The sequence below is a fragment of the Clytia hemisphaerica genome, unplaced genomic scaffold, assembly GCF_902728285.1.
Source record: "Clytia hemisphaerica strain Z4C2 unplaced genomic scaffold, Clytia hemisphaerica genome assembly, whole genome shotgun sequence".
NCBI lineage: Eukaryota > Metazoa > Cnidaria > Hydrozoa > Leptothecata > Clytiidae > Clytia > Clytia hemisphaerica.
The window spans coordinates 121,945-194,033 of record NW_027103950.1 but is presented as its reverse complement, the minus strand read 5'-3'; the positions used below and the strand labels follow the sequence as shown (position 1 = coordinate 194,033).

General features: G+C 35.7%; 2 protein-coding genes across 2 annotated transcripts; both read left to right on the top strand.

Annotated features, from left to right (window-relative positions):
• The first annotated feature begins 15,836 nt into the window (after positions 1-15,836).
• Positions 15,837-40,813, top strand: LOC136810082 (uncharacterized). Its single transcript, XM_067066650.1, has 26 exons — positions 15,837-16,067; positions 18,785-18,850; positions 19,085-19,236; positions 19,480-19,660; positions 19,918-20,118; positions 20,367-20,555; positions 20,781-21,039; positions 21,329-21,590; positions 21,844-22,301; positions 22,678-22,865; positions 23,183-23,367; positions 23,736-23,997; positions 24,347-24,463; positions 24,725-24,923; positions 25,221-25,477; positions 25,804-26,495; positions 26,707-27,247; positions 27,497-27,616; positions 28,030-28,248; positions 28,496-35,485; positions 35,646-36,293; positions 36,697-37,064; positions 37,322-38,281; positions 38,585-38,828; positions 39,078-39,461; positions 39,728-40,813. The coding sequence occupies exons 1-26, from the start codon at positions 16,013-16,015 to the stop codon at positions 40,522-40,524; spliced, it is 14,994 nt and encodes a 4,997-aa protein (XP_066922751.1). The 5' UTR covers positions 15,837-16,012; the 3' UTR covers positions 40,525-40,813.
• A 3,276-nt stretch (positions 40,814-44,089) lies between these two features.
• Positions 44,090-53,894, top strand: LOC136810100 (uncharacterized). Its single transcript, XM_067066673.1, has 4 exons — positions 44,090-44,246; positions 44,592-44,746; positions 45,563-45,703; positions 53,235-53,894. The coding sequence occupies exons 1-4, from the start codon at positions 44,241-44,243 to the stop codon at positions 53,479-53,481; spliced, it is 549 nt and encodes a 182-aa protein (XP_066922774.1). The 5' UTR covers positions 44,090-44,240; the 3' UTR covers positions 53,482-53,894.
• Positions 53,895-72,089: the final 18,195 nt, after the last annotated feature.

The following is a 72,089-nucleotide window of genomic DNA, read 5'->3' as shown; positions in this document are numbered from 1 at the left end:
GTTAAGAACATTTTAAAGCTTTGCAGACTCTAAAACACTCAATTTCTGAAAATGGACAAAAATACTAAAGCATGATGAAAATAAGAACATGTTAAGAGCATCTTTAGGCTTAAAACTTAAAAAGTTAAGAACATCCTAAGGCTTCTAAAATTTTGGATGTTCTTATAGAAAAACGTGTATCTTAGGCAATCCCACTCAATTCAAACCGTATACGGTTGCACGGTTTATGCAGCTTAAAAATTATCCCCACTGACCGTCCTGATGAAAAGTGTGGCTTGAAATTAAGCAATCGTGCTATTGGAACACACGCAATCTACGTAGCGGCTTTGATTACATTTAGTTTAGGTTTACACACAAGTTTCATATATTTGATATACATAAGATAAAGATATCTGGTTTCTGCTTACAGAAGTCTCTCCCTCATATTTGATACTTTTATTTACATTCAGACCAAAGTCGAGCAGCATTATATACTTTGAAGTTTGTCTGGAATATGAACTGAACAAAATTTATACAACTTAAAATCTTCCAATTCAACTTCAATTACCAGTCAACGTTTTGAACCTTTTATACATTTGTGTAGGTGCTTTTCTCTTTGTGAAAACCTTTTATCACATTTCTTACATTTGCAAAGATATTTTTGCTTTGTAAAAAAACTTCTACCACCCACTTTACATTTGCAAAGGTTGCTTTATCTTTCTGGAAAACTTTTACCAAACACTTTACATTTGCAAAGGTGCTTTTCCCTTTATGAACAACTTTTACCACATTTCTTACATTTGCAAGGGTGTTTTTTATTTTGTGAAAAACTTTTACCACACACTTTACATTGCAAATGTGCTTTTTACTTTGCGATTAACTTTACCAACTTATTACCGTATTCTTCATAAATTTGTGAAGTTGCTTTTCACTTTGTGAAAAACTTTTACCACAGACTTTACATTTTCGAAGGTGCTTTATCTTTGTGAACAACTTTTACCACACACTTTATATTTTCGAAGGTGCTTTCCCTTTGTGAAAAACTTTTACCACACACTGCACATTTGCAAATATGCTTTTCTCTTTGTGAGAACTTTTAGCACACACTTGCGTGATATGCTTATTCATCATAATTTTTGACTTTTGTCAACATTGATAACAAAACTAGCTCTTGCTTACCTCATTTAGAGGCCTCTTTGGTTACCAACGGAAATAATATAACGTGACTTTTGAAATCGATCAAAAAGAGTTATATAAAATACGCATGTAAATTTGTCAAGGCATTAAAAGTTTACATCGCGTTTTCACCCTTATCATGTTCGTGAGAAAGGCCATTCCACAGAATACTGGTATCAGCAAACAAAAAGGAAGTTGAAATGTAAATAAACATAAACAAGATGTTGAAAATAATGCTGATACCAGATGCGGGCATAGAGGGTGTTCAGAAATCATGGTTTCAATGTTGTCATTTATCTATCTTTTTGTATAAGGGTGCTCGCATTAAATAGATTAAAAGATAAAATGGAAGCAAAGCTACTGACGATAAACTTAGACTGTTAACGTTTTTACATAAACTTACTGGACTAACTAACAAGCCTATATTCTTTTATGTTTACTTTTAAGACAATATTGGAAAAATACCTTGTTGACCTGGATAAATTTTTTACTGTATTTTGATATTCAGTAAAAATACATAGACCTTGATCAAATATGATCAGTCATGATCACCAAACCAAAGTGCCTTAGTAAGATCATGTGACCAATCGTTTTATCCTTGAGATTTACTTTCTTATTTATTATATCCAATAATGCGATGAATATCCTTTGAATGTCGTTATACAAGTATCTAATCATTTCATCTTAAAGGCCCTTAACAGATGTTAAGTTCAAAACAGAGAAAATTGCCCCATAAAAGTTGAAAAAACAGATTTGACGTTACTCCACTGTTTGGCTCCACTTATCTAGACAAAGAGACTCAAACCAAGTCCCTTAGTTTGCTTTTATGATTCTGATCACGCCTATCAATAAAATAAAAAAAGTGATGCAAGTGGCTCTGGGTACGAGATAGCATACACGTTTCTTTATAAGAACATTCGGATGTTCTTTGCTTTTTGAGTTTAAATCATAAATGTGTTCTTAAAATGTTCTTATTTTCAACATATTGGGAGTATTTTTGTAGAATTTCCTAAAAAAATTGAGTGTTTTAGAATTTCCAAAGCCTTAAAATGTTCTTAACTTGCACTTGATATTTTGTCTATCAAAGCCGTTGTTCTTAAATATAGTAGTTTGTTCTTATAAAAAACGTGTATAAAAATTTGAAAAATAAGTTTCTGCAAAAAAGCACATTTTTTTATTTTCGACAATTAAGATACATTTTAAGTGTTTGGGTGGATAATAGTTCAAAAATGATACCCCTGAGGAATATGACTTTTAGTGAACTAAATAGCAGAATAATCGCGATTGTTTTCTTTAGTAAAAAGTGCGTACTTTTGCGGATTAGTGTTAATCGTTTTGAAGTGCTTGGTCCAGCCCCCGGTGTTTGTTTAACTAAAAGACAGGAATTCCACCCCGTATACAGGACTCTATCAATGAATATATCATCATCTACGATGGAGTACCTTGGAATGCCTTTTAAATTATATTTGGGTCTAAATTTACTTAACATGATTCTCCACCAATATGATTACTGAGGTTTTGGTCTATTGCGACAGGCCAGGAAAATGGGTTGGATAAATGACGTCAGATCTTCAATAAATTTTGAAATCCTAAGCAAAAATGGGACTTTCTAAGCACCGAGAAAGAGTCTGTTAATCCTAAATCGACATATATAATATGAGCAGTGTCGACTCTATCTACTGCCGTCACATTTATTCATAGGAACGTCAAAAATTTTCGAAGCCTTCGGATGTTCTTTGAAACCTTTTGCCTAGAATATTTTTAAAGTGTTCTTATCTATCTTTTTTTGAGTATCTGGTTTAAATCCCTAAGAAATCCATATGTTTTAGAGTCTTAAAATCTTCTTAGAATGTTATTAAATCTTTGATCTCAGAATAGCCTGATGTTCTTATACATTGTTCTTATAGAAAAATAACACGTTTTCACTATGATGTAGAATTTGGCGACTATTATTGATAGGACATCCTTCTATGTCGTCTACTAGAAAACCACAAATAAATACGGATTTTCAAAATTATGGTTTTAAAAATAACATCAATATTATTTTTGTCAATTTATAATGCAACATTTTGAGTACTTTTACACATTTAGTGTGACATCAAGGCCATTGACAGAATACTGGTCATATATCGAGTTTTAAGTTTTAGATCTGTGTATAGCCTTTCTTGGACAACCTAAACTAAAGGGAGTTAAGATACCCTATATCACTTAACTCTTATCCAGATGTTCTTTTTTCAACATTTTGTGAATACACGTTGTTTTTTTTATAAGAACAAACTATATAAGAACATAAGGCTTCGAGGCCCAAATATTTAAGAACATTCTAAGAACATTCTAAGGCTTTGGAGACTTAAGAAATTACATCAAAATGCTCAAAAAATGCTTTGACGTTCTTATAAAAAAAACGTGTATTTTCATGTAATTAGGATATATGGTGTATATATGGTGTATATAGGGTGCCTAAGAGTTTATAAAGCTTTAAAACTTTTTTTAATATTTGGCTCCTTCGTTTTATCCCCACTACATGAAAAATTCCCACCGATTCCTGATACAGGGGTGAGTTGAGGGTAATTTGTATACGCCAGTTTCATCGGACAAGGAAATTCAAAGTCTACACAATACAGTGAATAAGGCATTTCATAGTCTATATAATAGACAGCTTCAGGCTTTTAGGCCTTAAGAGGAGTTTTACGCTCGAAATGAAGCAAGATATGGAAAATCAAGGAAAACCCATAACAATATGAGTGGATATCCATCCTGTATAAAAATCTTTTGACTTTTGAAGACCGAAGTGATTTCATTGCAGTGAAGTTGGCTTTGAGAATATTAATAGTTGTCGGAAGCTTTCATCAAATTTGGATAAAAACTTTCTTGATTTTCAATGTAAATCCTTTATAGCTAAAAGATTAAGTGGGGATCCTTAAGCTTGCAATTCCACTTGGAATTAGACATTACTTCTTGATAGGGTAAAATTTCAACGCTTTCTTCTCAGCACGGGTAGGACTATTCTAGTTCGAAAAGGCCCCCAGCTGACACACAACGTTGTTTTAACGTTTATCTAATGCTCACAACGTCCATATAACGTTAGATGAACGTCGAAACAACGTTGTGTACCAGCTGGTGTTTTTAGCTATACTTTTCCAATGATGCTTAAAAATTAGTACCCTGAAAGTTATGAAGTTTTCTGTTTATAAGAAAAAACGCATTGAAATGCTTTAGTCTTCATCCTGTGTATAGATTACCATTTAAGAAAAAACTCTCGCCATGTGACACAAATATTTTGTTTACTTTATCAAGAGTCGTTTTATATAAGGGGATTATAACACTTTCATGAATATGAGAAAAAAATGTTTGCCGTTTCAGATATATACATAGAATACACCTTCAAAAACTCCCATCTAAAATGACGACATTGCTTTTGAAAGAGATAAAATCTCAATGATGGAGTGCATCGGTACACTAATCCTTTACCCTACTAGTAGTAGTTTCCAAACTCCTGCAGAGAGGGTCTTGTTACGTTTTATGCCGTCTCAAGTTTTATTTTTCTCTGACCATTCTAATGTCGCATTTCCGGGAGGGTCAACTTAATTCTGTCGATTCTCTCCCAAAATATCATTCTTTTTTACACCCCTGTGTCACAGACCCGCTGAGACCTCCACCCACTGGAAAATTTGGCAAAAATTTCATCCCGGTGGAAAAAATGACCTAGGATTCTAGCCCCCACTGAGAAATCCCAATTCGAAATTCAATGCTTAAAAATTGCAGTCCAAAACCATCTCCATTGGATTTTTTAACCTTAGAACAATAAAATTTTTATCCCCACGGTGGGAAAACGATTCACCGGGGCCGTGAGAAAGGGGTTCTTCTTTTGCTGAGCCTTGAAAACTATCAATCGAACAAACTTTTGAATTCTATAATTTTATTGGCAATACTTCCGAACGTATAACAAATAAAGCAAGAACCAGATCCTTTGGTTAAACCTTACCAAGCTTCAATGGTGTAAACGCGACAATTTCACTTGCCGCAAACTTCCCGTTTCTTATGCAAGAATGTTCATGCCGTATTTTTCGTCCTTTAATCCATATTTGTTTAAAGAAGAGCTGTAAATCAACAGCTAATTCCACTCTAAAGCCAGCAAAAGAAATTATCCGCCTCCTGCCATAATTTGGTTTATTAGCATGGAAGAATGACTCCAAAATTCCAAACACGTTCTTTGGACTTACATTGCTTTGCCTGTAATCTGTATGCGTCGCGACTCTCGGCTTTACAGTAAAGCTTCCTACTTTCTTTTTAATCCTTAAAAAAACATCCACTTCCCAAAAAATATGCGTGAGAAAGTGAAGCTAATAGAGCCTTTCAAACACCTTTAGCCCTTGTTATGCCGGTTGTAATGGGCGTTTTATATGGTATTTAGTGACTACGGCAATACACGTCATTTGTTGTGAGTTGTGAGTTGGTGTTAATCCACGCTTCTGGTGGTCGTCCTCTACTAGTGTGACAAAACAACTATGTTTGAACTTTCTCATAACGTTTCATGGGCGTTCTATACCGGCTGATTTATTAGTTGTCTTATGCACTATATTGATTTCTTTGGCAAAAACTTTTGTGTTAATCTAAGGGTTTTAACAAGACTCTGCATTCTCCATGCACTGGTTAATAATACTTGAATTGTCACGATTAGTGTCGATTTGTCAGATTCAATTTCAAAAAAAAAGATTCACTGGATTTATATTTGCGAATCAGCCAAAATCATTGAAAATTACCCTGAAAACGCCAATTCCTGTCACAAATATCAAACTTACAGGTTGTTTTAAGCTAAAAAATCTGATCTTAAAATTTCGAGTGGATTTAATTTCGCGAGACAGCAGTCGCGATTTCGTAAGTTTTATTTGCGAAAATGCGAAATTAAATCTCACGAAAATCTAACGTTGGGTAAATATTACTTTGATATTTCACTTGGCTTTTTTTCGACCACACTTGTTAGCTCCCAAATCGAGTTCCCTTAAGACTATCGTAAAATATGTCTAACATTAAAGTTTAACACGGTTTTAGCGCTAGTTATTTTGCACAGTCTAAACAAGGCACTCTTTATAGATTTCTTTTTCTCCAATCCGAAAATGAACTCAAAATTTGACCTCGATTTGCAAGGAACCAGACGTATTAGTATAAAACCCATTTCATGCTCTCATATATATGTTTATAGTCCAAATAACTGATTAATAACATGTACATAAAAAAGATGACTTTTAGACATTTTTTTGATATTTGTTTTGAAAAATTTGTATTGAATTTCTGTATGATACCATATACTTGTACTTTTAAGTAATGACTTTTAGATATCCCTACCCGAAGTGTTTTTTGTTTATGTTTGGTTTTATATGACTATATATGAAGCACGTTCCTTGGCTATCCTTTTACACAAAATATGCCTCCTAATAAATCCAATTTCCCTGGGTGGCGCACCCCCGGGTAAGTTGTGGCATGTCTCAAAAACATAAAAATGACCATAATTTTTGAAGATCATTATCCGGCAGAAAATGAGCAAACCAATGATTTAATACAAAGGATACCATGACGAAGTTTCTCTGTAGGGCTGTTACCTAATTGTTTACGCCCTCATTTTCGCGAAAAACTGCAAAAACAAAAAAGTGCTCACGTTAGAAAAACTTCTTTTTTTCGTATCAAATTATTGGTTTGCCCATTATCTGCCGGCGAATGGTCTTCAAAAATTATGGTAATTTTCATGTTTTTGAGACATGTCATAATTTACCTGCCCACTCTCCTCACAAGAATACATTAAACTTGAGAACAGATCATCAATCATTAAACGCTCTCTTGAAAAGAAATTTGGTGAATATGTGATGATCTTAACGTATTGGCCATTATATTTCCTGAGAACAAACATCTTTGCCTTGGTGTTATGTTATGATTTTTCCTTAACCAATTACATCACTCAAATATATTCATGCCAAATCTAAGATGAAAACCATCAAATAGGTACCGCGAACACCTGCAGATTCAATTACAGAGTTTAGGTTTACGTAATGTTATTCTTGTAAATTGTCATTTTTCGATACTACTACAGAACGAATTACTTCATTAAAAGAAATTAAATAAGGAGTTATAATGTGTTAAATACTCGGAGAAACAACTCTAGATTCTTAGGGGTATTTCGATAATGAAGTAGTCTTCACTTATTCTCAAAAATATTCTTAACTACAGCTGTTTTAGCCTTAGATAACAGTCCGTCAGAAAGGTTGGTCCTTTTTGGGAGGATCCATATATATGTGCCAACGCATTTATAAACAAACAATGCTTGAGGGCATTTATTAAATTATTTGACAATAAAAGTCAAATATAATAAGTCAAATATACACTACGCAATCTTGCACCATTTAAGATTCCATATCCCTTACGCCTGAATTATTTTCTTCTGTCTGAGAAAACTTGCATCTCAACGCAAATAAAATCTTGCAAAAATACCGACGCCAAACTTTAAGCTTGGCAAATATTTTCAAAGCAAACTCGATTGCCAAAAGTATACTTTTAAAAATCTTTTGTGGTCTTAAGCAATTGAGTTCCTTTATATGCTTCAGTATAAAAGAAATCGTTATTACCTGAATAAGATGGCCGATATAAATCCTTTTGAATTACGCGAGATTGATTTATATAAAAATTTTGGGAATATTCTTAAACTGTCTATCAGGCAACAACAGAATAAAATTTTGACCTCCGTTTATCCTATTGCCCTTATAATCTCAGACTACAATTTTATGTTGATCAAAATTAGCTCAAAAGTGATAATAACGCCCTGGGTCGGTACATCTGTACGTGGCTGTCTAAACTGCAGTAAAACCTCTAATTAACGGACAGTATAAAAGACACTGATGATTAGCGGACAGTTTAATTTTCCCAGACCATTTCTTAATCAATTCCCCCAAAAAAAGCTTCCAAGAGGCGGACACTTTAATTAGCGGACCCTCCGATTACCGGTCAAAGTTTTTTGGAGACGTAGATTAACGATTCTGAAATATTTATTAAAATTTCTAAAATTTCGGATGACGTCATTTTAATGTCGGTAATAATTTAAATACGTCAAAAAATGGCGACGTCATCAAACAATTCAAATTTGTTTTGATGAAATAATTTTGAATTAATAATCAACGGCTTCAGTCAAAATTTGGTGTTGATTGCATTAACAGATTTGAAGTTATCGCCGTTTTTCAATAATGACGACCTTTGAATCTTACCGATGATGTGTTTTTTCGACGAATTTCATAACGTCAAAATCAGTTTTTGGCTAATATCTTGAAATCGGCTAAATTTAAATAGGAGGTTCCAATGCATAACTTACTCCTCTAGCACGTTATTTCAAAATGCTAACAAGAAAAAAGTAATATGTTGTAATAGTGAAAGTTTGAGATGAAAAACTTCGACTGAATTTCTACTTCCGCCCTGGCACGTTACTTCAATATGACGTAAAATTACATTGTTAATATTCTGTAGCCGCAAATCAAAATTTTCTTCCTCCTGTGAAACCCAAAAAATAACTTTCGGGTTCCGCTCATCGATATTAAGTCAGGAGAGTAGGAGGCAGTTCTCAATACTAAAAAAACAGTAAGTTTTTGGTACGCTTTTGACTTAATGCTATGACATACTTCTAGAAGTCTGGAAAACCTTTGTGTAAAAATGCATTCCACACTTGGAGCCCTAAATCCGTAATCTCTTGTGGCATTTTTCTTGTTATAACTTACTTAAAATGAAACTAAATCTCAGACTTCGCAAGAATATTCTACAACAAATACAGTAAAAACCAAACACTTAAAACATGTTCTGACTAAGTTTCAACGACGGTTTTCCTTCTTGTAATGTCTATTTTTATTGAGAAGTAATTTTTTTCAAAGAATTTTAGGCTGTCCAACATTTTGCTCCACCGATATATTGAAAGACTCACTTCAACTCAAATCACTTCCATTAATCTGAAATGAAGAATTTTGTCGTTGTTTATTTTATTATATTCCTTTTTCCTTATTCTCAAAACATTTTACCACGCATTTCACGTTCAAGACTTTTCACCAAATTCTTCACATTCAAAATGTTTTAGCACATTCTTTACATTGAAAATAAACCCCACTCTTCACATTAAAAATCGAGAAACGTTCGTTTCCTAAAAAATGAAAATATTTTACCACATTCTTCACATTGAAAATGGTGGGAGGGGGGGGGGGCGGCAGCCAAGCAAAATGACTGACGGGTATGTGCGGGCACTAAGAGTGAGTTTTTCAAGGCATCCGAAATGCACTATAAGGGTGGTTTTTGCCGCCTGCACTGTAAGGGTACGAATTTCTAAATTGTAACAAAAATGAAATTGTCCAGTCAAAGTCTTTTTACCTAATTTTTTTCAAATATTGGATTAAGTACGTATTCAATTGGATCCCTTTTTAGATGCAAAATTACATAAATATATACTGTATAGAAGAATCACACCTAAATTCACAAACGAATTCTTTGTTTGACCCATTTCAATCACTGCAGGGAAAAAAAGCTAGACTGCACTGTAAGGGTGCGATTTTGAACGCCAAATTTTAGCCCGCACATACCGCCAGTCCAAAATCTCTTCACATTGAAAATGTTTTACCACACCTTCACATTGAAAATGTTTTACCACACTCTTCACATTGAAAATTTTTTACCACACTCTTCACATTGAAAATTGTAAGACCAGGGGAATCAAATTTTTCCTGCTTTATCAAATCTAGTGCATAACTTTGTTTCGACGTTCCGTCATATTTTGGTTTCCATATTTGACCTAAAAGTTGTCAAAGGGGCTCAAAATTTAGCAAAACACTGATAAAATCGGTTTGACGTCACACTAAGTGTATCTAACGGCTTACCAAAACAAGATTTTTTTCAGTAAGTTCCATGTTCTATTTTTAAAGATCTTTAAGTTATTTATTTTTGTTTCAATCTGAGTCTCAGATTTTGAAAGACTTTCTGTTTGAATCGAATCTTAAAACTTTTACTTTAAGTAAATTACGTAAGTTCTGAATTCCAGGGCTCTACATTCTCTATAGCCTCTCTTGATATTCATTCGTTGCGAGAAAAGTTTCAATACAATTTTCATCATGGCACGTGTGTTTAAAAACAATACTTCCATACAAAATTGAAAATTTTGCTGAAAAATCAAGATTTAGCTAAAATCGGATTAACCTCCTACATATGGACTTAACATAAGACCCTTTTATCCGGATTAAAAGCAACTTGACTATTTTGAGTCGAGAAAATATTCTTCATGCTAGCCCGCTTGGAATCCCTTATGATTCACAATCATACTGTCTTGCATGTTGCTGACTTACAAGGAGGCTTAAAATTGTGAAAGAAATAAAAACAACTTAACAAAAAAGCTGAGCCTAGAGATGGAAAATTTTAAGCAATGTAAGTGTTAAAATTACAAAACATTGAAAATCTTAATTCTTTCCTTTATGAATAATATCAGGACAATCTGAGGTTCAAAGTGACAAAAAACAGCCTGGTGTCAGTTAAGTTGACTTGTTTTATGAAAAGAGTGTAAGAATCACTGATTTTAAGAGAAAGTAGAATATAAACACCATTGCCTCAGTTCCGGCTGAAAGTCTTTTGCCAGTCGCTTGGCCTTAAAAAAGGAAACTTAAATGACAATGGGGATTGAAAATCGCATGATTTAAATATTTCATTTAATATTTTCATTTCATTTTACACCCCTGTCTCAAATTTCAGAATATTCTTCTACCGGGGACGAAATTTTTGGCACATTTTCCAGTGGGGCTGGGGTCCCAGCTAGTCTGTGACACATGAGTGTTATTTTATATGATATTTTTGGTACGTTGATAAGCCATAAGACGTAGATAAATGTGGGAAAAAGTACTCTTTCCAAAAGCATTAGAACGCAAACAGATTTATTTACTGTTTATTGAAAAGAGGAAACAAATACTATTTCAGAAGTGAAATTACTTTTTCTGAATCAAGCAGAAAAATTCAGCTAAACTCTTAGAATTTTTGCGGAATTTTCATACATTTTTGTCATAGCGTATATGCGACATGATTCAAGTGACAAAGAAAAACTAGTCAAGTAATATTTTGTTTCCAGTTCAAAGTACAGACTTCAGTATGCTATCTTGACTTTCTTAACAAGGTGTTGAAAACAGAAAACCCAAGAAATTGAAATCGCTTATTTCTTTGTTATTTGATAGCATGTATCTTTCAACACGATCTGATTTTTCCAAAAACGCTTATAACGGATTTCTTGATTGCTTTAAAAAACACTCATCGTAAATCAAATATCAAATACATTGACAAAAATTTTGGTAGGTCAAACTTTTAAGAGAATGGAAAACTCTACCTATATATTCCAGCATATCTTACCGATTACACGTTTTATTAGCTAGTGTCTGCCCCTATATCAGGCTCGCATCATGATGCTTAGCATTCTATCGTTCTCAAACAATAGAGCTATCCTTTAGGTACCCAAAACTGAGCCTGTAATGCTTATAAACGTTATGCTTTTAAAAAAAAAACATGTCTTCTGCTGGCAATTTTGGGGCAACGTATCATCTTAAAACTCTTAAAAGAATGATTAATTCTCAAATCATATAGGGAATGGCATTCGTCCTTTTCTTTGCCAAAATCCTTGTCGATGTTCAATAATTACGCACCCCTGTCTCACAGCCCCGATGGAACTTTTTTCCTCAGTGGGTATAAAAATTCCTATTGAAATCCGAATGGGAATATAAATTCTATCGTTCCAAGGTTAACAACCCAATGGAGATGTTATAAAACTCTTCACTCTTCTGAGATGGTTTTGGAGTGCAATTCTTAAACATAAAATTTCGAGTGGGGATGAAATCAAAGTCAATTTCCCAGCGGGGCTGAAATTCTAGGGCATTTTTTCCACCGTGGATGAAATCAGTCATTCAAACCTTCTAGACCCTCTTAGAGTTTGAGACTGTTACTTTTAGCTGAGGTTTTCATTTTTGAAGTATCTATACGTCTAAATAATTTCGACTCAAAATAAAGAATTTTTAATGTTATTAAAGTGTACTTTGACCTTTGTTGATAATTCGCCTATATAGACAAACTGTCTTCGGTTAGTAATATTGCACCAACAATCTTTAAGACACTAGACTAGAATGTTCCAATCTGTTATTTGATATCCCGGGTGTGGTTCCAGTGAAAATGTTTCGTTTTTAAGAACACATAGAAGATTTCTCTAAACATAGATATGCTCTAAATAATTACTGCTTTTAATTAACAGATTCCTAATAGGAATTATTCATGTGCCTATATTATTATTGTTTCAGGGCCTTAAGAATATTACAGATCTTCTCGGATGAGTTAAACACTTAACTAAATCATTTCAATTGAGTCTAAATCTATTTCTAAAGTACCTAAATCGATACCATAGATGAACACGTTTTTTCTTTTATAAGCATAACGTTTATAAGCATATGCAGGCTCATTTTTGGGTACCTAAACAAAGGCTCTATTGTTTAAGAACGATTGAATGCTAAGTATTATGCGAGTCTGATATAGGGACAGACACTTGCTTATAAAAAAAAGCATGTAGATCAGTTGCATTTTTTTCGGAGAGCTTATAAAGGGAGTGTTTGTAGGTATATATGTATGTTCAATAGTACCGCTAATACCTTTCATTTTGATCATAAATAAATATTCGAAATTCAATAACTAATGCTTTCTTCTAGACCAACGCACCATCATTAACCGTAACGTCGTCAGAAAGTCTGTACAATGTACATTAGACGTTCAAAAACGATACACGTTTTTTATAAGAAGAATTTTGAAGCCTTTGGATGTTCGTGAATTTTTGAGTTTTAAACCTTAAAATGTTCTTAAAATATTCATATTTTCACCATTTTGTGAGTATTTTTGTCTACAGTATTTGCCTAAGAACCCGGGTGTTTTTGAGTCGGGTAAGCCTTAAATGTTTTTAACTTAATCTTAATGATTTGGTCAGGGAAGCCTTATGTTTTTATAGAGTTTGACCTTATAAAAAACTCCACGCTCCAGGAGGTGCTATTATAATACACATTTGGACGTTAAAACGATGTTATCCAAACCTGTCACAAACATCAACCAGGTTGGTCTTGCTATGTATATAGTTTCGTAAAAAAAGTTGAGTTTAATTGAACAGACGAATCCGAAGGTCAATATTAGAAAACTTTCACCATCAAAAAGGTATCAAGTATCCAGAGAGGACACACAAAAGTCTTCTCATATTCATGCTCAGTAACATCTTGTGTGATCTTTCGCTGACTCAGATTAATACCAATACCCTTATGAGCAACACTATTTCTATAATAACTAAACGCCACTGGTAAACCCCTGGTCCTCTTTTACCACCCCCCCCCCAGCGGCCGATCTTTTTGTCAATATTACAAAACTTTCACCATCAAAAAGGGATCAAGTATCCAGAGAGGACACACAAAGTCTTCTCATTTTTGTGCTCAGTAACATCTTGTGTGATCTAGAAGTTTCGCTGACTCAGATAAATACCAATGTGCCCTTATGCACATTTCCAAAATAATTTAATGATATCACTGGTAAACCCTTCGTCTTTTTTTTTATAATGCAGAAAACTCAGAGAATAGCAATACCCCCCCCCACATGAACTCCCAAATAATTTCATTGACTATGGATAAACCAACTCTTCCTTTTTATAATTGTTGTATGTATAAATGTCCATTTCCGGGGATTCTTTCCATCCTACACCCCCTTCTCACAGACCCACTGCGACCCCTTCCCACTGGAAAAATTGGCCAAAATATTGTCCCCGGTGGAAAATTATCCTCCAATTTTTGTCCCTGCTGAAAATAATCAAATGAACCAATACTCACTGCAGAATATAATGCTGTTTTTCCCATCCCTACTGAATTTTCTGATATGAAAGCAAAAGAAATAAAATCACCAGCCAAAAAAATATGGGAATATCCATCCCCATCGGCTGAAAAAATCCTATCGGGTCTGTGACAAGGGAGTGGATATTCTAATGTCCAATGGAAATGGTTTTCACCAAGTAATTGTTGGACGATAAAAGAATTCTCATCGGATTATGTGATCTAAAAAACTTTATTCTCAAAAACCTTTCCTAAACATTCCACTTCTGATCTGTGATATTAGCTTCACTTTGGGCTAAGTTTGATATTAGAAGCTGAAGGAGCTGATGTACACCCTCAATCACATTGATTTTCACGTAGAAAACGTGCACTAAAACAAAAGGCGAGCGGAGTTGACTGAATGATGGAAAGATGCCCAGTGGTAAAACTTCAAATCAATTCGCTAAAGGGCAGAATAAAGTAAAACAGGGCCAAATCACCCTCCCATATAGCCCATGTCAAATATACTTGACATGGGCACGGAGAGGGTTAAAGAAACGAGTCCTCTGATCATACTAAATGTCTCTGGATAGTGAGGTCTAGTTAAAAATGTCTCTGGATTGTGAGGTCTAGTTAAAATGCGGACTAAAAGTGAGAATAAATAACCACGACCGAAAAGATCAAAGGGGAAAGGAAATGTTGTCTTTTTAGGAGTTTTTAAATGATTCGGTCCTGCAGCTAAGCCTGTAACTTGTCAAAGAGCAATATAAACAACTTAAAGGTAATAACTGTAGGAAGTATGAAGCTACGGAAAAGCCTAGACGCTTCCTAAGTAAATGAAAAGAATACTCGCGTCCTGAGTGAACTTTGAACCCGGATATATATGAACTATCTAATTCAACTACAACAATCTTGAGTACAAGTGCGTTTCAAAGTACAGGTTTATTCTTGTGGGCTATAAGGTTTTCTAATTACAGACAGGTTTGTGACTGTCTGATCTCTGTTAAGAGTATCAAAAAGTATATGATATTTCCATCATCTATATCTATGATTCATAGGGCATGCCTTCATCAAAATGTTGTTTATTTCATTTTGTCTTAGGTTATGTCTTATACTGTACTTTGATCCTTTCTGTATATTCTAGAATCTGCTTGTACAAAAACAAAATTATATATGTGTGAGTCTTTAAGAATTTGACCCCTTGAGTTCAAACCGACATTTTCGTGAAACAACACAAACTTTTTTTGACGGAATTACACAATGCAAGTTCTTTCATATAAGAACAAACTATATAAGAACATAAGGTTTCAATTGCCAAAATAATAAGAGCAACTTAAGAACTTTTTAAGCTTTGTTTACTCCAAAACACCCTATTCTTAAGGAAAATTGATAAAAATGCTCACAAAATGGTGAAAATAAGAACATGTTAAGAACATTTTAAGGCTTAAAACTCAAAAAGCTAAGAACATCCGAAAGCTTCAAAAATTGTGGATGTTCTTATAAAAATACTCTACTCATGTGTTCTGTCACCTTCTGAAAATTTGTTCGAGAGACATTGAAAGGGAGAAAAAATCGTCAATTGCTTACAGAAAATTTTTTTTTTTCGCGTTCCTTGTAATACGATCCCCGCGTTTAAAGAGAAAACACTGCAATCACATGACATCCCTGCGTCATCCAATCAAATCACTTGACATGATCAATAAAACAATAGAAAACGTCTCTGAATGGTTGAGAAATGGATACATCAATTGTTCTATAGTTGACCACCTTGAAAACTTAGTATATATAAGTGTACCTGTGACTTGAGTAAATCACATTAAAAAGCAAAAGTCGATTCGACTGTAGCACTTACTAACAGAAAAAAGAAAATTTTCGACATATATCAAAAGTAGAGATCAAGAAAGAAGTTTCTTGTTTGCTTTTTTTGGTATTAATTTTATATTATTGAATATTATATATTCGATTTTTGAACAGTCATCGACAGGTGCATGAGCACAATGAAATTACCGCTGTTATTATTTTACGCGGCTGGCACGCTTGCAGGTATGTGAACATTTTATTTTTGCTATTTTATTCTTGCCGAATTTTTGTTTGGTAAACTTTTAAGCTATTTGCATATCCTTTTAATTTAATTTTACTGCTTAATCTCGCCTGTCATTTTAGGAAAAATACTTCAGTTTTGTATTTTCCCCAAATTATTTAAATCTTGAATTTAATTCAAAGATCTTAAGGTAGAAAAGAATTAGCCTAAATTGCTGATGAAATTTGCTTTATTCATCTTCTAAAGTTTATCAGTTTAAAAGATCAAAACCCTGCTAACATTCATGAAATGTTTGTAGTTTTCAAATAATGTCTTTGTAGCTTTTCGGTGTTATTTTCGCTTTATAAGGTTCAAATTTTAAAACTATTACGTATTTCGAAAATTGTATCCTTATTTTGCGTTTCAAAAACTTTTCAACCAAAAAACCATACCTTTTACCCCGGGGGGGGGGGTACTAGGTTTGCGAGGTGACGGCTATGTCCGAGCCGAAAATTGAAAATCGACCCTTTGAGAGACAAAATTTTGGTTATTTTGGGACCCTTTGAGAGACTTTTTCCTAAATTTTGGTCCATTTTTTCCAAATTTTGGTTTGATTTTCACCAAATTTTGGTCAAAATTCTTGGGAATCGTGACCCTGTGAGAGAGAAATTTTTGATTTTTGTGATTTTGGGACCCTTTCAGATACTAACTTTTGAATTTGTACCCCTTTGCCCTTTGAGAGACTTTTGAGGAATGAGAAAAGGTACCCTTATGGCTCGCACATACCCGGCACCCATTTTGCCTAAGTACCCCCCCCCCCCCGGGCCTTTTACCTACCCTTTTTTAAATATCTTCAAAAATCCAACTCAAAAGCATATTTTTCCTCAAGAAGTTCAAAGTCCATTATTGCAATAAAAAAAATTGTCAGGGATTTCCTTTCAGTAAACCGAGGGTTTCCCTTTGAGGTTTAAGGGGCTTTCCTTTGAGTCACGAGTTCTCTTTATAATGTTGACAATACAAATATTGACACAATGTACTTTGGTCATCAGTATTTGTCATTTTTTGAAAAAATTCAAAAAAACTTTTAACAGATTTTCTGAACAAACAATTTTTATTTATTTGCAAGACAATAATAGATTTCTTACGTAATAGATAGAATTTTACGAATCGATGTCTTTTCCTAAGCTGTTAAATAGCTTTGAACTAATTATTATTTTATTCTGATTTTAAAAACAGAGAAGTTGAAACTGACTCGTGCCCCTTGTGATTTAACAACCTTTCACTTGTATCAATTTTATCAGATTAAGGTGCCATAAATCAGAGATAATCGTTTTAACAGGTTAAAAACAATATATTGCACTGTAGATTTAGCGACGAATCTATAAGAAGGCATTCTTTCATAACTAAGAATACAGACTTTGCAATTTAAACATATAAAAACCTTTTGGATTTAAGTTTATGTTTTCACGAGGGTTAGCAATCCTTCCTTGATAAGAAAAACATCTTCCTGTCGCCTACTTTCTTTCATACACTGTAAAAGTTCCCACAGAAAAATGCATATTTTATGTTTACGTCAAAAGAAAAAACATATCCTTTTTTGTAATTGTTCAATAATTTTGTTTGTCTTCTCTTCAACCTATTTTTGTTTGATTTCAAGAAAAACAAAGCAAGGCGCTAATTAAACAATAGGAAATACTTAAAGTAATGTTGTTTTCTTGCATATTTTAGCAGAATATCATGTTTTTTTTTCTTTCTGAGTCTTTTAAAGAGCCTCTCTTAGGCACGGTCGACTTATAGATCCCTGAGAAATTTTAGATTTCAAGTTTTTCTTGTTTGTTCAGTTCAGAGTCACGTCAGAACATGAAATAACCAAAATGTCAAAAAAGAATAATGCAAGTTATTGCAAAGATAAACAAAAATATTATTTTGTATCTATTTCTTCGCTACTCTCTCTCTTGTCATTTTGCCGCTTGTGTTTTTTATAAGAAGCTAAATGCCAAGAAAAGCCTTGGAATATTGTGGTAGAAACTAAGATAATGTTAGAAAATAAACTTAAGTCTGTCTTTACTGTAACTCACTAAGAACACTACCCTGATTCTTGAAAGACTCTTATATAGGATTCTTAAGGATTTACACTTCATCTCGTGTCCTATTTCATAAGTGATTGAATTTTCTTCTCATAAATATCAATTGGTGTCCCCTCTCTTAAGAAAAGTCATATGACAATCATGTTATTTCTTGCAAGCTCAAAATAATAATGAAAGGGTCAAATACCTTTCTCACCCAATTGGGTAATTTTAGAATCTCTTCTTTCAACAAAAAAGATGGCACCTTTCAACAACATTACGTAATTTTTTTGAAAAGATTGACAGATTCAATAAGAATTTCAACATACTCCTTTCAAGGTGTCTCCCAATGTTTTCATCAATGACCCTTAAGACTAAAATTGCAACATTCTTTTTAGATGCTATGTATATCCCTTACATAGTTAGCCACGGTAGCCATCAATGATTCCTAAGATGACTTTAAAGCTTTACCAATAGGTTTACTAATAAATATATTCCGCGATAAAACAGTTCAACTAATGATACGAGCAGTATGTTTTGTCTAGGCCGGCCATCCATACATTTACAGAAATGACAAAATTCAGGGAAGAAAAAATAGATTAGTGCCCTATAACCAATTTAAATATTCTCTAATAACAATCATCTATATTTTTCGTTTTTTTTTTCTTTTTCAGCCCCATTCTTAGTCCTTGATGAAGGACTTCCAAAATCGACAGATGGTCTCCTTGGAAACTGTCAAAGTAAGTTTCTTTGATTGATTATTAATAATGTGGCTCATTCGCCTTATGCAGTTAATTTGATGTATCTTTTTTCCACTGCACTTTACTGCAAATCATTAATCATTCTTTAACGCAAATTTTACTTTTGCAAATCTTTAAACAAAGAACTAGCTTTTTAAATGTCATCTTTCTGATTCTGAATTCCATGACCTCATTTCTTAAGATAAATTCGATAACATTTTCTTCTTATTTCAGCATCCCGATTCAACCAGGGAAAAGCATATTCATATGATTATGCGGGCGAAACGGTTAGCAACATTGAAGGCGCATCTATACAGTCGACGGGGATGAGGATAAAGTCACGTGTCTTGATCACTCCTCTCCAAGAATGCAAGTTCGCCATGTCGGTAAGTCAATTCTTTCTGTACGAAACACTGCTCTTTTGATTTGAATAAACGAGACAAATCAGATAGAGAAGTCATTTTTATCTATACGAAACGCTTTTGTTTTAATTTGAATAAACGAGGCAATACAAGATACGCTCCCTTATTTGATGAAAATTTCCTCTTAAAAATTAAATTACAGAGCGTCGAATTTACCTCCTATTCTAGTCTTTGAAATACATTTCTTCTGTTTTTTCACACCTTTAGTTGAGCAACACTGAGCTCTCATTAAAGAGCAAGAACCAAGACTTCACCAAGAGTCGAGATTCCAATCTCCTTGCTGGTGATCTCCAAAAATACGAGTTACTTTTCACCATGAACGGTAACAAGATCGAAACTTTGGTTGCCCATGACAACGAACCTACCAACATTCTCAACATCAAGAGAGGTATGTGTGTGGCAAATCATTTACATCGATTTTTGTTCCAGTCTAGCGATTGGTCGCCTGATATTACTACAATATCACTTAAATTTCATATATCCTAACTCAGAATTGCGACGTCACTCGTTATTGTCATCACAGTGTCAAAGGAAATATTCTAAATCATGGAAAAAATCTTAGAAAAGCCCCTTAGCCAAACCTGAACTAAGATACGAATTTTATCAATTTGTTAACTATTGAATCTCTTCTTTTCTTCCTCCTAGGTATCTTAAGCATCTTGCAATTTGATCAAGACCAAACCACCGAGAAAGACGTCAACGGAATCTGTTCATCAACCATCAAAAAGGAACCTGACAACACATTCACCGAAACCAAGAAACTCCATGAATGCAAAGAACGTGCTCAAAATGAATACGGTGTCCAAGCCGCTTCATTCCAAACTGAATCTGCTATTAAACCATTAGGTATGTGGTAATTTATTTACAAAAGTTTTTTTCTCATACTCCCATCTCTTTTATCATTTTGTGCCATTCAGGCAACCTGCTCATAGAAAACACTCTTAATAAATAAAAGTAACAGCCAAAACCGATAGGAGTGTGGTAGATCATTTAAACCGAATATTCTTCAACTGGCATTGTTTTATCAATATATATATATATACGGCTTACGGTAATAAAGATATAATCAGTTCTTTCCTTCGTCCATCCTCTAGATTCTACCAGCAAATGCAATTTCGTTATGAAAGGTAACATAATCAAATCAGTTGAATGCAATGAAAAACACATCTTCAGACCATTCTCAGCTGGATACGAATCTGCATCAGGCGCCATGACCTTTGTCAAACAATCCATGAGATTCAATGGACCAACTGCTGCCCTCAGAATCAACTTGAATGCTGGATGTGAGTTGTTTTTGTCTTCAATGTGTCTTAAACTAAAATCATATAAAACCTCAGAGTATCTTAACTTTTAAAGCCTTTATGGACAAACTAGATGTAGCAATCTAAAAATATGCATGAGTATCAAAGAATAACCATTTTGAAGATTGTCTTGGAACAAGTTGTTAGTTTTTTGATTCTAAGTAATACGGTATATAGAGTCTTAACTATTTCCATTATTTTCTTTAGCATACAACAAACAATCCACCCTTGTTTTTGATCACGAGAAGGAAGAATTGAAATCAACCAAAGCTTTATCTGCCACTGCTGAATCCATCATGGAATCTCTCGTCTCAAAGAAATCTCTTTCCGCCCAACAAAATTCCGCCCACGAATTCACCGCCCTCGTTATGGCTTTGAGAAAGATGAACCAAAAAGCTATGACACCAATCTGGGACCAATACTTTGAATGCAAATCATGCTCTGAGGATCTCAAATCTGTCTACAGGTAAAACATTTACTAAATATTTGAAACTCTGACACAGTTGCCTTCTTCGCTTTTTTTATTACCTTGCTTGAACTTTTTGACAATTTTTTTCTAAGACAATCCAATTAAGAAATCTAGTTAAATCATTTGTTGAGATAACCAAAAGTCCAAAAAGGTTCTCTTAGTAGCAAGAAAATCTTAAATTTCAAAAATAATCAAGCGAATTATTTCGTTGTTATGACCACCTTCATGCTTATACGAATACAAGGTCTCTAAAAAAATCATATTTCTATCATTTTCATTTTTTTAGACAATATCTTTTGGATGCTATCGCATATTGTGGTACCTCCACATGTGTTTCATTCGTCCGTGACGTCATTGTTAACGGTGAAATGCAAGGTGAACGAGTCAACATGTTTTTACAATCCATTGCCTTGGTTGCCGATACTTCAAAAGACATGATCCGTGATGTCCTCGAGATTGTCAAGAAACAACCAACCAGACAAGCTTACTTGACTTTGGGTACTTTGATGAACCGACATTGCACTAAAACACCAAAAGATTGTGACTTTGTAAGTTCTTTTTTTTTTTTTTGGTAGAAACTTTGTTATTTGAGTTTGTGTCATCGAGTCTGGTTTGGTTCAAAAACTTAAATTTCGTCCTATTGAATGTTTATGAACTCCCATTTGTTTTCAACAGAAAATTATCCTTCTCGAAAAATTATACCATCTAAAAATGAGAATTTTGCCACAAGTTTTATCTCGCTGAAATTCCGGAGCCTCTTTTTAAAATGACGCAATGATAATTTATCTTTCTCGTTCCCAGGCCCAAAACAACCCAGTCTCCATTGCTGAATCATACTTGGAAAAGAAATTGGGAAAAAACTGTGATGGACAAGAGAATTACGAACGCGTCGAAGAGCTCCTCATGGTCTTGAAAGCCATGGGTAACGCCCGCCGCCCAGCTCGTGTCCGTAGCACCCTTCTCAAATGCGCCGAAAACTCAAAACACGCCAACATCACTCACTCTGTTTTCCACGCTTTCAAATCTATGCCATGCAGTGATAATCTCTTTACTGACGAGATCTTGAAATTCATCAAGAACCAAGAAATTGACCCAGAAAAGAGAATCCATGCTTTCCGTGCTGCCGTTTCATGCCCATCTGAATATGTTTTGGAACGCTTGGTCGCTACCTTGGAGAAAGAACCATCAAAACAAGTTGCTTCATACATGTGGACTACCTTCTCCAACATCATGGAATCTAACTCTGTTGAACAAGCCAAGTAAGTAGCAATACTGACATGTCTGGTTATTCTTTTATATATTTTGCTTTTTTACCCCGTCTAACATCATGGTATCTAACTTATCAAATAAGTAGTAATTTTAAAGACATATTTGGGGTCATTGTTTTATACCTAAGCAGCTTGCCTTCCTCATCCCTTCATCAAAAAATCTAACGGTTAAATTTAAAGACCGGTGTGGTCATTTTCTTAAATGTTGGTATGCGATCAAAATTTAAAATGCATACTTAAGTAATTTTTGAATGTGGATAAGAGTTCTGTCAACTTAATCTGATTGAATATTCTTTAACAAGAGCAGCATTCGAGCACTCCCCTTTAAATCCAATCTTATTTAATTTAACCTCTTCTTTACCATCAGTGCTCGTGAACTTTTGAAGAAGATCACCAAGACCATCCCATTGAAGGTTGTTGACTTGCCACACCACCAATACTCCAAATTCTTCGAGAAGACCCTTGGTGTCCAAGATGCCGGAGTCACAGCTGAAGGACAATTGATCTTCCATCCTGATGGATATTTGCCAAGAACTGCCATGTTCAACTTGAAAGGTAGGAATTCGAATCTAATACAGTTCAAAATACTTGATATCAATAGTTATTAAACTTACAGGATTTTAAGTTTCAAATTGTTGTAGTTTTATGTGTTCGAGCTCACTTCTTTGAATAGACTTTGAATTCGTTGATTTTTTCCTTTGCCTGTAGTAACTCACTCAGTCTTTAGTTAACTCTTGTGAACTCAAACAAAAACTGCTTAAAGTCACGTAAATTGGAGTAATTCAGATGGGAGAAAACATCAGCGTTCATCGTATCAATACCACCCAACAATTCGATATTCATTTTCAACATTAATATATTGTCTTTCACAGGAAACCTTCTCGGAAACTCCATCGATCTTTTTGAATCCATGGTTTACGTAGAGGGTGCAGAAGACATGATTGGAGAACTCGTCGGTATTGATGGACTTTTCTCCAAAGATTTCCTTTATGAAGTTTTCAACAGCTCAATGACAATGGACAAATTGAAGGAGATGTACTACAACCACCAAGACCAAGTAAGAAATAGTTTTCATAGGAAATCTTCTTTTTTGAATCTGGTTAATCGAGACTAAGTAAGAAAAAGTTTTCATAGTAAACCTTCTAATTTGAGTCTGACTAAATAAGAGTAGGTTTTCATGCTAAACTTCTCTGATGAGAATTGGGTGATTGAGAATGCTAAGATTTTTCAAAATTTCTAGTGGCCAAAATGTCCAGATGACGAAGATGCTTGCTTTTGAAAATTTACTTTTCCATATTGCCATACTCTTTAGATTGCTTGTCACCCGTCTGACTGCCCCGGTGGAACTTCTTCCCATAGTAAGGAGTCCCACTGGGTCTGTGACACAGGGTACCTATAGCTCACTTCTCTCCTTTTCAACTTTAGAAACGTGAAGTCAAAATGACTGGACGCATGAACAAAATCCACAACCAAGTCAACATGAAACCAACTAAACCAACTGCTCACATCAACATCAAGGTCATGGGCCAAGAAGTCCGTGTTTTCTCATACGATGATTTATACTGGCTTATTGATGAAATTGACAACATGAATGTGATTCAACTCTTGACCAACGCTGCCACAGGAGGACACAAGACATTCACCAAAAGCTTAATGTTCTTGGAATTGACTCACGTCGTACCAACTGGTAAGCTAGAACTCAGATTGGCATACAACGTTGTTTCGATATTCATCTAACGTTATATGGACGTTTTGAATGTTAGATAAACGTTGAAACAATGTTATGTGCCATTTTGGAAGAATCTTCATCTTCATTTTCCATCAATTAACTTTGAAAAACGTATTTGAAAATTGGAGTCAATTTGGATTCAACGTGACACACTTTGTTTCCAGAATTATCTCAAATTTGCCTATTTAGATATATACTCTATCACTCTACACTATCACGTGTTTTTGTCTTGTTTATATCATGACACTACAATCGAATCAAACCAATTATGACCCTTCAAAATTCTTTCTTTCTTCTCTGTAACTAGGAATGGGTCTTCCATTGAAAATGAAATTGACAGGATCAACCGTTGCTTCTTTGGAGTTGGACGGTAAATTCGATATCCGTAACATGTTCTGGGGACCTGGATCCATCCATGTCAAAGGTATGTATCATAACATCTTTGAAAACCAACCATCTATATTCATTTTAATTTATACTGTTCTCCAAAAAAAACTGAGGCATAATTTAGCATTGCAGTAATTAATTTGTCTTATCTTCTCAACTGTTGTCACAAAAGGCAATCAATACTTTTCAAACATACATACTGTAAAATTGGTAAATTGATCTTGTTGCTCCTTTTTCTCATATTTGAGCTTTGAGAGCAAGAAATTCAACACTTTCTCAATGTCATATCTACCTCCAGGATCAATCAAACCATCCGCTGTTGTTGAACTGTCTGGACAAATGGGCATCGACTCTGTCTACGCCAGCTCTGGTATCTTTGTTAACACCTCTATGTTCACTTCCAACGAACTCAAAGGAAATGTCATCTACCAAAACGGCAAAATCTTGAAAATCAACTTGGACACACCTGAAGAACCAATCACTCTTTTCAATGTCTCGTAAGTCCTATGTTTGATATTTTGCATTCAATTTCAGATTTCAAATTGTTATTGCCTGTCCTGGTATTACTGTTAGAGTGCTAGGCTTTAAAATATCATCCTTATTTACTGCCACATATGATAATTTCAAATTCTCCATAATAGGATAGTTTGGAAACACAATACAGAATCGCATTGAATATCCTTCAGTTTAACTGAAAATTTTTCTATAATTATTGACTAGTTTATGTTCTTAAAAATCATTATCTTTTCTCAAAAGATTTGGTAATCTTGACAAATTTTCTTCAATATTTTTAGATCAACTCCATTCATGTATTTGAACGAAGAATCCAACTTGATCCAAGGAACCGAAAGAAGAATTTCACCAGACTACTGCCTCAAATCCAAAATGATCGGTTACGGAATCTGCACATCTGTCCGTATTCCATTCGCTTTCCGTGAATACGAAGCTCCGTACTTCCCCTTATCCGGACCAGCTCACTATGGTGTTAAATTGGTTCGTGGTGATGAAAAATTGACTACTTACCAATTCTTGGTCAAAATGGAAAAGAAAGGTAATTGATTGTCATTACTTATTTTTGTTTTACTTCAAAAGATGGATCTCTTCCCTGATTTCTTTTTGGAGACTTCATTTCTCATTGCCGAGTTTCTTCAAGTCACTAGATACGGTGATGGCTTGAATCATTTTTGGAGCAATCCTTCCTTTGAATCAAGCTTGAATATAAATCTTTAAAACCAAAACCACATTGACTAAATGTCCATATAACGTTCAATGAAGGACTTTGAACCGACCCTCTGTTTGAGGAGTTGGCTGTGTATATCTTTTTGTTGTCCTACTATTTGTATAATTCTTAACTCCTACTTTCTTTTTCAACTCCAGGAAAAGAAACTCTTGGCAAGATTGAATTCTCCACACCAGGGGCTTACTACGATCGCACCGTTGGTGGTAACATGAAATATTCTGATGTCTGGGGAGTCAAGAATTTGGTCTTCTCTACCGAAAAACAAGGCAAAGCTGGATCAATCCAATTGAACTACAACCCAACCACTAAACGCGCTTTCATTGAAGGACGCAACAACTTCTTCACACCAAAAGAAATCGTCTCCAGAGTTGAAGCTTACCAATCAGGATCACCAATCTCACAACAATATGGAATCAAAGCTAACTTCAATTACGATTGGTACACATTCTCACATGAAACGAAAGTCATGAAGAAAGAATCAGGATATATGTTCCAAACAACAACAAACTATTATCCAAAGAAGTCCATCGTTGGAGTTGTCGAATACATGACCAAAGAAAACAAACTCATCCTCCGATTTGATGCCGATCAAATCAAACAAGCTTTTGAATTCAGTGGACAAATGAAGAAAGAGGCTTCCCAAAATGGAATCACCTTCACAGCTACTCATCTCACTTCTGGCAAATCAGCTACCCTTTACATGGGTGTCAACAACCAAGCTGATGTCAAGGAATTGATCATTGAAGCCAACGTCTTGGGCAAGAAAGCATCATCTGTCATTGGATATTACAACAAGAATGGAATGCAATCTTATGAACACATCATCAAGGTATGTCTAAAACAATGTCCATCTTAGGTCCATATAAGGTCCATTTAAGGTCCATATAACGTCAGAAGTCTTGTGAAATAAACATCTTTTGGATGAATATATGATGAGAAGTTTCACTGTTTCGATAATTCAATAATTTAACAGTGGTGAAGCAACCTCTCATGAACCATTTGTACACATTCAAATTATCCTCTATCTTCCATTCTTTCAGGTTAACGGCAAATCAGGACGTTTCGTTGCTTCATTGACTAACCAAGAAACCACCAAACGTGTTGACATGAGCTTCTTACTCAACGGTCAAAAACAAGGAGAATCATTCGCTGTCCTCACCAACACGGCTCAAGAGAAATCTTTATACATCAGTGCATCTGCAATGGACAAAGACATGAATGCTAAAGCTGGATACTACGCTCGCGCTGGTAAACAAACTGTTCGCGCTGAAGCTAACATCGATGGAAATGAAGGTCAAATCTACTTCGATTTGAACTCTGCTGAAGGATACCGATACACTCTTGGTGGAATCGCTGGTCAATACAGTGCTGGATTCCGTGGTGCTTACACCGAAAACAAAGGACAAAAAGTCTGCATGGCAATGTATTATGGTATGACCAACTCTGAAGAGGAACCAGTCACTGCTTGCTTTGGTTATGACAGAATTGCCACAGCTTATTTCCACAAACGGGCTTTTGCTGAAGTTGAAATGAAAAAAATGGATAAATCTTTCGAATTGACCGCTGACATGAAACAAGAAGGTTAGTTCCCAGATTGTTTTTTTTATGATTTTGATTCCTTTGAAAAATGCTATAAAGTATCATTTGTAAGATGCCATTTGATTTGATATCAAATGCGAATCTTAATATAATCCTCATATTTAGCGTACAATTAGTACAATATCAATCTACAAAATTTTTGAAATTTCTTTTTCAAATCATCTCTATCTACTCTATGACTATCCACATGAATTTCAATCAATCAATCTTTCTATATATCTTCTTCTTCAGGAAAAACCACTTCCGTCATCACTGCTTTCAACTACAATGGAAAAACGATGCTTCGTGAATCTATCCAATTCACTTACGCTGGAGTCATGAACACCGAATTGCACTACACTTTGACTGTCGGTAAGTGGAAAAATAAATTATTCAAAAAATACTACCTCTTAAAATATCAAAGCATCCTATTTAAAGAAGGATCTTTAGAAGTGCTTCAACCAGTTTCTGTTAACCTTTCTGATTCCTTATAATATTATTTAAGAGCTTTTCGACATTTGAAAAACTTTTCGACAGACTCCCTTTAGCGCTAAAAAACTTCGTGCAAGGGTTTTTGAAAGTTCCTCATATCTTAACTTCAAATCCAAAATGCTCAACCTTAGCCTTCCCAGATGACAGAGAACGTTCATTCAACGTTTATCTAGCGTCTATATAACGTCAGATGAACGTTGAATCAACGTTGTGTGTCAGCTGGGTTAGTATAGCTTACACCCTAAGTATGAAACCAAAATTTAAACTTAACCACTCTCTTCTAATTCTTTCAGGAAAATACAATGGTGGATTCAACCTCTTCACTCGCTCCAAGAAAACTACTGGACAAGTTGGAATCGAAGGATTCTACATGAACCAGAATGTGAAACTCGTCAACGATTGGTCAGTCTCCAATGTTGACCAGGGAATGGATCGATCCTTCACAACCACTGTCTTCTACAATGGCAAAGTTCTTCCAGTTTCAACCACCTTCAATGTTTACACCGAAAAAGGTAATTATTCTTACCTATTGCTATAATACAGTTAACTATTTTTCTTTTGAACCTACACTAAAAACATCGTCCATTTTAGCTGGAAATTGGTATAAAATACTTCAATGTTGCAATCCGAATTTCTCTAGTTCAAATTAGAGAGAATCTATGTCGTCTTGTCGTCTTTTCTTGCCTTAATCTTGGCTTTTGGACACATTAGGATTAAGAAGTTGAACTAGATTTAAGAATCTCTTCCTCTTTATTCTAGCAACCGTCGGACCATCTTTCCGTCTTAACATTGGATCTGCATCAATGGTATACACCACCATGATCAACTATGGCAACGGCAAATACGGCATGTCTGATGAAATCGCAATTGAATCAAACTCCAAATCATTGATCAAACTCTTCCGAAGAGCTGATTTGACCATGAAAGGTAACCGCAAAGAAGTGAACGTCAAATTCGGCACCATCATTGCTGACAAGACTTACGAATACGGATGGGAAGCAGCTATGGTTAACCAAGGTACTGCCAGCAAATCCGCTATTGATCTCATCTTCAGATTACAATACTCAACCACACGTAAATCTGTCATCACATTCACCGTAGCCGACAACAAAAAAGCTGCCAGCCTTTACATCAATGTTGAATACTTCCCAACCAAATCTGTCAGTCATTCAATCATTTTCACCAAGAAAACTCAAGAGCTTGCTTTTGATTTTGAATTCTTGCCAACAATGCACTCAACCTTCAATGTTCGATTCGATATGAATCCTGCAGCAGAATACAAGAAAATCACCACAGATTTTGGTCTCAAATGGAACAAATTCAGGAAAATGGCATCTTTGACTCAACTCTTCAACAACAACAAGAAGATGTTTGAAACCATCACCAAGTTCGGTGCCAACAACTTCGGAGTCAAATACGAGAAGAAAGCACGCAAACTCACCCTCGGTGTTCGCGTCATGAAACATAACGCCAAGTTTATCACCATCTTCAAGAAAAAGATGACCCAATTCCAAATGATCAAGAACGGTAAAGTCCTTGCCAACGTTGGTGTTGGATACACCAAAGCTGGAAAGAAATGGACCGTGTCTGTATTGAACAAAGGAAGATCTGTTGCTTCATTGACTGGCAATTACAACCGATTCATCAAAGAATCTACTTTAACCATGAAAGTTGGACGTAAATCCTTTGGTGTATCTGGACGTATGGATCGCTCAATGGTCTCTGGTGCTATCATCTACAACCGTAAAGACATTGCTAAGATTGTTGCCAAGAAAGTCAAGAACACAGTTTCCTTGAAATTCATGGCACCAACAATGAAGAAAGACATCACATTTGCTGCTGAATTAGCCAAGAAAACCAAGACCTTGACTCTTACCGTCAAATCTGGCAAAATCAATGCTGGTGTTGAGCTCAGAGCTGACTGGCAATCAAAGATTGCATCTGCATTCGGATTCTTGAACAAACACAGAGCTGGAGTCTCTATGGAAGCTACCAAGAACTCCTTTACCTACTCCGTCACCTTGACACCAAAGATCTCCATGAAAGTTGTCTTCGAAATGCTCCAAAATCGTGTCTTAAAAGTCACCCTTTTCAGACAAGCTGGATCCAAAACCATCGAAGAATCATCAATGAAATTCAAGCTTTCCCGTAAGATGACTGAATTCGCTTTCACCTTCAACACTGATTATTTCAAGAAAATGGTCAAAGACATGAAACCAAAAGTCAAAGAAATGATGAAAGATTTGAAACAATTCGTCAAGAAGACCCAAAAACAATCCACCAAATACGCCAAGAAACAAGCTGCAAAGGCTCAACGTATCGCTATGGATTACGTCGAAGATATGGAAAAGACTGTCAAGAAGATTGATATTAATGACATGAAGGCCAAAGCCGAAAAGACTGCTGTCAAATCCATGAAGAAAGTCTCAGCCATGATTGAAAAAGCAATCAAGAAGATTATCAAAGCATTGAACCAACTCAAGAAAGAATTGCCACGCATCAAGAAACAAATGAACAAATATGTCATCAAATCTGGCAAATATCTGAAGACCATGCAAGCTCAAATGGAAAAGAACTTGATGAAAATGCAACAACAATTGGAATTGGTCAATGCTGATCTTGCCAAAGTCACCAAGGAAGCAACCAGAATCATCATGATCGTTGCCAAGAATTTGACTGAGTCCTCAAGACCTGTTGTCGAAAAAGCATTCGAACTTATCAAGGATTTCAAACTCCGTGGTAAAACTATCGATGAATTGGTCACAATGGCACAAAAGAACTTGGCTCAATTTGCTGAAATCTACTCTGAATTGGCTCAAGAGAACTTTGCTGAATTGAAGAAACGTGCTGAAGCTTTGTATGGTAAAGCCATCAAGGAAGGTACCGTCATGTACGAGAAAGCTATGAAAGAAGGAAAGGTTATGTATGCTAAGGCTTTGAAAGATGCCGAGAAATACATTGCTGAAGCAACCAAAATGGCTGATGAATACACCAAGAAAGCTCAAGACTACATCCAAGAACAAACCAAAGAATTGATGAAGATGAGAATCCCATACCGCAAAGAGACCGTAGCTGAAATGATCGAGGTCATCAAAGCTAAGATTGAAGAATTCAAAGTCAAGATGATCGAACTCAAAGCTAAAGTTGAGAAATTGGATGCTGAAGAACTCTTGAAAGAAGCCAAGGAATTTGCCATGACCTACAAGATCAATGGTTTGACTGCTCAACAACATTTGGAGAACTTGAAACAACAAGCTAAAGTCTTACCAGCTAAAGCCAAGAAATCAATGCAAGAATTGGTCGAACTCCTCAAGATTTATCAAAAGGAGATTCAAATCTATTACCAACAATTAGCCAAATTCGCTGAACCATTGACCAAACATGTTGTATTCGTTTCTCAACGTGCTGTTAAACGATTTGCTCCATTAGTTCGTGAAGCCATGAAATCTTTACCAGAAATGCCAGAATTACCAGAGATGCCAAAGATCCCATCAATGAAACCATTAATTGCTGCTTTGAACAAGAATGCTGAAGAAATCAAACAATTCTTTGTCCCATTAGTCAAACCATTACACCCAATGTACAAAGACATCATGCGCCAGATCCGTAAAATCCAAATCATGGGAATCCGTATTGGACCACTTATGGACATCAATATGGATATTCTTTCCAACCAGATCGATTGGTATGTCAAGAACTCCCAAAAGATGATGGATCAACAAATGAAACTTATGTCCAACATGGTTGAAGAATACAGCAAAATGAACCCAGAAGACATTGTCAACAATGCTGCTAAAATGGGAAACCAAGCTCTGGATATGTCTAAAGAAGCAATGAAATATGCTCAGGAAATGGTTGCCAACCGCCAACAATTGATGAAACAGACTGAAGCTTTGTTGAAGAAATTGTACGCCCAACTTCAAGAGCAATACCAACAATTGAGAATGAAATTTGACGACTTCAAAGGACAAGATCATGAAGCTGTTTTGAAGGGATTCTACAAGAACGCCGAAGACAAGATGACTGTTATTGTTGATGAGATGCATTCCATCATGAAACAAATCCAAGCTTTGGACATGACCACACCTGCTAAGAAAGCATGGAACGACGCTGATGTTGTCAAACATTTGGAAAAATACGGAATCTCTCAACAAAAAGCTGAGAAATTGGTCAAGAGCATGAAGAGCATTGAATTCACCAAGATGACTCAACAAACTATTGAACGTGTTAAGGAATACTACAACATGGTATATGCCCAAACTGTCGTTCGTGCCAACAAAGTGTACAGATCTGTTGAGAAGATCGTCAAATACATCCGATCCATCCCAAAGAAGAGCTACGAGCAATGGTACAAAGAACTCCGTGGATTCGCTTTAGAAAACAAAGATGATTTTGTTAAATTCGCTGTTAACAATTACAAGATCTCCACAGAATCTGCTACCAAGTACTACAATATCTTGGTCTCCACAAGCCAACAGAACTTCAACGACATGAAGAAATTATACAACAAACGTGTTGTTCCAGTCTACACCAATGTTGCCAAACAATCACAACTCTTCTACGATGATGTCGCACAACCAACTAAAGATGTCGCTGAACATTACCAAAAGATCGCAACCAAAACTTACGAGGAGGTATATGCTCGTTACGAACCAGTCGTCCGTAAATACTATGCTGATTTGAAAGTCAAGGCTGAACAACAATTGAACGAGTTGAAGGCTCAAGCTGAAGCTAAATTCGAAGAACTCAAAATCCAAGGAGAAGAAATGAGAGTTAAACTCATGGCTAAGATCGAAGAATTGAAGAAAGAAATTGCTCAACAATACGAGCAATTCTTGGCTAAATACGGAGATATGACTTGGGAAGAGGTTGCTGAAAAGATGATCGAATTTGGTGAAGCTAAATATCTTGAAGGAAAACTCTTTGCTGAAAAGAAATATGCTGAAGGAAAAGCTTTCGCTGAAAAGAACTACGCTCTCGCTGTTGCCGAATATGAAAAGAACTTGAAGAAAGTTGAAAAGATGGTTGCTGAATACCGTGTCATCGTTGAAAAGATGTACCAAGAGCAGTACGCTAAGGTCATGACTCAATACAAGAAATACTTTGCCAAGTTCGAGAAAGAAATCCGACCAATGATTGAAGCCAAATATGCTGAATTGGAAGCCCAATACAAACAAATCCGTGCCAAGATTGAGAAATTCATTGCTGAATACAAAGTCAAGGCTATGGAATTGAAAGCTATGGCTGATATCAAAGTTGAACAATTGAAGGTTAAAGCTTTGGAATTGAAAGACAAGACTGTTGCTATCTACAATGCTAACAAAGATAAAACCATCAAAGCTCTTTACCGTGAGATCCGTGACTTTTTGATCAAGGAATTCAACAAGAACAAAGCTTTGGCTATTAAAGAATTCAACAAAAACAAGGAATTGGTCATCAAGGAGTTCAACAAACAAAAAGCTTTCTTGACCAAGGAATACACCAAACAATACAACATGGCTGTTAAGATGTACAACATGAAATCTGAAGATTTGACCAAGATGGCTATGGATTACAAACAATCTGCTGAGAAATACAGCAAAGTTGCTGAAGGGTATGCCAAGGAATTGAGCAAATACACCATGGAAGTTATCCTCCCAGAAACCAGCTTGGAGATGCAATCTATCATCAATCAAACTTTGAGAAACTCTGTCATCATGGGTAAAGTTATCGCTGAGGCTTACACACCACATGTTAACTTCATCAAACGTGAATCTATCAGATACTCCAAGATCGCCGTCAACCAATTGACAATCGTTATGGAACAATCTCAAATGGAATTGAAGAAACAGATGAAGAATGCTGAGAAATTGATGAATGAATTGATCGAACAAGCCAAAGAACACGAATACACCAAACAAGCCATCGAGTACTTCAAAGAAGCACGCAAACAAGCCATGATCTACTACAAGAAAGCCACCAAGGAAGCTATGGTTCAATACAAACAAGCCAGGAAACAAGCTATGGCTTATTACAAGAAAGCTATCAACCACAAATACGTTGTCCAAGCTAAGAAACGATTGAACAAATTGGTCAAATTGATCAAGGAGAAGATCGCTGAAATCAAAGCTCACCCAATGACTAAGAAATACGTCAAGATGGCACGCAAAACTTACATGAGATTGCAAGTTCGTTTGGAGAAACTCATCCGATTGATCAAGAAGAAGATTGAGCAAGCCAGAACACACCCCAAGACCAAGAAATACGTCAAATTGGCACGCAAGAGCTACGCTAAGGTCCAAAAGGAAATGAAAGGAGTCCAAAAGAAAGTCAATAAAATGATGCAAGATCGACGATTCAAGAAAATCCAAAAGACTTTGAACAAAATCCAATCATCTGCTACTTTCAGCTACAACAAACTTGCCAAGAAAGTCTCACCAAAGATCCAACGTGCTCGACGATCCGTCAAAAAATCAATGGAAATCGCTCCACGAAAAGCACAAAAAGCAATGGACTTCTTTGTTGAAGAACCTGAAGAAGCTTTCTGGACTTTGGTTGCAATGATTGAGAACTTTGCCAAGGATACTTACCAAACTCTTGCTGCAATTGACTTCAAAGAATTGGCTGACAACCGTCAACAATATTTGAATGATGCTAAGAACTTGATGATTGAAACTTTAGATGAAATCACCAATGAATGGTCTAAAACATCTGCCAAGAAATTGTACAAAAAGGCTGTTACCATGTCCAAGAAGATGTACAAAGATGCTCGATCAATGGCTTTGGAAATGTATGAAGATGCCCAAGAATTGATGAAGGAGACTCAAAAGACTTTGAAAGAAGTTGAAAAGACCTTGAAAGAACTCCCACAACAAATCAATGAAGTCATCATGAAGGAATATACCGAAAAAATGGTTATGTTGAAAAAATACATCAAGAAGACGATCCAATCTTTGAAACAACAATATAAAGATTCCAAATTACGTGAAGCTATTGACAACAAGATCTGGGGTGAAATTGCTGATGAAATCAAACGACACGAATTGACCGAAGTTGCTTACGATGTTGCCGAATTCACCGCTGAACGTGCTGAAGAAATGAAGAAAGTCGCTGTTAAGGAATACAAGAAACAATCAATTGTTGTCCAACAAAAGTACAACGAGTTGAAAACCAAAGCTATGGACAAATACGCTGAGATGAAAACCCAAGTTGGAGATTTGAAAATCAAAGCTGAGGAACTCAAATCCAAAGCTGTTGAATCTTACAATATGGCTGTTTCTGAATACGAACGATTGGTTGCTGAAGGACACAAAATGATCCAAACTTTGGATACCTTGTTGGAAAAAACCACCATTGCTGATATCGTCGAATACGTTCAAGCCAAATTCGAAGAAGCCCAAACCAAAGCTATGGAATTGAAATCCCAAGCTGAGGAATTGTATAAAACCAATGTGGAATTAGCCAAGACCATGATGAAAGAATACGAAACCCAAGCTAAGGAAATGATCTTGAAATACCGAGTACAAGCTGAAGCAATGTATGCTCAATACAAAACCAAAGCTGTTGTTGAATACAAGAAAGCCTTGAAGCAATTGGAGAAATTCTACGAAGCCAACGTTGAACCAATGGTTGAGGAATACAGAACCAAAGTTATGGAACAATACAAGAAATTGAGACCACAATTCGATGCCAAATACAACGAATTGGAGACTCAATATTTGGAATTGAAAGAACAAGCCATGACCAAATATCAATTGTACAGACAAGAAGGTTAGTCTCTCTTTTTTCTCTCCCTTTTTTCTTTGAGCTTTATGACACAAGATTGTATAGAATTAAGGAAGAATATCTTTGTACTGCTTAATGCTTCAAAAAAGCTTAAAAAATTCTTAAATCGGCTGAAATCTAAACAACCATCCCCTTTAATTCTTAGGTGAGCAATTATTGAAAGCCTACAAAGTCAAAGCTGTTGAATTCTACAAGAAGACCTCTGAAGACTTATACAAACGTGTTATGGATTCTGAACTCCGTCGCCAATTGATGTCCATCCAGAAGATGACTATCAAACAAACCATTGAAGCCTTGAAGAAGATGCCACAGGAGATTCAACTCTTTGTTCAAGAGACCAAAGAGATGGTACAAGGAATAATGAACGCTTACTCCAAGAAAGCAGTTGCTGAATACAACAAACAATACAAGAGAGCTTACGACGAGTACAGCAAACAATACAACCAAATGAAAGTCAAATCTGATAAGATGATTGCCGAATACCAACAACGACGCGCTGAATTGATCAAAATGATGAAACCCATCATGGAACCAATTGTTGATGCTTACAAATGGGTTGAAAATGAAATCACTGAAACTGCTGTTTTTGTGTACCGTTATCACCGAATTGAAGAACGCGCTGATGCCCTTAAAACTATGGTTGTTGCTGAATACCAACGTCTGAGACCTATTGTTCAAGCTGAGATTGAAAAATTCCAACGTGAATTGATGGCTGAATACCAAAAGAAAGTTGAAGAATACAAACAAGTTGCTGAGCAATACAAAGAAATGGCTGCTGAATACAGAGTCAAAGGTATTTTTTTTGTCAATCGTTTTTACAATCAAAACAACCTTTAATAATGTCTCGAACTCCTGACAAGGATCAGATAAATAAAGGTTTCAAAATTCTAAGATCTACTTTGTCATCAAACACTGATTAATTTCTTGCTTAAACCAATGAATGTTTTTTACTACTACAGGTCAACTTTGTGCTACTTGAAAAATGCCTAGAACTATACATATCTGAAGATCTTTAAATGCTGAGAATCGGATAAATTGAAATTTTAAAATCTCTTTTAATGTCAAAAACACGAGGCTCTAAAGTGAAATTTATTCAAACCTTACACATCTCATTTCTATCAAATTATTATTACCGATTCTTGCTCAGGTCTGAAATCACTGAAAATAACACCAAAATTTATCTATTCTTCCCTCAGGAAAAGATATGGCTTACGATGCTATCACCACTGCTGGCGACAAAACATTAAGAGGTATCCACTCTGGACTCCAATACGTTGACAACATTGATTTCTCCAAGATCGATTTATCCATGTTCGATTTCTCCAAGATCCAATTCCCAGATATGTCTAAACTCTCAAAACAAGCACGTGCATACTTGACCGAGATTAACAAATATGTTTCCATTGAAGATGGTAAAATCAAGATCAACATCCCACACGGTGAGATCAGACCAATGATCAATGCTCAATACAAGAAACTTGCCCAATTGTCTGAACGCACTGTCAAGATTGCCAAACAAGAGTTAAAGAAAATGATGAAAAAAGTCAAAGCTGAATTGAAAACGGTAAGTAATGCTTTTCCCAGAATTCCTAGCAAAAGTTCTCCAATCTATTTTAACAAAAGGGATTATTATATACTATTATAGGTGCAAACTATGCCACTTTTTATGATCACAATATACCTTTCGGATATTTCAAGTTGAGTTGTATTCCAAAATTTGACAGATTAGATACTATCACTATAAACCATAGCTTGCAATAGCTAAGAGAAATAAAAACACTTTTCCTCACCTTTGACCAACCTTTATCTTTCTCATTGCAGGTCCAAGCCCGCGCTGATGTCTTACGTCAACGTCTTACACGCGCCGTCATGGCAAACACCGTCGAACTCCGAACCGACTTACGTAAGAGTTTCACAATCAACAACCGTATCGCTCAACGTGTATACGACAACGCTAAACTGTGGGGACAAAAAACATACCGCAAGGCTATGACTGAGTACAAGAAGGTTCGCTCCCAAGCTACTTCCTACATCAACAAGGCAAAGAAAATGGCTCAAAAATACTACAATACCATGGTCAGATCTGCCCAAAAAGCTTATTTGAAATCATCAGAAATTGTTATGGATATCTACAACGTTGGATTAAAGAAAATGCACAAACGCGCTTACTTCCATGCCCAGAAATACTACACCATGGCTGGACGTCAATACAACAAGATGGTTAAACAATACAAACCCGTTGCCATGAAGATGTACAACAAATACACCAAAATGGTTAAATCTCAATACATCCAAACCAAGAAAGATGTCTTACCTTACTACCGTGCCATGAAGAAAGCATACACTGATATCAAAATGGGTGTTTCAGTCCAAAAAGCAATGAAACCAGTCCTCCGTCAAATCGTCTTCGTTTCTCGCGAATACCAACGTCAAGCTATCAAATCTTTATCCAAAGCTAAATCCATGTTCTGCAAACGTGACCCAAAACTCTGTAAACACTTAAACGAAGCTTCCCGTATCCATAAGAAACTCTTCAACAAATACTACGAACGCGCTGCTGAATTCGTTGCTGTCTTCAAAGCCCGCTTCGATCGCTCCATCCGTATGCTCTCCCGATACACCAACCAACCCATCTTTGGTGATTACAATGTTGCTGCTTTGATGTTTGACAACACTGTCTTGACCTTTGATAAAACTTATTTCCAAATGGGTGAGGGATCAGAAGATTGCTCATATTTGTTGGCTCATGATTTCGCTGAAAACCAATTCACCGTAAAAAAGGTTTGTTTTCTTTTGATATTTTAATTTACAATTTAAGTCAATTTCAATATTCAACCATTTTTTAGTCCAGAAGTTTTTGAATGGAATACAATCCCCAACTGTTGGAAATAACAGGTTATTCATCTGTAGGGACGCCAGGTTTAGATTTTGGTTGCAGCAATCTTTATATCACAATTACAAGAATTTGAAGTTCTCAAGTCTGATTGATTGTCATTTTACAATATTCTTAAGTCTCAATTCTCCAGTTTCAACTCATTTAATATGAAAATATACTAAACCAATTCAATCATCTATATTTACCAGGAAGGACAATCAATTGTGATTGAAACCCCAGAGATGACAGTCTCCATCAAGAAGAACGGTCAAATCAGAGCTACCGTTGGAAAGGAAGTCACCAAGACCCTCCCAGTTGAATCTTCAACAGGACATTGTATCCGAAAGGACAACAAGATTATCTGCAACCTTGAAAACCTCAAAGTTGTCGTTGACTTGGAAAATGAAATCACCACATTGTCTGTTTCTGGATGGTATTTCGGACGTACTCGAGGTAACCCAATTTTCCTTCTGGCAAATGATTCTCTAATAGATTGCCGCATCAAAATTTCAGTTTTAAAAGTCAATTTATTCTGAAAACAGATTCCAAGAGACTCAACATTTGTATAGAATAGCATCTTCACAATTAAACGTCTTTTGTTAATATCATCATGATCAGCCAACCTTAAAACTATAAATCATCACCATATCTTCTCCTTTGATTTCCATTATTATAACCATTATATTTCAATTTCGTCTCCAGGAATCTTCGGAACCTTCAACCGTGAATCATACGATGACTTAAAACTCCCAACTGGAAAACTCACCAACAATGTCTATGAATTCTTGAACAAATACGAACTCTCCGGTAAGAAACAATGCCAACTCAAACCAGTCAAAGCCACCAAGAAGACATGCAATAACCCACCATCATACAGATGTCAAAAACTCTTCAACGAAGCTTCATCACCACTAGCTCAATATTTTGATATCGTTGATCCAGAACCATTCTGGGATGCCTGTATCGCTGATACTCGATCCTGCGATGGCAAAAAACCATCATATGATGCCTACTGCAAATCAGTTGCTGCTTTCGTTTCTATTGGACGCTCTATGGGACAATGGATTGAATTCCCAGAATCCTGTGGTAAGTTTTCTACCATTATCCCATAATCTTTTGCCAATATCAGTTTTGATCGTGCCTTTGATCAAACCATGTAAACTTGTCCATTTTTGAAAACCATAGAACTTTAAGATTTTACTTTTGCTCCGTAAGACGTTATTTCGTATCAATCACACCTAATAGTTTTGCTCTAAAAATAACATTAGGTTTTCATTTCAAGTATTTAAGTATTAAAAGGACTCAGATTTTTTACCAGAAAAATAATCAACATTTTATTTTCATTTCTGTAGTCAAATACGAGAACTACCGTATCGGAGAAGAATTCAAACAAAAGCCATCCAAGAAACAAATGGATGTTGTTGTCTTAGTATCTCAACAAGAATCTCAACGCCAATACATGGATAAATCTGTCAACGAATTCTTCAAATTGCTCAACAGAATGCTGAACAAACGCAACAAATTGAATGTCAAATATGCTGTTGTTGGATTCGGAGGTGCTGGAATCCAAGAGGAAGCTCATGTTAAGTCATTCAACAAGCACGCTTTCAACAGATTGCCAGAAGCTTTGAAGATCATCAAAACCATGAAATTCAATGGTGCTGAAGAAAACTCCAATGATGCTTTCATGGCAATCTCTGAAGCCGCTCAATTACCATTCCGTGCTGGAGCATCCAAAATGTTCATCCTCTTTAACGCCCAAAAACACTCCGCCCACCAACTTGGATCCACCCTTGATGAAGCTAGATACGCCCTTGCTAAAGAGTTAGATGCTTCATTGGTCACTTTCGAATCTGTTGACTTCAAGAACCGTAAAGCTTTCGGACAATCTAACCGTAAACTCTACACCAACAAGAAATCCATCAATGGAAAATTTACATCCCCAAACTCTGAATACACCAAATTGGTTGAAGAATCGAATGGAGGACACTTCAAAAAGGACATCCGTAACATCAAACAAGCTGCCAATGCTGTCCACGATATTGCCAAAAATACCGTCAAACGAAATAACCAAAAATGCCGACTCTGCAAAGTCGTTGCGTCGTGGGATCAAAGCGCCAAGACCATTTGCCAACCCATCAAATGCTAAATCCTCTACTTGACGATGTTATAAAAAATGGACTCTCCCCTTTTTTTGTTTATTTTTTTTATTTTCGTAAACATGGCTTTTTTATAATATAATTATTTTTTTTTAGTTTTGTTTTTTTACGCCAGGTTAGTAATTGGCAAAATTTTTTGTTTAAAATAATCTTTCATTTTCTGTTGTGTCATAGTTTTAAAAGAAAAAATAATGTATTTTTTTTCGTTTATTATTTTTGTTAACAATTTCATTTGAAAAAAATTCAATAAAAATTTATTTTACTGAAGTGACTATAAAACTTGATATCTTATAATTTATTGACTCAACCACACCCCCCTTCCAGAATTTAAATTTCGAATTTGTCTTCAAAAAAAAGGCTTTGCTACACAATCAGAGTTTGAATTGAAATTTGGAAAAATAATCTCGATATTAGGCGAAAATAAAAAATGTAGTGTTTCCAGAAACCGGCCGGGTGAAAAAATAATAATTTTCTGACCCGGCCGCAGACTTCGTTAATAGTTGATACATTAGCATTCAGGGCTTACTTCATACTGTTTGTACATAAAAGTTATCTTAAAAGTTCTATTTCAATGATCAAAAATAGCAAAAAAAGATATTTTCCGACCGGCCGCATGAGAGCTTTTTTCCTTGACCCGCATTCCGGAAACACTACATTTTTTTATTTTCGCCTCAATTTGAAATTTTTTTGCCAAAGTAAGTTCCCTTAAAGATAGATAACCATCCACAAGTCAAAAAAAGAAAAGCACATTAAAAACTGATTACACAACTAATAACAACGAGGTAAACCAGAGGTTAAGAACATTTTAAGGCTTTGCAGACACTAAAACACCCGATTTGTTAGAGAAATAGAAAATAGAATGCTCAGAAAACGGTAACAGCAAGAACATTTTAAGAACGCTTTTAGGCTTAGATCTCAAAAAGTTAAGAACATCCGAAGGTTTCAAAAATGTTGGATGTTCTTATAAATAATGTGTATGCCCACCGTACTGTTTCTGACACATATCTACGTGAAGTCTTACACTACAATCATGAGCCCCCCCAGCGGTTGGCGTGATGGCGTGATGGAGGGTTTTTCGTGGTGTGATGGCGTGAAATTTGCAGTTCAGCGTGATCGTGAAAATTATATCTATTAGTTGAATCGTATTTCTATGTCCATTTTAGCCAATTTAGAGGGTTTAAATTTCAAAATTTTCTTGGTCGGCCCCAACTATGGTGGGCCTCCTATAGGGTCTCCTATAGATCTCGTTTTAAAACATAAAAAAAGGTGCAAACAGGTCCATTCATCTGCCATTTATCCTTGTAACTTCCGATTGTTTTTAGCAGTTGCTAGCTAGTCATCACAATAATAAAGTCGAATGCTATGAGAGGGTCGAAAATTGAAAATTTTCCCCGTCAGCGCAAACCATGGTTGCGCTTCCACCGTAACTAACATTCTCCTCTCTTTCTTAGATGCTTATTGGGCTCTTCCAGAAAAAAATTGTATTGGGGGTGGAGGATAAAACAATTTTTAGTGATTTACCCCCCAAACAGGGTGACTTTTGGCCCCCCGGACAATAGGTTTTACCCCCCGGACAAGCATCTGCTGACCCCCCAGACACCCCAAATTACCCCCGGACGGAGCAAATTAACCCCCCGGACAAGGCAAATTTTGATGATTTTTTGCTACCCCCGGACAAAATATCCTCCACCCCCAATGTTAATTTTTTTTCTGGAAGAGCCCATTCTTATAGATGCATCAAAGATATCAGGTCTTTTATTTCAGGAAAACATACATTTGTAGCAAATCCTTAAACACAAAGAAGCAACAGGTTTATTATGAGGTGTAATTTTAAGCAGATTGATCAAAGGAATCCTGTGATGTTTAAACCATATTTTGGAAAAAGAGAGTAAATGAGGGCGATTTTAGCCATACTAAATTGAAAATTTCTCCCGTCGGCACAAACCATGGTTGCGCCTCCTCGTTCCCCTTTTGAAAACTATTCACGCTAATTCACAATTAATGCCCATGGGACCTGTCAACGGGGGGACCAGGGGGCATGGCCCCTTATGTTGCTTGTACATTTTAAAAGATTTCCATTATTTTTACATGAATTATTTTTCAAATTGAATTGAAATGGGTCCTAAAATAGCACTTTGAACCCTTCAAAATTCAAAAAATTTCTCCGTTACCCAACCATCGTGGGCTTTGTCAATTTACTCAAATATACCTCAGCCCTCAAACCGGTGCCCTTTGATGTTGATGTGACCAGTTGTCCAAAAATTTTTGATATGCATAAGTCAAGATTACGTCATTTTTCCTATCGAAAACACCCGTAATGGCGTGAAATCGAAAAAAAATTGGCGTAATGGCGTGAATTTTGGGTCCGCTGGGAGGGCCTCAATCATGGTCAAAATCTAGAACTCCGCTTATTTCCTCTATTTTCAAAATTTGAAGTTCGGGCAAGAAAGTTGATTTCTCATACACATATTTTGCGACGATATCGTGTCTCATTGGTAAATAATAGCGTGATGACACTTTAGGGCAGCTCTTTATTACGTGTTCGATGTCTTCGACCTGAGTTTTGCATAATCTACATTTGTTATTATGTTTTACTGGTACATTGTTCTTTCTGGATCTACGATAAATAAGATCTTTTGTACCAATTTCTCCTTCCTGTATAGCACAGGCGTATGCCTCAAAATGTGACGAAGTAAATCTATTCGTTAGCCATTCTTTCGACGTGTTTTGGTCAACTTTTTTCATCTGAAGAGATTTTCCTTTGAACGTAGCCATGTAGCTGTTTGTTTTCGAAAGCCTTAAACTTTGTTTTCAAACTGTTTGTAGATAGTGTTGGCTCATGGTTTGAGGGCTATGGCAAAATGATATCACTGAAAAATATTATGCTATTTTTTCCATACCCACAGATTTATTTTGACTTGAAAACAAAAGAATCCGAATCATCGGTCATGAAAAATATGGGAATATTAATCCTAATATCAATATCAATATCGAGTTTCAGTACGTTAGTTTTACCCCCACTGACTGAAAAGATTCTACCGGGTCTGTGAGAAGGGGATGTTTTCTGCAACCTATCATGGTATTAAGCTACCATTTTGAATATTGGTCTCGCTCACTAGGAGCGATTCCAATTTGCCTCGATTAACCTTGTACATATTATTTAAGCTATCATTATTTGGAAGAGTGCATTTATTAGACACAGTCATAATAAATAGCCCGATGAAGTGGACAAAACCAATAGTAGACTTTAGTCTACTGATCAGATGCTATCTTCCAGCTTGGATTAATTTGAGAGAATTTGAAGGATCACTTGCAATTCTGAAATTATAAATGTGAGCACCCGGCTAGATGTAAAATTCTAGCTAAGACACCAAATATCGTACCTAATTCAGTAGACAAGGGAGAAAAGGGCTCATAATTCTAGGCTAGGAATTTCTCTTGATGCAAATGGTGACGTCAAATATATATTTCAATATGTTTGACGTCAAATACAGCTATGATACTATAGAATATTAGAATACTAGAAAAGCTTAATTTTTATTCACTCAACTTTGACTTTGCCGCACTACCACCACCTCCACCACAGCACACAACCCTTTGGCTGAAATAACGATCTATCGCCGCTGAACAACTACGATACACCCTAAATCACATACTAATACCTTTGTTTATAACTCTCACAAGCATAACAAACGCTTCTGTAAAAATGGAGGTATGGCGTTTCTTTACTTTTGTTTTCTTTGGTTTATGAATTTTAAAAATTGTTGCCAGACAGGGAATATTCTATAAAATTTGCTAAGCCTATAAAACAAACTACTGTATGTGGTAAAAAACCATTGAGTTTGAAGAAACTCTTGAATGGGAAATGGAGCCACTTATTTTCCATCGAAACCGAACGGCTCGCTTCATTCAAACACCGAATTGAAAGTAAACTACTTCGGAGAATACGCTAGATCCTATCTGCCATTTGGGGTTTAAACTCAATGCACCTAACCTAACAGCTCCATCATCGCCCCTCGTGTTTTGACTAACTTCTTTGTTATGTTGTACGTTTTAGGCTAGTCAGAACTATATTCCCCAACAAGTTACCAATCACAATGAATCTAATAAAGTTGTTCTTGACAACAATACGGAGAATGCATCTCCAGAAGATACGTTTACCCAAAATGTTGAACCTGCTAACCATGTTGCTTCCTCAAACACTTGTGAAAGGTAGGATTATCAAGTTTTTGTTCATGATAATGTAGAGTTACTAAAACTAAATGAAACTGTTTTTTTTCAGCAATTTTAATAGTAACTAAGTTTTTAGATTATTATAATGGCGCTAAATCTTTAAGATGGAAAAATAGCAAAGATACTATGCTGGAAAATCAAAGTTAAATCTAACTGAAGACTACTGTTCTAAATTAAAGGAGCGATGGCCAAGTGTGTTTCTCGGCTCGAATACCGCTTCTCCCAGGTTCTGCTCAATTCAAATAAGCTAAGCTTACTGGCTAATAGGCCCCATAAATACAATTGAAAGACTCTCTTAAAGTCCTAGATCACTGAGATATCCTCGTAAAAATACCGACTCGACTCTCTCTAATTCGAATCACTATTCTCTGTAATTCGAACTAAAGCATCCGTCTGCTCAGCTGGAAAGCCGTATACAAAAGCACTCTCCATAATTCAAATTCTTTCTCTTTATTCGAAGAAAAATTCTTGGTCCCTTGAATCTTTTATAAAATATCACATCACATCATCTTTTATAAAATATCACATCATCCAGTATCCAACCAGGATTACTCCCGGTAGGATAAAGTTGGTGTGATATTTCGGGACATTTGCGATCGTTATCCTAAAACAGCTATGTAATTTGTAAAATATCAGTGGATGAAATTGATGAAATTGATGGACTAATTCGAAGAAAATTCTTGGTCCCTTGAAGATCGAATTAGAGAGAGTCGACAGTAACTTTTGTTGGTAAACTATTCATTTTCAACAAGTTTGTATAGTATAGTTCTAAACAATCTCACTTTCTTTTTTCAGCGACGGAGAATATGAAGACGATGTTGTCGGTACAATCACATACGCGACACCAATCGTTAATATTTTCGTTTCTGCAATTATATCGATCGGATTGATATCGATCGGATTGTACACGTTGTTTAATAGTTTCTGTCCAGATCTGTAAGTATATAGTGGTACATATTTTTTGATTCTTAACAATTTTCCTAGAATAAGTGCAATTATGACAGTATTTTACAATTGCAGGGTTTATTAAAGATAGAGAGGGTAACGTGCTTTGGAGAGGGTATTTAATTCTTATCATAAAGCCCCTGAAATGAAATTTTAAATTCATTTCACAAACTTTTATTTGATCAGCAAGTCAGTATGTTATAAACTTTTGTGGGAAGCTGAGCATTTATTTCGATCGGGTTGATATCATTTGTCTTATGGACATGTTTTTTTTTTTTGACTGTACCAAAATGCCGATTTTCAACCAACCCGGTTCAAATCGGCATTAACAGAGACAGCTGAACCATTTCTTATCGTTATTCAAAAATAAGAAAATACATTAGTAGCTCTGTCCGATACATTTTGTCCGATCTTAATAGCTTTTATAGAACTTAAGATATCGCTTGTTGAATCCGGAGTATTTCAAGATGAAAAAAATCATAGTCTATTTAGTGTAGCTAAAGGATTGAATTTTCACATCGACCTCTTTTTTTGGAAAAAAACGGAGGAAAATGGGATCAAATTGATCATTTTTGAAATCTAGGTGCTAATTCTAATCGTATATATTTTCCTGACAAGTCTATCTATCGGGGAAGTGATTTGAGATTTTTGTTTAGTTGGTAAGAAAGGGACGAACTAAAGAAAACGGGAATTGTTAAAATGAGTGAAAAATGATTAAAAAAGTCCTTTGTTTGTTTTGATCATAACTTACTCCGGCCTTTAAAAAATTACTCCTCAGGCTATTTTATGATTTTAGGCTACCTCAGGAATGCATAGAAACCTCCTCAGGACCGAATAATGAGTCATGGAGTGAGATATGATCCAAAACACTGGATGATTAATTAATCCTGAAATATTCCGAATTTTGAAATTCCAAATAGCTCATTTGAAAGCCCTTCCCAAATTTCAATACATATCAAAATTTTGAGAAAATTCATCATGCAAATGACGAAATAATCAAATAAAGTGATTTTCACGATTTTCGAAAACCTGATTTTGGTACAGTTAAAAGTTTTTGTATGCTGCTTCATAAAACATATTTTTTTATTTCTGCAACTTCGTAAATGACATTTAATAGTTTCTGTCCAGATCTGTAAGTATGCAGTGGTAAATATTTTTTTTGATGTTCTAAACAATTTTCCTAGAATGCCACCTAAGTGCAATTATGACAATATTTTACAATTGCAGGATTTATTAAAAATATGGAGGGTAATGTGCTTTGGAGAGGGTACCCTTTTTCATCTCCTCTCCTTTAACATCATATTTTTTCCAAGAATAAAAACTTGTCCCTGATCGACCTGTGGAAAAACATCATGGCATCTCCTTGTACAAATAAAGTTCGGATTTTTCAATAACCTTTTTAAATTTTGAATTTACTCAAAACTTATGGAACGTAGAAACTTTCAATATATTTTTTTCTTTACTAATGTTGAAAGGAACTCAATTGTTCGAGAACCATGAAATTACCACAGGATGAAGGCTTAGACTTTCTAAAACTTACTAAAGCTGAAGAAATAATTGTTGTTTACGTTTTGTTATTTGATTTTGCTGGGTCCAAAGGTTAATAAACTACAATGAGCCTCCGATCGCTTACGAGGAGAGCAGATTTTTATGCCGTTATAATTTATCTTTTTAGTATCATGAATAAATAATTACAGTGTCATAAGAATCTGCTCCCCTACACAAATTTTGCGCCCTCTTGGCTACGGTACTGCTCATTCTGGAGCCCCAATAAGGCTAGAGTCGAATCTTCTTTAGGCTTTGAAGCCACATTTTGCTGATTGTGCGTATATTTTTCGCATTTGCTTTTCTTCTTGATCGACTTGTTGAATGGTGCCGTAGCATCTCTTTGTTCCATAAATTTCGTCTTTTTTTAATAACCTTTTTAAAAGATTTTGAGAATATTCGAAGCTTATGAGGCGTAGAAGCTATCAAGATGTTGCTCTGAGTAATTATCATCAGTGTTTACTGATTTTGAAAGGACCTTAATCGTTCGGAAACATGAAATTACCACAGAGTAAACTAAAACTTCTTCAAATACAAGCCAGGATTCAATTTTGCAACGGCTGAAGAAATATTATATTTTTGATTAATTTTATTACGTTTTTCTTTTTGAAGTTGAGTCTGAAGTTTATCTAGCCTATGTTAATAACTTTCACTCCTTATGATATTCAGGGCGACAGCGCCTCCGATCGCTTAGTCCGCCGCCCATTTGCTTTTGCATTTCCTACAATTTGCCTTTATTGACCAAGAAAGGAATAATTAGAAATAATTTAAAATAATTTAATAAATCAATTTAGTTTCTGATTTTAAATTTCTAAAAAAGGCTTTGCAGTGAATGTGTCAAATGGACAATTGAAATAGACATAAAAACTTTATCGGAATTTGAACAGGGGAGGCTTGAACTTTTCCAAATAACACCCCTTTTTCACAGACCCATTAGGATTTTTACAGCCACTGGGGATAAAAATAACAGACTGAAACTTGATGGTGGTTGATATTCCCATATTGGGCTTTTTCAGAAATAGTCCGTGCCCCCCCCCCCTGTTGACGATATTGGATATCCAGGGGGTTAACGATGTTTGTTCAAAATATCCAGGGCGTTAAATATCTACAAGGGAGCGGATATCCAGGGGGTAAAGTACCTTTTCAAGTAAAAGAAAATACGATGTCCAGGGGTAAACATCTTTATAAGAGAGAACATCCAGGGGGTTAAGCTTTTTTTTGGAGCGGATATCCAGGGGGTTCGATACTTCGAAAAATCAATATCCTCAACAGTGGGGGTAAAATTTCTTTCTGGAAAAACTCATTTTTTTACTATGGATTTCAATTCTTCAGTGAGATGAGAAAATAGTAAATACTTTGCAGTGAGGATTGGTTTATTTGATTATTTTCAGTGAGAACAAAAGTTGGAAGATAATTTTCACCGGCAATGATATTTTGGGCGATTTTTTCAGTAGGAAAGGGAGAACGGGTGTTAAATAGCAAAGATTCAATCTTGGAAAACAATTTATCTTGAAAAATGAATAGACATCAAAACTTTGTTACATACTGGGAAAATCGTATCGAGGTTTCCTTGTCCAAAGAAGAATTTTTAACATGCCTGTTTGATAAAAGGGACTTAGAAATTTGCTTTGAACATGGTGACCTGATATTCTATAAAAAATTACAAAGTTTTCTTAATTTTTTTTGTCATTTTATAGGGCCAAGTTTATAAGAACACGAGGCTTAATATTGATTAATTAAAAACAAACAGAACAAAGAGTATTTCATGGCTCTTTTATCCTACAATCATGGTCGAAATATATTGAGAATTCTGGTTATTTTAACATTTTTCAAGATTTAAAGTTCCGCGGTGAGAAAGTTGATTTTGGGTATCTCTTTAATTTATTCGAATATTTCAATTTGTAATGTGTTGCAGACTTCCAGGCTATATTCCTGAGCCTTATTGGACTAATTTTGAACTTAAGTCTAGCGTTAAAACTAAGAGTTAAAACTCTACCCTTTCGAACCTACTTTAGATCGATCGATCGTGGTTTCAAAACTTCCTGGGAAATTTCCCTTTTTTCTCAAATATTATGACCTTGATTTTACCTGTCTGTGGCTCAAAATTGAGTTTGGTCTTTAGTTAAAGGTTTCAAGCAATCAAAGCCATCATGAATTGAATCAATTAAAGCAGGTTGTTTCGAGTGTTGATAATCGAATCCAGTAACAAGGCGGTAGTAGCTCTGAGACAAAAAGCTTGGCTAGAAAATTTAAAAATCCAAAGATTGAAGTAGTGACACGAATGGGAAGATGTTATGGTTCTTATATCCTCTGGTGTAAGTTCATGTGGCCCTGTTTGAAGGGTTGCATAAGCATATTGTTTTGATAAGGTCTAAGCTAACCGAAGATGTTTGAAATCCTAGAATTAAAGTAGTGAGATGAATTGAAAAGTTTTATGGTTGTTTTATCCATCGCCTTGAACTTTTTGGCATCCCTGCTGTTTGAAGGCTTACATGAATTCTGCGATGGAAATAATGACCTGATATACTTTTCCAATGAGTGAATGAATACCTTATCGATAGAAAATCAATTTTTTGTTACATTTAAAGCTTTGAATTGTTTAATTGGTTTTGTTGAAAGATTTCGAGTAATCGGCAGACTCAAAGCCATCCTGAATTGAATCATTCAAACCAGGTCTTTTTTGGTGCTGGTAATCGAAACTAGTAAACATAGGGTACGGGTCTGAACAAGAAGATGACACAGAATATGTTTAAAATTCTAGAAATAAAGCAGTGATATGAATGGGGAAATTTTATGGTTGTTTTATCCATCGCCTTGAACTTTTTGGCATCCCTGATGTTTGAAGGGTTACATGAATTCTGCAATGGAAACAATGACCTGATATTCTTTTGCAATGAGTGAATGAATACTTTATCGATAGAAATTTTTTTGTTACAATTAAAGCTTTGAATTGTTTAATTGGTTTTGTTGGAGGTTTCGAGTAATCACACTCAAAGCCATCCTGAATTGAATCATTCAAACCAAGTTTATTTTGGTCCTGATGATCGAAGCCAGTGACAAGTTGTTATATGGAAATGTTTGTTTTCCTAGGGATTAAGTAAAGTAAAAAGGTACCATGAAAAGGAAAATTTTATTGTTCTACGAAAGGGATGCATAAATTTTGCGGTGGGGATGACAGGCTGAAACAACGTATTTTGAGATGAAGCTGATTGCTCAGAATTCTTGAAAATTTTGAAATTGAAGTTAGTTTTTAATTAAAAGTTTCGAGTAATCACACTCAAAGCCATCCTGAATTGAATCATTCAAACCAGGTTTTTTTTGGTGCTGATGATCGAAACTAGTTAACCATGTGGTACGGGTATGAACAGGAAGATGACACAGAGTACGTTTAAAATTCTAGGATTGAAGTTGGTTTTTAATTAAAAGTTTAATGCACAAGGTGATATGGACCTCAACTAGAGGATGGCTCGAGATGATGACTCTTAAAATCGTATTGTGGTATGATTCAGTCAAGGAGCTAACCTAGAATGTTTGAAATTCTAAGTTTTAAGGTTTGACACGAATAGAAAGATGTTATGGCTCTTATATCCTCTCGTGTAATTTCATGTAGCCCCTGGAGATGATGATCTTGAAATATCGTATTTTGATATACGATCTGGTCAAGCAGCTAAGATTGAAGTAGTGACACAAAATGTAAGATGTTATGGTTCTTATGTCCTCACGTGTAATTCTCTGTTACCCTTTTTGAAAGGGGTGCAAAAATTATGCGGTGGAGATGATCCTGAAACATCGTATTTTGATATACGATCTAGTCAAGAAGTTAAGACTGTAAGATGTTATGGTTCTTAGATATACTCACGTGTAATTCTCTGTAACCCTTTTTGAAAGGGGTGCATAAATTATGCAGTGGATATAATGACCTGAAACATCGTATTTTGAAAGTGTCTAAGCTAACCGAAAATGTTTGAAATTCTAAAATTGAAGTAGTGACACAAATGGGGAAATTTTATGGTTGTTTTATCCATCGCCTTGAACTTTTTGGCATCCCTGCTATTTGAAGGGTTACATGAATTCTGCGATGGAAACAATGACCTGATATACTTTTCCAATGAGTGAATGAATACCTAATCGATTGAAAATCAATTTTTTTGTTACATTTAAACTTTCAATTGTTTTATTGGTTTTGTTGGAGGTTTCGAGTAATCACACTCAAAGTCATCCTGAATTGAATCATTCAAACCAGGTCTTTTTTGGTGCTGGTAATCGAAACTAGTTAACCATGTGGTACGGGTATGAACAGGAAGATGACACAGAGTACGTTTAAAATTCTAGGATTGAAGTTGGTTTTTAATTAAAAGTTTCGTGGTACAAAGTTATACGGACCTCAACTAGAGACTGGCTCGAGATGAAGACCCTTGAACATCGTATTGTGTCGTGGTATGATTCAGTCAAGGAGCTAACCTAGAATGTTTGAAATCCTAAGTTTTAAGTTTTGACACGAATGGAAAGATGTTATGGCCCTTGTGTATCCTCTCGTGTAATTTCATGTAGCCCTGTTTGAAAAGGGATGCATAAATTATGCGGTGGAGATAATGACCTGAAACATCGTATTTTGATATACGATCTAGTCAAGAAGCTAAGATTGGAGTGACACAAGTGGAAGATGTTATGGTTCTTATGTCCTCACGTGTAATTCTCTGTTACCCTTTTTGAAAGGGCTGCATAAATTATGTGGTGGATATAAGGACCTGAAACTCTTATTGAATGAACAAGCAGATGTTTACTAGGTTTTAAGGATTTTTCAAAGCCACGATAGGTCAATTTCAAAAGCAATTTTCTCGGCTTTGGCAAAAATAAGTCATGCTTGGCTTTTTAAGGCTCTTTTCAGGATCTTTCTTTTCAGTGTACTGCTTTTTTAAATCAAGTCCTCAATTAACATCATCGGAACCCGAAAATATCGTTCATAATCGTTCATAAATTTTGCTAGGCAGCAAGCTGAGAAAGAAGAATAAACTAAACAATGTCTTGAAACTGCTACTCTCACAGCGCTGCAAGGGGAGAAAGGCGTTTCTTTTGTTAAGAGTTGCTGTGGAAGCACAAATTGACGTTTACTGGTGTCCTCTAAGCATATCAATAGAATATTTTTATTTATAGGACTCGTTTACCAGCACTAGAGACATCGTAAATTGATTCATCGGAATTGCGGTGATTTTGAAGCTGGTAATCGAGTCCTGAAATGTCTGCAAGGAGGTTGCTCCCCTCCTGATAATACATATGTTTAGGGATTTAAAGACAATGATTCAAAATCGAGCAAGGTCCTTCTCTACGCTTGATTTGTAAAGGATTTTATGTTGGTTGTAACACCCTGCTCAATCGGTTAATACTTTTACAAAATACACGATTGGTTGTTATGTTAAAAAGTTAGAGTCAAGTTTTAATATTATATCCCTGTCTCACAGCCCCGGTAGAACTTCCTTTAACAGTGGAGGGGAGTCATTGAGGACGACATTTAAATCCCCTTTTAGACAGCTTAGAAAAATGCGACCAGGAAGTTTAAATTATTTACTAAGCCCCCGTGTCACGAACCCTTTAAGACCCCCACTTCGCTGGAAACTTTAGCTTTAAGTTTTTTTTTTTTTTTTTTAATCTATATGTAGTATAGGTAACACGAACAAATAGTACAAAACTAAAGGTTCCTAACATCCCGCAAAAGGACCACCAGATCATACCGCCAGGAGGAAGGAACTCATAAGCTAACAAAATGAACAATACTAAGCTTTAAGCCTGGTCCCTGGTAGGAAAGATATTCTACAGTCAAAGTCTGTTGAGGAATATTAGGTAATGTTTTTGAAGTCTCCAAGAATATAAATCCCTCTCCAATTACTGCCAAAGTACACAGCTTCAAACTCTGAATCAGACTTTCTTTTTATTGTAATTTCTTAAAGAAATTTGAATTGATTCATCATTCTTTTTGCAGATTCAATGGTTTTTGGAAAGAACCTGAACCGTCGACTATGGATATCATCTTGGAATATTTCCAAGATGCAATAAATTACGTAATCACCGTGGTTACAATGTTGATCGATCACGTGATTGTTGCTTTCAGCTGGTTCTGGAAGCAGCCAGAGCCAACCGCATTCGAAAAATTTACAATTTTTTTCGAACATATTTTCATATTCATTGCAGGGAACCTTCAAACACTGGCAAACCAAATAGTTGCCTAAATGGTGGTTTAAACCAAGGACAACACGTACATACATTTCAATATACATACATTTATATAATTTTTTATAATTTTGTTTTAATTTCTTTGTAATAAAAATTGCCTGTTTAGGATTGGAGGTCTTTTGGAATGTATAGGTTACAAATGTTGCAAAGGTTGAATGCATGTTATGATTTTCGGCCATTGATCGAAAAACATTATTTTTCAATATTTTCTTTGACTTGAACTGGCTTTTTAAAGTTGGGATATTTCAATTTGAATTCTAACAAATTAACATCATCATAAAGAATGAATGCTTTAGTTTTTACAATCTAAAATGACAATTGCATCGCATTTCTTCAAAAGCGCCCTCATTAGATTAGAATTCAAATTGAAATTTCTTAGCCTAAAAAAACCATTCCTGTTCAAATCTTTTGCACAACGTTGATTGTTACGGCTCTCCATAGGCTGAGACATTTCACTTTGCATACTGAAAATCATCATCGTAGACGCCCTCAATATTCAGAATTATCTCAGCTCTGGAGAGCCTTATACATTTTTACTTCACTTTTAATGGATAATTAATGGAAATAAAACTGTTCATAACATATCGTTGATCTTTAACTTTTGTAACCTATACTGGAAAATTGAGTTCCAAAGTTTGAAAGCTACAGGACTAGAAAACTAAAAAAATCTTTGTGTCAATCTTATATCTGGAAAAAAACTCCGATTTCGTTATATGGACGTTGTGAACGTTAGATACTTTCTTGAAACAACGTTTTGTGCCAGCTGGGTTCCAAGAAGGAAGGCTAGTCATCCGGTATTTTTTACCTAACTGACTTTATGGTAACTGAATCCACTAAAACAACCCCGGACCGAAAAACTACCATAGGATCTTAACTGGCACTCACTGGCATTTTCATCCGACATGCCAAAGCTCCAAAGGTTGTGAAAATAGAATTCGTCAACATCTAAGAGGTTGAGATTGTGGAATTTCGCTAGACCACGTAAAGTACTTAGCGAGATGCCTAAACTCCAGCCCTCGTTTTCGGGGATAGCGGGTCCAACCTAAGTATATGCAGCCTTACGCGCAAGGATGCGTCAAACCGGACTGGGTATGCGGCTTATCAAAGGCCGACTTTCATTCCTCTCCGATGGGAAATTGGCCCACTCTTTTAGAGCTTTAGCGTAGGCGGTCACCAATCCACCATCGGACCATCAGATAATATAGGACCTTGTATTAAATTGAAAGCGCTCATCCAAATATTTTTATCCTACTTGAAACAACGTTATTTCAACGTTCACCTAACGTTATATGGACGTCGTGAACCTTAGATGAACATTGTAACAATGCTGTGTGCCAGCTGGGATTGTTATCTGCTAATCAATTCCTTTGCTTCCTTTTTTTCTGACGCCCCCTTTTCACAGGCCCACTGGGAACCCTTCCCTTTGGGTAAATTGACCAAAATATCGTTCCCGGTGGAAAATTGTACTCCAAATTTTTTCCCAGTGAAAATGATTAATTAAACCAATCCTCACTGCAAAATATTATGCTATTTTCCCCATCCCCATTGATTTTTTTGACTTGATAACAAAAGAATTTGAATCTCCGGTTATAAAAAATATAAGAATATCAATTCCCGTCGAGTGAAATAGTGGTTTTTCACCCAAGACATTTGTTCATCTAAACGCCCTTGGGTGTAGAGCTTCTATTTTTCTTGACGAAATGAAAAACTTTGAATTGAGGATAAATTTCTAATTAAAACACGTTTCTGACCTTTATTTTATTGGTGTTTCGGTATTTCGGGATAAAATTACTGGAATACCGAGATGGCGCCATTGCTTTATTTCTACCGGTGTTCTGCATTTTCACAAGCAAAGCACCAGTATTCCGTATTTTGCACCTTCTGAAGCCCTTTATATATGATCCATAGAAGAAGATTTCTAGCTCTAGTTTAAACGACCGACTTTCTGTCCTGCCTCTTTTAACTTTTAGAATAGGTAAAAAGTGGGCAGAAAGTTAGCAGTTAAAATCTTTGCTTGAAAAAACAGGCGGAAAAAAATAATTGCATTGTCGTCAAAGAGGGACTTCAAACAATCAATTTTTTTGCTCACTTTAATTCATAATTGAAATAGGCAGGGCGAATAGTGGACCTTCGGAAACTAGAGCATTTTTGAAATTATTTGCATTTATTAGGAATCTTACCTTTGAGCATAAATTTTTGCCTTCTTTCACGTCAGAGTATTGAAACAAACAAGCAAGCCTAACCTAAAAAAAAAGAAATTTTGTTTGCAGCTTCCTAGCTTAAACATTGCATCAGATCAAAATGGCAAATAAAACTGGTGAATTTTCACTGGTTAAGAAAGATGTTTTGAACTGGTGTAGTGGATTTGGCTCAGCAAGAAACTTTTTCAAATGGTATAGTGGAGTATACCGTGTGCTGACGAGTCCCAATAAGGACAAAATGCATATGTTACCCTGTCACCCAATCTTCTGAAAGAAGATAGTTGGACAGATGTTCTATGAATTTCTCTTCAATTACCTTTCTTGCTTTTTTTGAGTTTTTAACTCACTTAACATAGTGCCCTAACGGGGAGCGGGCCTTTCAAGGAAATTGAATTTTACAGTTTGGAAGAAAAAGCTGTTTTGGCTTCTGTTCTCTGGCAAATTCATCTAGAAACGTTTGCATCTGAACTTTTGAAGCCTACTTTGAAGCTTCAATATTGCAATGGGAGTCCCTATAACTCACACAAATACAAATTTTCTCGGAGGATTTTTGCTCGGAGGTTTATGTCAAGGTATTGTTAACTTAAGGTATGAAAAAATTTATTTGACTTAATTGAGTAGACATTTGAGTTCGATCTAAAGAAACTCCACTGTCATCATTGTATTGTTAAGCTTGAGAGGAACAGTTGAATAATCGAAAATGTTAGAAATCAAAAACATTGCTGTGACGTCAGCAATCATAAAATATTTGACGTCAATCAAGAAAATCGACATTCATAAATTTTTCAGACATCCTAAATTCATCTTATCTTTACAAACAAAGAACATGAAGTGACTTTTTGTTTGAGGTTTTTGAGATTACAAAATAAAAAGGTATGTAGAAATGTTTATTCCTCTACATTCTTGATTGAATTATCAAGCCTGTCTCACAGAGCCAATAGAAATTTTTCCCACAGTAATAATGAAAGATTCTATTGAAATGCCAACGAGATAGAAATTCTATTGCTCCATGCCCAAAACATCAAGTTGTATTAAAATCATAAAAATTCAGTAGCAATGGTTTTGATGAGCAGTTTTTCATTTCTATGTGACGTGTGAGTAAAATCAAAGTCAATTGACCGGTGGGGCTGAAATTGTAGTGTATTTTTCTCGTCTGGGAAAATTATTGGAAGAAATGAAAGCCATTTCGGAATTCGTGAATAATTTTATTTGCTGTCTTTAGAAATGGCTTTGATGCTTTCACTTTTCATCCCAAGTTTCATCTTTTCCATTGTAGCAAATATTTAGTAATAGTAGAGTATGGTTACAGTTCAATGAGGGTAGCCTCAATCCATCTTGTCTTAAAGTTTCAAGAAGTGTGGACTCACCACATGTGCTGCTCCTTTGAGTGACATAAAGACTTCCATTCAAGAATTTTTTTCAGAAAAACTTTTTGCATCGCAAGCTGCTATCTAGCCTGGATATCCAGACCGTAAACTATTTCACCGTCTAGCTTTTTATAATCTTGTCTCTTGTTTACGGTCTGGTCCAACTAACTCGTCTGCAGGGATAGTTGTCCCTGCATATGCAAGTGTATCTAATTGGTCAGTACGCACCCAGTCACTGAGCAGAATTTTCGCGGGGTTTTTGATATTTCTCGATGGGCGCGCATAATTTATGGAAAAAGCTGACATTGCAAAAAAAGATACAGTGAACAAATGAGTAGTTTTGAAAGTTTATTGAGTTTGTAAAAGAGGTTTTAAAGAAAATGTTGAAAAACTTTTAAGATGAAAAGACTTGATTTTGATAAAATCAAAAATCGTTGCAAAGGATTACTAGCATAATTGTTCTTCATGAGTTTGATAATCTCTATCTTACGATATAGCTCTAGCAGTTGATTAGGAACTTTAAAGGTTAACTCACGAAAGATGATTCAATTAATTCAAGAAGCTAAAACGTGCCTTTTAATTCCACAGCTGAGTGAGGTAGGGGATTAAAATCAAGAGATTTTATTTCAGTAAATCTCTTGTACTTTGTAGCTCTATCTTGCTCACCGGTGCATACATAAATCAAATTTAACATTACAAAACCCGTACAAAACCAATCTTTTCCCGAAAAACAGTTGATCAATCTTAGCTCGGAAGCAATGTTTTATCGTCTATCTTGAAGGTGCAGAGGTGCCAATTCCCGTTAATTTAAATTTACCGATTACTGTGTCTGAAAGTATTTTGCTTTAATAAACAGAAAGACTTTTGTGTGATGGTATGGCTAGGGGTGCCACTGGGGATCCCTCTGATAATCAATAGCGTGGTGATAGGGGTTAGTGCCCCCATGCATAATTGTTCTTCATGAATTTAATATTCTCTATCTTTATATAACTCTAGCAGGTGATTAGAAACTTCAAAGGTTAACTCACGAAAGATGATTCACTTAATTCAAGAAGTTAAAACGTGTCTTTTAATTCCACAGCTGAGTGAGGTAGGGGATTAAAATCAAGAGATTTTATTTCAGTAAATCTCTTGTACTTTGTAGCTCTATCTTGCTCACCGGTGAAAATACATAAATCTATATCAAATTTAACCTAAAAAACAATATTTTCCAGAGCAAAAAAAAGATCAATGTTAACACAGAAGTTTTCTCTTTGAAAACTTCCTGGAGCAATGTTTCATCATCTAAGGTGTTAACTTAAATTTCCCGGTTACTTTGTCTGAAGTATTTCACTTATAATAAACAACGTGAATTTTGCGCAATGGCATGTTTAGGGGTGCCACTGGGGAGGCCTCTGCAAAATATAAACACTCTCTAAAAGACTACTAATTTCGAGACCCTTTGCTTTTTCATACCTTAGCACTGGCAGTCGGGATAAATTTGAAAATGGAACTTATTTCGGGATAGTAGTAAACCAGAGGAGTTATTTTTTCAAATCTTTAGCCGAAATTTATTTTCAGGATACCGTCAATTATGGCTGTGTAAACTATCATATAGTCACGAGATTTTGTTTCAGTCAGAACCACTGCTTGGGAGGGAAAAAGTTATGATTTTCAAGGATCAAGAGTTTGAATACAAAAGAAAACTTTTCCTTTCTGAAAGAAAGTTGCTATATCTTAGCTCACAAGTTTCTATGAAAACTTCTTTGAGCTGTAATTTGTTATTTATTTGAAGGCGAAAATTTTAATTGCCTGTAATTCAAAAAATTGACGTCGATCATAATATCTATCATGAAAAATATTTGACGTCAAACAATCATCCAGGGTTTGATTCATACATTTCAATCATACCAAATCTTGAAAAAAGAGCGCAAATCACTCATCAGGCTAAAGAAACAATGATAAAATCCATTTTGGAGGTAAGACATTTAACAGGTATGAAATATGAAATATTGCTTTTTACATGAACTTTTTTCATATTTAAAGAAGTACTTTGTTTTCGTTTATTTTACTCTGTTATGGATCAAGTGTGATAGTAACTTTTCACGCTGGTAAGACAAAAGGTCACGTGATGACATGAGAGCTGAACAAATTTTGAACTGTTGGACCACTAAAAGCTACGGAGGAACTTGCCCTTTTCTTTAAAAATGATTTTTATGCCATCTTGATGATGAGAGACATCGCATGTTGCTCCGTAGTTGTTTTCAATAAGTCTTATATTACGTGATCTGCAGTTGAATTTAGTTTTTGAGCGGTATATAGTTAGGGAAAACTTACACATTTATTTGAGCTGACCTTGGTTGAGGTTCATTTAAATAGTTGATGTTGCAGATTCTAATTCGACCCTTTATAAGGAGATGGATGGTTTTCATCGAAATGGTCACTTATTGGCTTTATTATCATTAAGCCTCCAAGGCCCTCCAAGGCCGATTTCAATTTCTTTAATACAAAATCAAAATTTGGTACTAAAATCTGATTCATTAGATAAAAGTTTAATAGAGCTTACTTAGAAGTGGAAGCATGCTACCTTTTCAAGTGACATAGATGCTTTCATTCAAGAGATTTTATTTCAGTAAGAACTGTTGCTCTGTAAGCTCTATCTTGGTTGAGAATTAAAACATGTATATTGTATTAACAGCTAATATACAGAACGAAACCTTCTTAAAAAAATGTTCTTCATCTGCCACAAAAAGATGTTCAAAATATCTTATCTCAAGATAAAAAGACTGCGTTTTCGTCATCTATATTGACGGGGACATAAAACTCTGTCGACTGTTTCACTCATTTCGTTGTGGATCAGCTGGATCACCCATTACGGCGCTTTCTCTCCCTAATTGAAGATGATGAAACTTTTTACGGACGTTTCATATGCAAATTTTTAGTAGGAACTTTGTCATCTTTCTTTGCGGTGAAAAATTTCGCTGGCTTACTTGCTGGAGAAAATACATAAATCAATACCAATTACAAATCGTAAAATGAAACTTTTCTGAAAGGAAGGTGGTGAATCTTGGCTCAACAGTTTATTTCAAAACTACTTGGGTATCAATTTCGTCATCTATCTTAACGGTGATGAAGAGTTTCGTTAACTAAAATTTCATAATCACCGGTTTGTCATATACTTTCTTTTTTGTAAGTTCTTTCGCCCTGAATAAGAGATTTTCCTTCTATTTTTAATCAATATACCCCGGTATCAGTGACCCGGTCACTTAGATAGGAGTGTATCAATGACGTCAGTTTCATTCTCTCATTGTCTACGAAAATATAAGACCATCGGCAACATTAGGTATAGCTTGCTTGACGGTGAAAGAGATCAGTTTGTCTCAAAACCTGAATACATTACGGCGCTCTCTCTCCCCAATTTAAGATGATGAATCTTTTTACAGACGGTTCATATGTAAACTTTTCAGTAGAAATTTTGTCATCTTTCTTTGCGGTGCAAAATTTCTGGCTTTAAAATTTCAGACTTTAAGAGAATGTTTATTTCGGTGAGAATACTTAAATTCCTTAATTAAAAATTTAATAATTTCTTTCAAAAAATATGAAAGGCTACTGTGAATAGCACAGCTCAAAATCATATATTTACGCTGTGCCGACGAATCGAGATTCTATTCATCGCGCAATCAGCGAAGATAAAAGTAACCATGACGACCATCCAAGATCTTGGATGAGCGTCATAGTCGATATTTTTATTCCCGTCGTTGAAAACACAACTTACAAAAAGTCATCAATGCTTTTTAAAAAGAGTCAGTGATAGAGAATCATAACATAAAGTCTGTCTATTATTTCGATTCAATTAAAGTGACATTTCCATAATTAAAAGTTTAGTAATTACTGTTATACATTTGGGGATCATGTAAAAGATTTCTTTCGAAATAAACTCATTTCAACTACGCTTGGAGGTTTCCGGGGAATTCGTAAATAGTAAACTGCATACTGATACAGTCTGCTAGACATTAATATGGTAATATTTGCTCTTCATCTTTGATTTTTTCTACAGTGATTAGATTGACACATGCGCGATAAAATTTCTATTATTTGTCTTCAGAGGTTACTATTTTCTTTGAAAACTTAACCTTTGATACTCAGGGTATTGAAAGGCCACAAGTTAAAAAGAGAGTTATCGAATGACTTCGAGTGCAATACGGAAGATATTTTACAAGGTTCCGAGATTTTTCTGCAACATTTCTTTTGAATTTTGACATCTACCTGATGAGGGTAAAGGTTACCGAGAGTCACGCTGCTTTGTAAAAGTGAAGTCTTCATTAAAAATGGCTGTCTATCTGTTTCGAATCAGATGTACGTCTATTAAAAAGGACTGGCTGAGCTTTCTAAAAGACGGATTTTATCTTGTTTTTTTTCTTCGAAGAATATCAAAGGCATTTTTGAATTCGCAAATAATGTTCATTCCCGTGTTCAGTTATGGCTTTGATTCTTCGATATCTCATTCTTTCCTGTTAAAACTTACTTTGCACGCAGTATTATTTGGAGTAAGTTCGATACTCTCCTCAATCTATCTTATCTTAAAATTTCAAGTTTGAAACATTCTAGATTCAAGAGATTTAATAAAAACTTCAAAGTCACTTTGTGTAAATTATATGCGCTACTCCTTCTAGTGCGATGGAGGCTTTCACTCAAGAATTTTTTCAGTAAAACTTTTATTGACAATCTCCTTGCTTGCTTGACGGGGGATATTCATAAAGCTATATCAGCAAAGGTGACATACAAAATGAAATTGATGAACTAGTGAAACTATTGAACCACTAAGGCTACTGGGGAACTTGCCAATTTTTTTTCAAGATGATTTCTAAGCCACCTTGGAGAGACATTGCAAGTTGCTCCGAAGTTGTTTTTATAAGTCTTATGTTGCGCGACTTCGTTTAAATTTAGTTTGTGGGCCGTATAAAACTAGAGAAAACTTGAACATTTTCTTGAAAGCTGACCTTATTCATTTATATAATCAATGTTGCAGGTTGTTCACGACTTGTTGCTTATCCAGTGTAACCGTAAATAAAGCGAAAACAATATTTTTATGAAAAGTTTTACCAAAGAGGTGCCAGAACTATAAATCAACCCTTTTTAAGAAGGTACATCCACATACCAAGTGAATCACAGCCGTGGGAATCGAACCCGAACCTCACTGAAGGGGCTCTTTTGGAAATTTTTTGTACATGGGGGGGATGGAGGATATATTGGATATTTTGACCATGGGTAAAGATATATCTGCAAAATTTGCCTTGTTTTTTAGGCAAACTTACCCTGATTAGGGGTGATTTTGAATGTTCGGGGCTCAATTGATGCTTCTCTGGGCAGGGCCGGCGAAACTGGGGGGGGGGGGGGCTTTTTTGCTAAGAAAGGCCCGTCGGCGCCAACCATGGTGGCGCCTCCTTAGACACTTACTATTTGGCCCCTCCACTTTCAAAATTGATTCGCCGGCCCTGGGGGGTGAGGTCTGTTGTCCGAGGGGTCAAAATTCATAATATCTGGAGTGGGTAAATTTCCAAAATATTTTTTATATCCTCCAACCCTCCATACTCAATCTCTTTTTCTGGAAGAGCCCAATACAAGGTTCATAACAACGGCACTACTACGTCCATGCAGTGTATCAAATTTAGCATACAATATGAATCTTTTCCTGAAAGGAAGGCGATGAGTCTCAGGTAGGAAGTTTCTATAAAAACTTCTTGAAGCTGTAATTCATCATCTTACTTGAAGGTGTAAAGGTTTGGCGTGATAAAGATATAAGTGAGATTCTGGCTGTTTTTTGGCGTTGAAATGATTTAGAAGTTTCCGTGATCTTTGATGGGAGTCAAAGCCATAAGAGAATGGATGAATAATTTTCATTCTTCTGTTGTGTTAGTGGCTTTAATCCTTTCATTACACTTGCTTTGAGTTTCACAATAGAATATTTAAATTACATATTCCCACTGACATTTAATTTCCGAAGGCATGGTCCGAGGCACGATTCACACAACACAAGACAAGCATACTTATCATTCTCAAACCCTATTTTAAAGCCTCCGTACATTACTATGGTTACCAAAGCTTGATTTTCGGCGATCAAAAGCATCGATGCAGAAGGTCAGATGATTTTTTTATTGGAATCTCTGCATGTTGCTTTTGGTGCCTTAAGATGACAACATGACTGACTGACCTTCATTTCACGCAATCACGCAATATTTGTTTTCGAAATTTGCGCAATTCTGTTCATGCAACAGTCCAATTCATGCATTCACGTAGCTTTTTAAAACTTTTCACGCATTCGCACAGGTGAAAAAGGCCTTTAATCTTTAAGTTGAACGATTCACATAAATGACCGCAAACTGGTCAGTCAGCATTGATTAGGTAAAATGAGTTTTATAAATGATATTTGTAGCAATCTTTATGAAATTCGTTTGGTTTTCCTAGGATGCAATTTATCCTTGATTTACTTAAAATTCGTAAAACGCTTTGTTTTTATTGCAAAGTAACCAGCCAAATATAGTTATTCAAATGGTTTATCTATTCTCCACGAGAGATGCCTCATTTCAAAAGTTTATATGTTTAGATTTCCTTCCTTTGGAGTGAGATAGAGATGTAATTAAGAAATTGTCCCGTATGTAAAAGCTTTTACTTAAATATCAAGCTCTACGTAGGCGTAGCGAGATACCGTGCAAAACTTATGGATGAGAGCGGTTTTTACGACACTGTAATTATCGTCTTTGCTTTATCAAAAGATAATGAATATGTCATAAACGTCTGCACTCCCTCATAAATTTTGCAGGGATCTCCCCAGCTAGCACACAACGTTGTTTTAACGTTCATATAACGTTATATGGACGTTGTGAACGTTAGATAAACGTTGAAACAACGTTGTGTGCCAGCTGGGTCCCTACGCCTATGCGTCTAGCTTGCTTGAATGTGAAAGCCCTGAAAGGACATAATCTAAGCACAGTCAACATACAAAACTTAACTCTTCCAGAAAGGAAAGTGATCAATTCCAGCCCGGGAAGTTTCTTTGGAAACTTCTAGCAAGGTTTTGTCATCTATATTGACGGTACAGAAAGAAATTGAAAATTCGTTGAATTCATACAAGTGCTCATAATCATAGTTATCTACTTGGTAAAGGGGAGAAAGATCTGAAAGAAACATTATCTACATATACTAAAAGTCTAATATTCTATCCAGTTTATATAATATCATCTTCTGTATCGTTTCAGACTTATATATGATACCAGAATTTAAAAATGTGACATCAATCATAAAATCATGAAAAAATATTTGACGTCAAATAAAAAAAAATCTAACGAACATTTTAAAAACACCAATCTTGATTAAAGAACACAAATGGCTCCAGGCAAAATGTTACCCTTACCAGGAATGCAACGAAGAAGAAACTTGTTTTGGAGTTATGAAATAAACAATTAACAGGTATGAATATGAAACATTGCTTTTTACATGAACTTTTTTCGTCTTTGAAGAAGATTTGCGTTGATTTCACTCTGTTGTGAATCACGTGGGATAACAAGTTGTCCCTCTGAAAGATAAAAGCTTACATGGTGACATGAGTAGCTGAACAAATTTTTGAGTAATGAACCGCTAAAGGCTACGGTGGAACTTGCCCATTTCTTTCAAGATGGTTTCTAGGCCATCTTTTAGAGAAACTGCAAGTTGCTCTGAAGTTATTTTTAATAAGTCTTATGTTTCGCGATCTCAATTGAATTTAGTTTTTGAGCCGTATGAAGCTAGGAAAAACTTCCACGCATTCTTTAAGCTGACCTGGAGTGGAGGTTCATTTATATAGTTAAAGTTGTAATTCAGCTCTTTATGATAAAAATGTTGGCTTTCATCAAAGGATGAATCTTATTTCAAATGTTTCCTATAGAAGTCCTGTTCATAGCACAAGGCAAGGTCTAACAGTTGTGGGTGTTTTAACAGCTCCCCAGTGCCAGTTGTTTCAACGTTTATCTAATACATTCACAACGTCCATATAACGTTATATTAACGTTTAAACAACGTTGTGTGCCAGCTGGTTCTGCTTCTACTTAGTGAAAGATATTTTAATACCCTATGACTTTCAAGCCTTCGAGTAAGGTAGGGAATTACAATCAAGAGACTTTATTTTAGTAAATCTCTTGTACATTGAAGGCTCTAGCTTGCTTGGAGGTGAAAATACAAATCTAATATCAAAATTCAATTATGAAAGGGAATTTATTAAAAGAAAGAAGAAGAAGAGTCCTCCCTGGAACTTGAGGGAACCAGAGCTATCACAGAAAGACTGAATGATTTTCATCCACCTCTTCTGTGATTCTTTCATTCTTTCACAAACTAACGTAAATAATCCCAATTGGGATTTCAATAGGAGTTTTTATCCCCATTGAGGAAAAAAGTTCCACCGTGACTGTGAGAGAGGGGTGTATAAATGAATAACCAGATGGCCTGTTCTTTATACTTTGATTTGCTAAGTAGTTTTATCAACTGACGAGTCTGTTTCAGGACCATTCCATCTTATAATGTCAAAATATGACCTCTTTTCAACGGGAGCGGACCGTGAAAAGTCCCTGGACTTGTCGAAAGAGAGTTATATGTCAGGAGGTCATGTGGAAATTTCTTAAAGAGAATGAAATGACAACGCAAATCTGTTTGCTATAAAGTTCAAAACTCCGCTCTGAAGAAGAATTAAATTTCAGTTTGATTGATAATAAATCATAACATTAAAAAGGCAACAAGCTTTTCAAAAGAACTCGATAACTGAATCTACAAACTATCAAATTAGTTCTCCTCCGGATTTTCGCTGTGAATTATATATCAATAGTACTAAGATATACTAAGATTATAGCTCTATCAGGTGATCGAAAGCATTATTGGCCACTCAGGTGAATTCATTCAGACAAGGGACCAATAACGCTTTTAAAACCCGATGAGAGATTTACTCCATACCATGAGAGATCGACCAATGACATCTTGCTAGAGGAAAACGAGCGTAGTGCAGCGGTAGAATATCCGGCTACAGTGCGCAAGATTGTGGGTTCAACCCTCAGCTGGGTCATATCAAAGATCCCCGAAATGGTCTTGATTCCTCTTTGCTTGATGCTCAGCAATTAAGAGAAGGATCAAGGGTAAATGGAGCAATCCAGGGAGAAAGAGTGGTGCCCTCTCCTACCTTCGGGTAGATAGCTATCAAAAGAAGAACCTTCGGGTCCGACCCGACTGCAACCGCAAACTTACTTACTTATCTGATTAGATGACTTTAGGAGCTGAAAGTAACATTTTTGATGATGATTGGATGATTTTCTTAAAACCCATCATCTATCTTGTTATTTCAGCCCTGATGCGCAGGTATTATCAAACATAGAAAGAAAACAAAAACGAGCTAAATCAGACCCAAAAGAATGTCCCTTAGTCAAGAAAGCAAGAGAAATTCTAACAAAAGCTTCCTCTTCGTATAATGCAGCACCAACGCGGAGGCGCAAGGAGCAACTTAACTCTGCCAAGATTAAACTTGACGAGGCCTACCTAGAGGCTCAAGTTTCTTTTATTGATACTCAGCTGAAGGACATGTCTGAGCAATTTTCCAAAAATTCTCATCGCGATGCTTGGAAAGTAGTACAAAAACTAAGTGGCAAGAACTCAAAACCGTCCATCCAGCTGAAAGGTGGCTCGGATAAAAAACGCTTAGATAATTGGTTACAGCATTTCAAAAATCTTTTAGGTAAAAAACCGGTGTTAGCAACAAATAACTTTCTCCCACGAGAGCAAATTTCTCCCCCTCTAGATATATCTACTTTTTCTTTTTCCATGGAAGAGTTGACAAAGGTCCTTTCCACAACAAAATCATGCAAGGCCCTCGGTCCAGATAACATACCACCTATTATCTGGAAGGACAGAAATTTTCATGATATCCTTTTAAAGCTTTGCAACCTCGCGTTTGAAGACAAAGTTTGTACAACGCACTGGTTAAAATCGACCATCGTTCCAGTACCAAAAAAAGGAGACCTTAGTCTTGCCACAAACTATCGTGGTATCTCTCTTCTACCAATCGCAGCAAAAATCTATAATAAGCTTCTTCTAAATAGAATACGGCTTCATGTTGAACCCATTCTTCGTAAAAATCAAAACGGTTTTCGAAGTGGTCGTTCTACTTTAAGCCAAGTTCTTGCTCTTCGACGAATCTTAGAGGAAGCTAGAAACTTCAATCTTGAAGCAATTTTGATTTTTGTTGATTTCAAGAAAGCCTTTGATTCGGTTGATCGCGACTTAATGTTTGATATTCTCTCTCTTTACGGCATCCCTCAAAAGATCATTGATGCCATAAAACTTCTGTACACTAATACAAAATCTTCAGTACAAACACCTGATGGTGAGACTTCAACTTTTTCTATTTTAGCTGGTATTCTCCAGGGTGATACCCTTGCACCATTTCTCTTTATTCTAGTTGTCGATTACCTTATGCGCGTTTCTGTTGATAAAATATCTAGCTGCGGTTTTCTTCTTCAACGTAGGCTTGGTCCACGTAATCCTGCCGTTCATTTAACAGATACAGACTTTGCTGACGACATAGCACTTATCAGCTCTACCCTAGAGGATGCACAAAATCTTCTAATTGCTCTTGAATCTGCTGCAAACTGTACAGGTCTATACCTCAATGAGTCCAAAACCGAATATTTGACTCTTAATGTTAACGAATTATCAGACAATATTAAAACAATATCTGGTACAAACCTACGAAAGGTAGAAGACTACAAATATCTTGGTTCTTACATCTCTTCTTCTGAAAAAGACTTTAAAATTCGCAAAGGTTTAGCTTGGAGTGCATGCAATAAGCTGCATAGTATTTGGTCATCTTCCTTCATCGACTCTAGTCTCAAAGTTAAAATTTTCAAGTCAACTATTGAGCCAATTCTTATGTATGGTTCAGAAACCTGGTCCCTTACCAAAAAGTTTGAAAAGCAACTAGACGGTACCTATACCAGACTTCTGAGAAGGGTTAAAAATCTCTCTTGGCGTGACCATCCAACAAAACGCACCATATACGGTTCCTTGAAACCAATCTCTCTCCTCCTTAAAGCCAAGCGCGTTCAATTTGCTGGTCATTGTTTCCGTGCCTCATCTGAGGTTATTTCCTCCCTATTGCTTTGGAAACCTAAACGTGTGGCTCAGAGATCGAGAAAACTTACCTTTCCGGATGTGGTGAGCAGGGATACAGGCCTTGATCTTAGCGACCTGGGCACTGCTATGCGCGACCGCGAATCCTGGCGCCAGCGAGTGGAATCCATTGTCTCGACTGCGGTCGAGCAATGATGATGATGATCAAACATAGGGTTTCTCCTAACAGGGGTTACCGTTAGTTGGTCTAACTTCAACATCACTCCTTTAATTTTGACACCCTTCCTTTAGAGATAGGAATGATAGGAAGGTTGGGATCACTGATAGACAAAAGATTTATCTCCTCTCTAATTGCAAAGCGAAGAAAAATAGTTTCTATCCTTGATTCTAGCCTTCCTATCATTCCTATCTCTAGAGTGTCGAAATTAGAAGTGGAATGTTGACATGACCAGCCGGATGGCATTCAACAGCCTCTAAACTCCTGGGTTAAATAGAAACATCTTTTGGTGAGTATAGGAACTCAGCAAAAGATGTTTCTATTTAATCCAGAAGTTTAGAATGTGTCATATGACTTCAAAGCCTTCCAATGAGCTAGAGGATCACAATCAGATTTTATTTAAAAAAATCACGTTGTTTGTGGACTCTAACTTGCTAGACGGTGAAATTACATTGACCTTTATCAAAATTGACGTAAGAAAGGAAACTTTAAGGCCGGTCTCCACTCGCGCGCGCTGCAATCGTACTTTTTTGGCTTCAATCCTTTTTGTTTGGAAAAAAGATTACGTCATAAAAATGAAGTGCGCGCTCGAAAAAAAATTTGGCCACATTTCAACTTTTTTCAATCGTTGCGTCAGATCGCACCAATTAGTCGCGCGGCTGAGGTCGAAAAACGTTTCATTTTGTGATACATATTTTAGATTCCAAAAAAAACAACGGAAACTCGCGAATTAGTATGTGTAGATTACAAAATCAAAAAGTTTCCATGATATTATCGTGCAAGTAACGAGTAATTGGCGATTTTTTGCGTTTCCAGGCAAAATTGCAAGGCCTGGAAATTCATGATTTTTGTGGGGTCTTCAAATTAAAAAAAGACCTATACCACATGATAGAACTCTTCAAACTGAGCAAAAAAGTGTATTACACCAAAGTCCCAACTTCTCTATATCAAAAGTTATGGGCCTATTTGTGGTAAAAAACTGATGGAAAACAGGGAATTTCCCCACAATCTGCATTAATTTATGCAAAATTAAACACCTTTTTGACCACAAATAGGCCCATAACTTTTGATCTAGAGAAGTTGGGACTTTGGTGTAATACACTTTTTTGCTCAGTTTGAAGAGCTCTATCATGTGATATAGGTCTTTTTTTAATTTGAAGACCCCCCAAAAATCATGAATTTCCAGGCCTTGCAATTTTGCCTGGAAACGCAAAAAATCGCCAGTTACTCGTTACTTGCACGATAATATAGTGGAAACTTTTTGATTTTGGAATCTACATATACTAATTCGAGAGTTTCCATCGAAAAAAGTGGAATCTAAGAGGTGTATCACGAAAATCATTTTCTAGCCACTTTTTTCGACCTCAGCCGCGCGACTAAATGGAGTTGTTTTATTGTTGTTATATTATTTTTACCAATAGTGTGGAAACTTTGCTCGAAAAAGTGTGATCGAAGCGCGCGCAAGTGGATACTGGCCTAAAGTATCTTCAATTGACAAAAAAGCAAAACATAAAAGCTTCCACGAACAGCAGTATCTATTTTACAAGAGTGGTTCAAAAGGAAACTTTCTCTACCTGAATGGGAGATGATAAATCTTGGTTCAGAAGTTTCTATGAAAGCTTATTGAAGCTGTAATTCATCAACTAACTTGAAGGTGTAAAGGTGCAAAATGCAAATGAAGTTCCACCGACTGTATTCAAAACTGATTTACTCCATAAAGAAGAAACTATCATCTCTAAAAAAAGTGGAAGAAGATCACATGTAGACCTTTCTGTATTTTATTATTCGCCTATTATTCTGTTATTTGATCCTTGAATTACATAAGATATACAGAAACACATATTTTCCTCAGTGGGGATAAAGATTCCTATTGAAATCCCAATTTGGATAGAAATTCTCTTGTTCCAAGGTTAAAAAATCCAGAGAGGATTGGTGCAATTTTTAAACATTGAATTTTGAATGAGGATTAAATCAAAGTCAATTTCCCAGTGGGGCTGAAAGTCCAGGGTATTTTCACACCGTGGAAGAAATTTTTATCAAATTTTCCAGTGAGTCTGTGACACAGGAGTGTTGTATGGCGCAGGTATTGTCAATCAAAAGATTTCTACCATCGAAGGTCATTTAGAAGCCTCTTCTGATACCCAGCTTTCACCTTATTCATAAAAGTGGAGCTTGCCGTGTTCGACTTTTGAGCCTTCAAGCGAGATGGGGATTACGATCGAGAGAGCAAAAAGCTTTTGTTTTGAAACTTTAAGTTGCTTGGCGGTGAAATCTATATGAAGAGCTGGAACACAAAACGAAGAAAGGTGAGTTATAGTTCAGAAGCTCATCATATTTCATGAAGACGCAAAGGCGCAAATTTCAATTGAAGTTTCGCCATAGTTGTAAGAAGTACATTAAAAGGAAGAATTTTTGGGATTTGGTCAAAATCCTCCAAATTAAATTCTCGCAAAATTGCTAATTTAATTTTTTCCGTCATCCACCAAATTAAATTCCCGCCATATTTAATTTGCTCTATTAATTTCCTCCAAAAGTGTGCTATTTCAGGCTTTAAAACAGGTTTTTTTCTCTTTTTAATGGCGTTTTTTGGACAAAAATGTCCTTCGTCCACCAAATTAAATTCCTGCCAAAATTTTTCAAATTAACTGCCAAATTAAATTCCCTCTGAAAAAACATTTTTGGCCATCCGCCAAATTTAACTCCCGCCAAAATTTCTTCCTTTAATGTAATTTACTTTAAAAAGAAGAAGCTTTTATCGAAAACTTTTTGTAGAGCGGAATAAAATCATTCAATCCTTCCCGGGATTTATTAAAGGGGATCAAAATCATAACAAAAGGTGAATGTTTTTCATGAACCTACTTTGTCATGCTTTTGATTCTTTCATTTAGAAAATTTGGATTTTGGCGCCCATTATGAAAGAAAATATGTTTGTAAAAATACGCGAGCAAGCGAGCGCGAAAATTTTGGGGTATTTTCTCTCTTTTTGGCCGAAAAAAATGCCAATTCTAAGGTGTAAAAATGCAAAGGGGCGCCGAAATTAGTAATCAAAGGCGTCTTTTAGCGCCCTTTGTATTTCGGCGCCCTTCAAAAAAATCGGCCGCTGGGGTGGAGGAGCACACACTAATGCTTACATTATACTTTGAGATTCAAACAAAAACAAATATAATATATAAGTTTCGCTTTTCCACTAAAATTTAACAACCCCTTCTCACAGACCCGGTGGGATTTTATTAGCCAGTGGGGTAAAAATAACGGACCAAAATTCGATGAGGATTGCGATAGTCTAATTTTTCTTATGGCTTTGGGATTTGAATTCCATTGTTTTCTTGCCAAAAAATTCAGTGGGAATGGGAAAATTATATATAGCACAATATTTTGCAGTGAGGATTTGCTCATCTGAATTTTTTCAGCAGGGCCAAATATTAGAGTATCATTTTTCACTTGAGATAATATTTGGCCAATTTTTCCAGCGGGAAGGGTTCCCAGCAATTGGTCTATGAGAAGGAGAAGTAATTTAATTTTTGAAGGCAATGTCGTGCTCAACCCCAATGGCTTAAAGTCAAACTTGCTTGATGGTGAAAACACATCAAAGTCCATCAAAGATATGCAAAAGAAGACGTATCTACAATCTCAGTCAAAATATACTGGGAATTTTGGTTAATTCCTCGTTTTCAGCAATTTAAAGTTCGGGCGAAAAA

Coding starts and splice junctions, on each gene's coding strand:
- LOC136810082 (XM_067066650.1), top strand. CDS start 16,013: ATGAGCACAATGAAATTACCGCTGTTATTATTTTACGCGGCTGGCACG. Junction 16,068..18,784: donor CGCGGCTGGCACGCTTGCAG/GTATGTGAACAT, acceptor TTTCTTTTTCAG/CCCCATTCTTAGTCCTTGAT. Junction 19,237..19,479: donor AATGCAAGTTCGCCATGTCG/GTAAGTCAATTC, acceptor TCACACCTTTAG/TTGAGCAACACTGAGCTCTC.
- LOC136810100 (XM_067066673.1), top strand. Junction 44,747..45,562: donor TCCTCAAACACTTGTGAAAG/GTAGGATTATCA, acceptor TTCTTTTTTCAG/CGACGGAGAATATGAAGACG. Junction 45,704..53,234: donor AATAGTTTCTGTCCAGATCT/GTAAGTATATAG, acceptor TTCTTTTTGCAG/ATTCAATGGTTTTTGGAAAG.